Genomic DNA, 72,089 nt, shown 5'->3' on the forward strand with positions numbered 1-72,089 from the left:
ACATAATAAAGGCCATATATGACACACCCATAGCCAATATTGTCCTCAATGGTGTAAAACTGAAACCATTTCCTGTAAGATTAAAAAAGACAAGGTGGCCCACTCTAACCACTATTTTTAACATAGTTTTAGAAGTTTTAGCCACAGCAATCAGAGCAAAAATAGAAATAAAAGGAATCCAAATTGGAAAAGAAGAAGTAAAACTGTCACTCTTTGCAGATGACATGATACTAAACATAGAGAATCCTAGAGATGTTACCAGAAAACTATTATAGATAATCAATGAATTTGGTAAAGTAGCAGGACACAAAATTAGTGCACAGAAATATCATTTATTCCTATACACTAATGATGAAAATTCTGAAAGAGAAATTAAGGAAACTCTCCCATTTACCATTGCAACAAAAGGAATAAAAAATACCTAGGAATATACCTACCAAAGGAAATATTACACCTGTATGCAGAAAACTATGACACTGATGAAAGAAATTAAAGATGATACCAAGAGATTGAGAGATATACCATATTCTTGGATTGGAAGAATCAATACTGTGAAAATGACTATGCTACCCAAAGTTATCTACACTTTCAATGCAATCCCTACCAAATTACCAATGTCATTTTTATGGAACTAGAACAAAAAATCTTAAAATTTGTATGGAGACACAAAAGACCCTGAATAGACAAAGCAGTCTTGAGAGAAAAAAAATGGAGCTGGAGGAATCAGACTCCCTGACTTCAGACTATACTACAAAGCTACAGTAATCAAGACAATATGGTAATGACACAAAAACAGAAACATAGATCAATGGAACAAGATAGAAAGCCCAGAGGTAAACCCACATACCTATGATCAACTGATCTATGTCAAAAGAGGCAAGGATATACAATGGAGAAAAGACAGTCTCTTCAATAAGTGGTGCTGGGAACACTGGACAGCTACATGTAAAAGAATGAAATTAGAACACTCCCTAACACCATACACAAAAATAAGCTCAAAATGTATTAGAGACCTAAATGTAAGACTGGACACTATAAAACTCTTAGAAGAAAACATAGGAAGAACACTCTTTCACATAAATCACAGCAAGATCGTTTTTGATTCACTTCCTAGAGTAATGGAAATAAAACCAGAAATAAACAAATGGGACCTAATGAAACTTCAAAGCTTTTGCATAGCAAAGGATACCATAAACAAGAGGAAAAGACAACCCTCAGAATGGGAGAAAATATTTGCAAATGAATCAATGAACAAAGGATTAATCTCCAAAATATATAAACAGCTCATGCAGCTCAATATTTAAAAAAACAAACAACCCAATCCAAAAATGGGCAGAAGACTTAAATAGACATTTCTCCAAAGAAGACATATAGTTGGCCAAGAAACACATGAAAAGCTGCTCAACATCACTAATTATTAGAGTAATTCAAATCAACACTACAATGAGGTATCACCTCACACCAGTCAGAATGGCTATCATCCAAATGTCTACAAAAACAAATGCTGGAGAAGGTGTGGAGAAAAGGGAACTGTCTTTCACTGTTGGTGGAAATGTAAATTGATACAGCCACTATGGAGAACAGTATGGAGGTTCCTTAAAAACCTAAAAATAGAACTACCATATGACCCAGCAATCCCAGTACTGTGCATATACCCTGAGAAAACCATAATTCAAAAAGAGTAATGTACAACAATATTCATTGCAGCACTGTTTACAATAGCCAGGATGTGGAAGCAACCTATGTGTCTATTGACAGCTGAATGGTTAAAGAAGATGTGACACACATATACAATAGAATATTATTCAGCCATAAAAAGAAATGAAATTGAGTTATTTGTAGTGAGGTGGATGGACCTAGAGTAGGCCATACAGAGTGAAGTAAGTCAGAAAGAGAAAAACAAATATGGTATGCTAACACATATATATGCAATCTAAAAAAAAAAAAAAAAGATAATGGCTTTGATGAACCTAGGGTTGGGACAGGAATAAAGACGCAGATGTAGATAATGAACCTGAGGACATGGGGAGGGGAAAGGGTAAGCTGGGACAAATTGAGAGAGTAACACTGACATATATACACTACCAAATGTAAAATAGATAGCTAGTGGGAAACAGCTGCATAGCACAGGGAGATCGGCTGGGTGCTTTGTGACCACCTAGAGGGATGAGATAAGAAGGCTGGGAGGGAGACGCAAGAGGAAGGGTATATGGTGATATACGAATGCATATAGCTGCTTCACTTTGTTATACAGCAGAAACTAACACAACATTGTAAAGCAATTATACTCCAGTAAAGATGTTAAAGGAAAAAAGGAAAGAATATATATATAATGAAGCCAGTATAGATATATTAGTATCAGACAAAATATGTTATACTAGAAAGCAATACAAAATTTAGAGGGTTTATGCCTAATAATATAATATCAAAATATAAAAGGAAATATTGACTTGCTTTCAGGAAGAACAAATATAGTATTACAGTGAAAAATTTGAGCATATGATTTTCAATAATTGATTGATTAATAAATAAAATCTTTAAGTATACAGAAGATTTTAACAGGCTTGGCCTAAAGGAGATTTTATATATGTATATGTACACACATACATGCACACACACATATACATGTATGTATAAATATATATATATGTGGATGTACAGTTTTCCAGTTTTTAGTTGAAGTGTCATATATGTAACATTTATGTACACCCACCACACATATCAGTGTGTGTTTGTGTGTATAATTGTATCTAATGACTGGGAAGTAAATAATATTACCTGCATATATGGAAATTTTACAGGAAATCATCATATACTCTAACAATGGCAAATCCTAAAATGCTATAAGCACAATGAAGCTAAGTTAAAACTGCATGCTATAAAAAGAAAAATTGTGTGTGTTTTAATATTGAGAAATACACATACATACTTTCAGTTTCTGATTCAACATTTAAATTTGAATCAGAAACTGAAATTATGTACTTGTATTCTTGGCATTTATCGTTCCAATACTTATGAGAAGAAAAACCTGGATGACTCAATATGAACAACTCTTCTAGGTCCCCTCAGAAAACTGAGGACACGGGGCAAGGTGCCTTCAGAGAAACGCAGGATGTGAGGTTTTCTTACCTAGAGGAAATGTGACTAAGATGCCATAAACTGGGCAAACAGTTAACTAGCAACTTTGATGAATTGCTGGAGACTGAGTGTGAACTTTCATGAGAGAAACTTCTGGGGGCTGCAGTATTACTGGAACCCACACTTTTATAAGTTTTTCTCCTGGCAACCCACCGAGCTTTCATAGGAAGGATTCAAGAAAGTGTGATCCTGGCAGGGGAAGAGGAAGAGAAAATATTGTCAAACAAACTCCATGACATACTCTTCTCCCTAACAAAGACTTCACTTCCAGGATGAAGGACTTTGCCAGAGGGCAACACTAAAATCTCCTCAAGGGAACGTACCTTCACTGCAGTTATGCTTTACCCTTTGTAATCTCACCTAAGAGGTGAACAAGTAAATTCAAATTTTACAAAAACTGTATAGAAGAAAAAAAGAATTAGAAAGAAAAAAGAGTAAAAAACATATAGAATAAAAAGAATATCCTCAACTCATTTTATAATGCTAATAAGACCTTGATATGAAAAGTTGATGAATACAAAATGAGGAAAGGTAATATAGAACAATTTTAATCTTAAATCTTGTTGCAAAATTATTAATAAAATATTAAAACCTACAATCCACAACATATGAAAGGAAAACTTCCTGATATCCAAGTTGGATGTTCCCTAGAAATGTCATAGAAGTTTATCTTTAAGAAGTAAGTTTAGATTGGGTCCACAAACAAAGAAATAATCCCCCCTGAAATATAGAGCCCTGTAGAGTCTGACAGTAACTTCATTTAAGATGGTAACTTAAAAGCAGTAGTGGGTTAAAAAGATAATTACCTACAAAAATAATTAAAATGCAGATTCCAGGGCTCCACTCAAAGAAATTCTGCTTTAGTGAATCTGGTTAGAGAAGAGAAAGCTAAAATTTTAACTAGTACTTTAAGTAACATTTACATTTATAAATGTTTTAGGCTGCTCTGTAGAAATGTAGTTGACTCTTGTGTAGAGCTCACAATCTGCCACCTTATCAAACTCCAGGTTTTTAATTTTGCTATAGAAACTTTTGTACTTTTTGTTTAGACAGTTGTATGATATAAAATAATAGGATAATATTTCCATCTTTCCAACGTCTATTTTGTTGTTTCCTGTCTTATGTGCTGGCTAGTGTTCCCACTATAATGTTGAATTAAAGTAGTGACAGATGGTATGTTTACCTTGTTCCTTATTTTAAAGTAAATGCTTATAAGTTTCTTCCACTTATGATAATGTTTGATTTGGATCATAGATACCCTTTAAAAAACTTAAGAATATTTCTATTAATCATACTCTTCTGAAGGTTTTAATCATAAATATATGTTGAATTTACTAAATAATTTTTTCAGTACCTATTTTGACAATTTTATAGTTTCATATTAGTAGTCTTTAAAAAAAAGTATTTTTAGACTTCATTAAAAAAAAAAAACTTCCTTAAGAAAAAATATTTCCTAGGAGACTCCTTAGGCTTTAGGAAGCCCCCAAAATGTTTTCTTGAATCTATTATGTCAGTTTACCAGACATGCCTAGAAAAGTCTAATCCCTGCAAAGAACAAATATAGCTTAACTCAAATTGGGACTGAGGTAGAATTTAATGCATTTTTTTAAGAAGGGGCATTCCAATTTCAAATGATAACTACACTAGGTGCCTTTGACTTCATGTGAATTTTATGTATATAAAATATTTTGTGTGTATAAAAGAAAAAAAAAAAAGCATTGTTTATGACTGAGAAAACCTGGGTCTTAGTTTTGGTACCACTGTTGGTTTGATCCCACTTAACCTCATAGTACCTTAGTTTACTCTAACTCCATAAAAGAGAGGTAATCATATTCATCCTATTCATAGTATCACTCAACTGATTAACCTCAATAAGGATTATGACAGCTTTAAATGTATAACATGCAACAGTAATTTAAATAATTTTTTGGACTGTGGGGAGGAAAAACACTGGTGAACCTGAGAAAATAGGTGGAGTGATGTGGGTGATAACAAGAGATTAGAGAAAGTGCAAGTTAAAGGACAGAAAATAACTCCAAATCCAGGGACAGAGGTAAATTAATGTATCTATTTTTTTTTTCAACTGTTGGTGGTGGAATTACTGTTTCTGGAAAATTTTAGTCATACTCCTTACTTTCTTCACACCCAATATCTTTCCCTCTCACTCCACAGATATTCAGTTAAGCAATAGGTGTAAGGAACACCAACCAGACCACTTCCTAGACATAAAATACATAAGGTAACCCCCGTACTCAGCTTCTCAAAAATCAAATCACTGAAAACTCCTGAAATTCAGGAGTTTCAATAAACTCACAGATGGCTCAGGCAATTTCAGTGATGGAGATATTGTTTTGGAGATTGACATGTAGTTTATAAGTATTAGGTTAAAGGAACAAAAAAAAATCTTTATTAAAAAAAAGGAATTAATGAAAAACTAATTAAAGTTTTATAGAAAACTTTTCCCTCAGCTGGAACTGCCAGTAATCAGACCTGGAGAGAAAATAGTATGAAGGGACTAGACTGTCAAAAAGAAATTGCAGGTGTGAGCAGGGGAAATATCAGTAGGGGAAAGGATTGGGCCCCTAGGGCCAGTTCCAAGACATAGTAATTGTGAGAAGCAAACCAGTCTCTGGATTGTGGTAGCATAAGGAGGACCTGGGCTGGGCAAGTTTACATGGTTTGTTCAGTCTGTCTCTGTTCCTCCTTCCACAATAGTTTGTATCACCTCATCAACTAGAAAGGAAAAAAAAAAAAGTTCCCTCTTCTTCATATTTTTAGCTGCCAGTTTTCCATTTGCCCACCATCTACTCCTCTTTGTCTGAGAGTCACACCTATAGGTACCAAGTGGAAAAATTGTATTGGTTCATTTTTTCATTCATGAATTCATTTATTCAATACACTTATGGAGAGGCATTATGCTATTGCTAAATGATGCTAAATGAAGGCAGACCTGATCTCTGCACCAAGGAAATTTACAATCAGTAGGCAATGAAGAATTTTAAATAATGAAACATTGTTGGAATATCTCCATGCTCATGGTGACACTTTTCTTTGGTCAGCACTCTTATTGAACCAAACTTGGGTCTGCTCATCTGCGTGCAGTATTGCTAATCTAGTGACACCATGTTGTGGTGATGGAAGGTGAGGCATTTATTGCAGGTGCCAAACGAGGAGTGCTGATAGCTAATGCTCAAAAGTCCTGAATGCCCCCAGTGGCTTTCAGGGAAAGGGTTTTAAAGACAGGGTGAGGGAGAGGGTTTCAGGGTGCATGCTCAGTGGTCAGTTAGTAGATGTTCTTCTAATTTGTTGGTGGTAAAATAATTGGGAATCAATTTCATCAACCTTCTGGTTTAAATAGGTCTGGGGTCTATGTGCTTGTGGTAAGCATACTGTTAACTTCTTCCCCTGGTGGAGGTTTCAGTATCTGCAAAACAGCTCAAGGGATAGATGTGGCTCAGAATATTATCTATAGTCTTTGAGGAAAAACTAAAGACCCTTGACTTTAATTACTAAACTATTATTATTTTGTCTCTCTTGACTGTTTTCCTTTGTTTCTGCATTTCCATATTTCTCTTATTAAATGTGTTCTTTGAAACCTGGGGAAGGCTTAGGAGGCTAAATTTTTCTACAAGCAAGAGACAGATGGAAGACATGGTGGGTGGGGTCTGTCCTGGGAAGCCACCATAATGTCCTGCTTGGTTATAGCACCACTTCCAATCTCAGTTCCTTCTCCCTTGTTCAGCTTCCACAATAGGGAATATAAAGTAATATGTCTGGTCTTCTAACCACAACTGAGAGAGGCATGAAACCCAGTTCCTGATAAGAAGATAAAAGGATAAATATCTTAGGGTCTTTTAAATTCCCAGTAAGAAGAAAAGAAGCAAAGGAAGCATGCTGGTGCCACCTCTTTCCTGCTTTCTCTGCCTTGAGTATAAAGTTATACCTTCAGGTGAGTCAGTTATCATGTGACCTTGGGGCAACAAATAGTAGTCAAAAGCAAATGTGATCTGGATAGTGAAGCAAAACAATAGCAAACACTGTGTTTTTATTACCACAGAACGGGTGACCCAATGCCAACAGATTTTCTGTTGCAAAGGAAAAATAAACCTATTTATTGATAATATTGGTAGTTGGGTTTTCTTTGGTTATTAAAAGCTGATATTTAGGAATATACTCCTAATGATACAATAGCTTTTCATGTTGGCTACTTTGAAGAACACTTGTCTTCTTTGAATGGATATAGTCTACTATGTTTGCTTAAAAAATCAATCTCATTACATTATAATCTTACTTCAAGTGCCAATAATTCTTTCACCAATACAGCACCGTATTTGAAATCACCAACTCCTTACCAGTGAATGAAGACTTTCTGTCCCCAAAATACATATTATTTAAAGTTATATTAAAATAATAACAAATTAAACAAGTCTTTATTTTTATATCTCCTTTTGGATGGTCTGTGGAAATTTGGAATTGGGTGTTTCCATTTCTTATGAATGCCCTGGAGGTGCATTTTCCTATGACATGGTCCCTAATGACTCAACAGGCTAAATTCTGAATTCATATTTCAGCTCAGCAGCTGAATAATGAATACTAGTACCCCCTTTCTTTGTGTGTATAAGAGAGAGAGAAAAAAAATAAAACTTCACACACTACTCAGCTTTGTACTTATTAGTATTAGTTCCAGACCCAGTGCTAAGTCAAGTATCTTGAGATGCTAGTCCATGAATAATAATGTCATCCAAGCACAATAATTAATAGAACAGGAGAATGTTCCCTGAAGAGGAGACACAGTACTGCAAGGAGAGAGAAGACCTCGCCTTTCAAATGTGTCTGATACAGACGCTTGAACTTTGATTTCTAAAGGTGGGTGTAAGGTAAAATGAATTATACTTCATTAGCAATGTGAAAGGAGACACAGCCTCCAGTCTCTAGAGAAACAGCTTTTAATTGTTAAATTCCCAGCATTCTCTGGTGGATGGCAAGCCAGATTCTCTGCCTTGATTTTGCAGAGTACAAGTGTCATTTTTTTCTTTCTGTGATTGGTTAAAATTTTCTTCTCCTGTCTGTCATGAGTATTGCTGTTATTTATTAAATTATGCAACACTGTTCATACATAGAACACAGTGCTTTCTGGCCAAATAAGCAGCTGATATGCACGTGCCCATCTATTACCCTTTAGCATTCAACCTCCAGTCTGCTTAGGCTGTATTCGCAGTCATGTTATCTCACTCAGCCTCAATGTCTCATCTATAAAATGGAAAGGCACAGTGCCATATTTTCTTATGCCTAGTGTTATGTGAAGAATAGCATTCATTGTGTGTGTTTGTTTTTATCCCATTTAAGTATAAGATAGATTTTAAGCTACCTGTAGAATATATGATTAAATAAGTATTAGGATGAGGGACAATACAGCAAAAATAAACATTGAAATAAATCGAGGTGAAAAATAACAAATGGAAAATAATAATAAAAAAACACAATGTGAGGGGAGCTACAAGATGGCAGAAGAGTAAGAGGTGGACATCACCATCCTCCCCACAAATACAACAGAAACACATCTACAATTGGAACAACTCCTACAGAACACCTACTGAACACTGGCAGAAGACTTCAGACCTCCCAAAAGGCAAGAAACTCCCCATGTACCTGGGTAGGGCAAAAGAAAAAAAGAAAAAAAACAGAGACAAAAGAATAGGGATGGGACCTGCACCAGTGGGAGGGAGCTGTGAAGGAGGAAAGTTTTCCACACACGAGGAAGCCCCTTCATGGGCGGAGACTGTGGGTGGCGGAGGGGGAAAGGCTTGTAGCCACAGAGGAGAGCACAGCAACAGGGTGCAGAGGGCAAAGCAGAGAGATTCCCACATAGAAGATTGGTGCCGACAAACAATCACCAGCCCGAGAGGCTTGTTGCCTCACACGCCGAGGTGGGTGGGTGCTGACAGCTGAGACTCCAGCTTCGGTCAGATTCCAGGGAAACGACTGGGGTTGGCTGCGTGAACACAGCCTGAAGGGGAGTAGTACACCACAGCTAGCCAGGAAGGAGTCCAGGAAAAGGTCTGGAACTGCAGAAGAGGCAAGAGAATTTTTCTTGCCTCTTTGGTTCCTGGTGCATGAGGAGAGTGGATTAAGAGCACTGCTTAAAAGAGCTCCAGAGACGGGTGTGAGCTGCGGCTAACAGAGCAGAACCCAGAGACGGGCATGAGATGCTAAGGCTGAAGCTGGAGCCACCAAGAAGCCTGTGTGCAAGCACAGGTCACTATCCACACCTCTCCTTCCGGAAGCCTGTGGAACCTACTACTGCCAGCATCCCGTGATCCAGGGACAACATCCCCAGGAGAACACACGGCATGCCTCAGGCTGGTGCAATGTCATGCCGGCCTCAGCCACCACAGGCTCTCCCTGCATTCCCTACCACTCCCTCCAACTGGCCTCAGTGACAGAGAGTCCCTGAATTAGCTGCTCCTTTAACCCCGTCCTGTCTGAGTGAAGAACAGACGTCTTCAGGTGACCTACATGCAGAGGTAGGGCCAAATCCAAAGCTGAATCCCAGGAGCTGTGCGAACATAAAGGAAAAAGGGAAATCTAACCCAGCAGCCTCAGGAGCAGTGGATTAAATCTCCACAGTCAACTTGATGTACCCTGCAACTGTAGAATACCTGAATAGCCAAGGAATCATCCCAAATCTAGGAGGTGGTCTTTGGGAGCAATGATATATATATATATTTCCCTTTTCTCATTTTGTGCGTGTGTATGTGTATGCTTCTTTGTGTGATTTTGTCTGTATAGCATTGTTTTACCATTTGTCCTAAGTACTGTTTGTCTGGTTATTTTTTGTTTTTTGTTTTTCTTTTTGTCTATTTATTAGTTTAGTCTTCAGTCTTTGTCATAACTGGTGGATTTGTTTTTTGGTTTGGTTGTTCCCTTCTTTCTTTCTTTCTAAATATTAAAAAAAAAATAATTACTTTTTGTTTTAATAAATTTTTAAAATAATTTGATTTAATTTTAACTTTTTCTTTTTTCTTTTTTCTCCCTTTCTTTCTGAGCCGTGTGGATGACAAGCTCTTTATGCTCTTGTCAGGCATCAGGGCTGTGCCTCTGACATGGGAGAGCCAAGTTCAGGACATTGGTCCACAAGAGACCTCCAAGCTCCACGTAATATCAAACAGTGAAAAACTCCCAGAGATCTCCATCTCAACTCCAAGACCCAGCTCCACTCAACGACCAAAAGCTACAGTGCTGGACACACTATGACAAAGAACTAGCAAGACAGGAACACAAACCAACCCATTAGCATAGAGGCTGCCTAAAATCATAATAAGGTCACAGACAGCCCAAAACACACCACCAGACCTGGACCAGTTCACCAGAAAGACAATATGCTGCCTTATCCACCAGAACACAGACACTAGTCCCCTCCACCAGGAAGCCTACACAGCCCATAGAACCAACCTTAGCCACTGGGGACAGACACAAAAACTAAAGGAACTAAGAACCTGCAGCCTATGAAAAGGAGACCCCAAAAGTGTTAAACTAAGCAAAATGAGAAGAAACAGAAACACTCAGCAGAAAAGGAGCAAGGTAAAGACACAACAGATCTAAAAAATGAAGAGGAAATAGGCAGTCTACCTGAAAAAGAATTCAGAATAATGATAGTAAAGATGATCCAAAATCTTGGAATTAGAAGGTAGAAAATAAAAGAAACATTTAACAAGGACCTAGAAGAGCTAAAGAGCAATCAAGCAGTCATGAAGAACACAATAAAGTAAATTAAAAATTCTGTAGAAGGAATCAATAGCAAAATAACTGAGGCAGAGGAACAGATAAGTGACCTGGAAGATAAAATAGTGGAATTAACTACTGCAGAGCAGAATAAAGAAAAAGAATGAAAAGAATTGAGGGAAGTCTCAGAGACCTCTGGGACAATATTAACTATACCAACATTTGAATTATAGGGGTCCCAGAAGAAGAAGAGAAAAAGAAAGGGACTGAAAAATATATTTGAAGAGATTATACTTCAAAACTTCCCTAATATGGGAATGGAAATAGTTAATCAAGTCCAGGAAGAACAGAGAGTCCAATACAGGAGAAATCCAAGGAGAAACATGGTAAAACACATATTAATCAAACTATCAAAATTTAATACAAAGAAAAAAAATATTAAAAGCAGCAAGGGAAAAAAAACAAACATACAATGGAATGCCCATAAGGTTAAGAGCTGATCTTTCAGCAGAAATTCTGCAAGCCGTAAGGGAGTGGCAGGATATATTAAAAGTGATGAAAGGCAAAAACCTATAACCAAGATTACTCTACCCAGCAAGGATCTCATTCAGATTTGATGGAGAAATTAATACCTTTACAGACAAGTAAAAGCTAAGAGAATTTAGCACCACCAAACCAGCTTTACATCAAATGATAAAGGAACTTCTCTAGGCAGGAAACTAAAGAGAAAAAAAGACCTACAATAACAAACCCAAAACAATTAAGAAAATGGGAATAGGAACATACATATTGATAATTACCTAAAATATAAATGGATTAAATGCTCCAACCAAAAGACACAGACTGGCTGAAAGGATACAAAAATGAGACCCATATATATGCTGTCTACAACAGACCCATTTCAGAACTATGGACACATAGAAAGTGAGAGGATGGTTAAAGATATTCCATGCAAATGGAAATCAAAAGAAAGTTGGAGTAGCAATTCTCATATCAGAAAAAATGGACTTTAAAATAAAGACTATTGCATGAAAGAAAGAAGAACACTACATAATGATCAAGAGATTAATCCAAGAAGAAGATATAGCAATTGTAAATATTTAGGCACCCAACATAGGAGCGTCTCAATACATAAGGCAAATACTAACTGCCATAAAGGGAGAAATAGACAGTAACACAATCATTGTAGGGCACTTTAACACCACACATTCACCAATGGACAGATCATCCAAAATGAAAATAAATGAGGAAACATAAGCTTTAAATGATACATTAAACAAAATGGACTTAGTTGATATTTATAGAACATTCCATCCAAAACAACAAAATAAACATTCTTCTCAAGTGCTAATGTAACGTCACCAGGATAGATCATATCTTGGGTCACAAATCAAGCCTTGGTAAATTTAAGAAAATTAAAATTGTACCAAGTATCTTTTCTGACTGCAATGCTATGAGACTAGATATGAATTACAGGAAAAAATCTGTAAAAAATACAAACACATGGAGGCTAAACAATACACTACTTAATAACCAAGAGATCAGTGAAGAAATCAAAGAGGAAATCAAAAAATACCTAGAAACAGGACAATGAAAACATGACAAAGCAAAACCTATGGCACGCTGAAAAAGCAGTTCTAAAAGGGAAGTTTACAGCAATACAATCCTACCTTAAGAAACAAGAAACATCTCAAATAAACAACGTAACCTTACAACTAAAGAATTAGAGAAAGAAGAACCAAAAACTCAAAGTTAGCAGAAGGAGAGAAATCACAAAGATCAAATCAGAAATAAATGAAAAAGAAATGAAAGAAAAGATAGCAAAGATCAAGAAAACTAAAAGCTGGTTCTTTGGGAAGATAAACAAAATTGATGAACCATTATCCAGACTCATCAAGAAAAAAAGAGAGAAGACTCAAATCAATATAATTAGAAATGAAAAAGGAGAAGTAACAACTGACACTGCAGAAATACACAGGATCATGAGAGATTACTACAAGCATCTATATGCCAATAAAATGGACAACCTGTAAGAAATGCACAAATTCTTAGAAAAGCAGAACCTTCCGAGACTGAACCAGGAAGAAATATTATAGAAAATATAAACAGACTAATCACAAGCACTGATATTGAAACTGTGGTTAAAAATATTCCAACAAGCAAAAGGCCAGGACCAGATGGCTTCACAGGTGAACTCTATCAAACATTTAGAGAAGAGCTAACTCCTATGCTTCTCAAACTCTTCCAAAATATAGCAGAGGGAGGAACACTCCCAAACTCATTCTACAAGGCCACCATCACCCTGATATCATAACCAGACAAAGATGTCACAAAAAAAGAATACTACAGACCAATATCACTGATGAACACAGATGCAAAAATCCTCAACAAAATACTAGCAAACAGAATCCAACAGCACATTAAAAGGATCATGAAACACGATCAAGTGGGGTTTATCTCAGGAATGTAAGGATTCTTCAATATATGCAAATCAATCAATGTGATACACCATATTAACAAATTGAAGGAGAGAAACTATATGATCATGTCAATAGATGCTTTCAACAAAATTCAACACCCATAACGATAAAAACCCTCCAGAAAGCAGGCATAGAGGGAACTTACCTCAACATAATAAGGCCATATATGACAAACCCACAGCAAACATCATACTCAACGGTGAAAAACTGAAACCATTTCCACTAAGATCAGGAACAAGACAAGGTTGCCCACTCTCACCACTATTATTCAACATAGTCTTGGAAGGTTTTTTTTTTCTTTTTTTTTGCGGTACATGGGCTTCTCACTGCTGTGGCCTCTCCCATTGCGGAGCACAGGCTCTGGATGTGCAGGCTCAGTGACCATGGCCCACAGGCCCAGCCACTCTGCAGCATGTGGGATCTTCCTGGACGGGGGTACAAACCTGTGTCCCCTGCATTGGCAGGCAGACTCACAACCACTGCACCACCAGGGAAGCCCAGTCTTGGAAGTTTTTGCCACCGCAATCAGAGACGAAAAAGAAATAAAGGGAATCCAAGTCAGAAAAGAAGAAGTAAAGATGTCACTGTTTGCAGATGACATGATATTATACATAGAGTATCCTAAAGTTGTTACCAGAAAACTACTAGAGCTAATCAGTGAATATGGTAAAGTAGCAGGATACAAAATTAATGCACAGAAATCTCTTACATTCCTATACACTAATGAAGAAAAATCTGGTGAAACTATGAAAACAGTAGCATTTACCCTTGCAACATGAAGAATAAAATACCTAGGAATAAACCTACCTAAGGACAGAAAAGACCTGTGTGCAGAAAATTATAAGACACTGCTGAAAGTAATTAAAGATAATACAAATAGTGGAGAGATACACCATTTTCTTGAAGTGGAAGGATCAATATTGTGAAAATATCTATACTACCCAAAGCAATCTATAGATTCAATTCAATCCATATCAAACTGCTACTGGTATTTTCACAGAACTAGAACAAAAATTTCACAATTTTTATGTAAACACAAAGACCCTGAATAGCCAAAGCAATGTTTTTTTTTTTTTTTTTTGCGGTATGCGGGCCTCTCACTGTTGAGGCCTCTCTCATTGCAGAGCACAGGCTTTGGACACACAGGTTAATCATCCATGGCTCACAGGCCCAGCCGCTCCACAGCAAGTGGGATCTTCCTGGACCGGGGCATGAACCCGTGTCCCATGTATTGGCAGGTGGACTCTCAACCACTGTGCCACCAGGGAAGCCCCAAAGCAATCTTGAGAAAGAATAACAGAGTTGGAGGAATCAGGCTCCCAGACTTGAGACTATACTACAAAGCTACAGTAATCAAGACAGTATGGTACTGGCACAAAAACAGAAATAAAGATCAATGGAACAGGATAGAAAGCCTAGAGATACACCCATGCACAACTGGTTATATTATCTTTGATAAAGGAAGCAAGAATATACAATGGAGAAAAAACAGCCTCTTCAATAGGTGGTGCTGGGAAAACTGGAGACCTACATTGTAAAAGAATGAAATTAGAACACTCCCTAACACCATACACAAAAGTAAAGTCAAAATTGATTAAAGACCTAAATGTAAATCCAGGCACTATGAAACTCTTAGAGGAAACATAGGCAGAGCACTGTAAAAAATAAGTCACAGCAAGATCCTTTTTGACCTAGCTCCTAGAGAAATGGAAATAAAAACAAAAATAAACAAATTGGACCTAATGAAACTTAAAAGCTTTTGCACAGCATAGGAAACCATAATCAAGACGAAAAGACAGCCCTCAGAATGGGAGAAAATATTTGCAAATGAAGCAACTGACAAAGGATTAATCTCCAAAATTTACAAGCAGCTCATGCAGCTCAATATCAAAGAAACAAACAACCCAATCCAAAAATTGGCAGAAGATCTAAATAGACATTTCTCCAAAGAAGATATACAGATTGCCAACAAACAAATGAAAGTTTTCTCAACATCATTAATCATTAGAAAAATGCAAATCAAAACCACAATGTGGGGCTTCCCTGATGGTGATCCCACTATTGGACATATACCCTGAGAAAACCATAATTCAAAAAAAGTCATGTACCACAATGTTCATTGCAGCTCTATTTACAATAGCCAGGATATGGAAGCAACCTAAGTGTCCATCAACAGATGAATGAATAAAGAAAAGGTGGCACATATATACAATGGAATATTACTCAGCCATAAAAGAAACAAAATTGAGTTATTTGCAGTGAGGTGGATGGACCTAGAGTCTGTCATACAGAATGAAGTAAGTTAGAAAGAGAAAAAGAAATACCGTATGGTAACACATAGATAAGGAATCAAATTTAAAAAATCATGAAGAACCTAGGGGCATGATGGGAATAAAGATGCAGACCTACTAGAGAATGGATTTGAGGACACAGGGTGGGGGAAGCGTAAGCTGGGACAAAGTGCGAGTATGGTAGTTTATATATGGACATATATACACTACCAAATGTAAAATAGATAGCTAGTGAGAAGCAGTCACATACCACAGGGAGATCAGCTGGGTGCTTTGTGATCAGCTAGAAGTGTGGAATAGGGAGGGTGGGAGGAAGGCAGATGCAAGAGGGAAGAGATATGGGGATATATAGATATATATATGTATGACTGATTCACTTTGTTGTAAAGCAGAAACTAACACACCATTGTAAAGCAATTATACTCCAATTAAAATGTTAAAAAGAAAAAACAGCACAATGTGTAAAAATGGTATTCTGAGATATGTGCACAATAAGAATTTGCAAAACTTCTTAGAATGAGTGATAAATGTATCTCTGAGCTACTAGTAGAAAAGCAGAAAAGGCAAAGAGGAATGAATATTCCACTGGAGATACAATTCACAAATGAAATAAGATGGTTAGTACACCTCTTGAGAACTTAGTAATAACCTAGTGGAAAGACTGTAATTTTCTCACAATATATTACTGTGCTGGCTCCAACACATTTTTTTTAAGTGTGATATAGACTTTAAAATTGAAAGCAATAGTAAGTGATCAAAATTATAGAATGGAAAATTTTCAAAGTAAGCCACTTTGACCTTAGAAAAATCTCAAACCCATAAAATCTGTATTTTTAAATAAATAACTTCTTGGTGATTCCTTGGTGGTAAATTTCATACAAACTTTACCCTTCAGTAATTAAATCAATAAATTATTCTATGCTATGTGGCTTTTAGATATAAAATAAATTTTGGTGGGAATTTGACAGAAAAGTTGACTTTCTTTTCTTTCAGTTTTTAGTCTCAGCTGTTCTTTCAGGAGAGGAATTCAATAGTATAAGTATTCATTCTTCCAGCTGATTCTGAATTGATGACAGTTACACCATATTACCAGTTTTGATGGGAACGATTAACACAATGTTTTTTATAGCTTGACAAAGATGCAGAGTATAGATGCTAGGATGCATGCAGTAGTTACTACATTACACATCAAGACAGTCCATTTAATGATACTATTTTGGTGCAAGGAACTTTGATATTTATAACAATACCATTGCTCCAAAATACTTCAAGCATTATTCCTATCATTTCCTAACAGTAGTCGCAATATAAACCTGTACCTGGCTCTGACTCACTCTCCATCCATAAGTCTCAACCCATCTTTGATCCCACCCAGCACTGACCCACTATATAGCCTTTACTGTTTTATTTCACAAAGCTGTTAAATCTACTTAAACCTACTCACTCTTATTTGAACATGCCAGGATCTCTCACACATCCTTTCCACATGCTATTCTTATGACTCTCTTCAGTCAAGTCAGCCACCTTTGCTAACCTGTGTACCTGTGACTTCCTCATTGAAACCTCTGAAATTTCTTTGTACTCCAGAAACATTTTGTTCATATAACTATTAGAGCTCCTAAAAATCATGTTTTGTAATTGTTTGTATATTGTGTCTCCACTATACATCATTCTCTTTAGTGTTAATAACAGTGAATAATTCATCTTTGAATTTGAAGAACCAAATAGAAACCAAAAGATATGATTGTTGTTCCAAGGCTTTTATAAAAATAATTAAATGAATGAATAAATGAGTGAACAAATGAAATGAAAGTCAGTGAGGTCTTGCGAAGGAATGCCAGGAATCAACTTTCATGCAGGAAGAAGTTGCAGTTGGAATTGGAGAGACTGGTGTGGGAGGAACACAGCAGAGGCTGTTGGAGCTCCTAAAATCCTATAGCTTCCTCCTCTCTGCTTCCACATGTGCATGTGTTAGACCCTGACCAGGGGCTCTATCTCTTTCAATGAAGGATGGTACATTTCATCTATTTAAATCACTGGACACCTAATGAGTAATAAGGATTTTCATTTTAAAACCAATACTTCTCTTTGTGCAGTGTTAAGAAACCCAAAGCATTGCTGGCACTGGGCAGGTAGAACTACAAGGGAAATGATAAAGTTCTAATGAGAATGAGTGTATATGATTAAACATAATAAAATGTTTTTAGGCACAGTCAGTAAAAAGACATTGTAGAAAATACAGTTCAATGGTATGGTACAATAAAACACCCTAGTTCCAACCATTAACCAACTTCCTTTGAAGTGAAGACATCTCCACTGGATGACTGGCCTTGAATTAGGCTAACCGTATAATGCACAGTGACATAAATTGCAATTACAAGCAAATGGACATTTACAAAGTGGTACATGGGGGAATAGTAACAAAGCTGGAAGGCTAGGCCTGGGAGCTTTGTATCTTATGGAGATGCATTTCATAAAAAGGCAGTGGGACTACAAGGGATCATTGACACTTCTAAAGATGGATATTAATAGCAACACTTAATTTATGTGTGCTACTGTTGATTTTAACACATTCATATTCTCAGAAGAAACCATGTTGTTAAAAATAATTAGATAATGATACTTGACTTTTTTGGGGAATTTATATTTATCAAAATAATACATACATATTATACTTTTCATTATTAGTAATTTATATTTAATTTTAATGCCTGAAAATCATTTCATGTTTATAACAAACTATACTTAGTCATCTGGGGGGATGATGTGGATGAGTTATATTTTTGTTGGAAATATACTCTAAAATAAATCCAGCTCACTCTATAAAATGGGGATCCATCACCACCACATAAATCAAAGTGAAGGTGAAAGAAAGAAGAATTTTTAAAAACTGTCAAATTTATGAAATATCTATCATGTGATTATTATTACATTTTGTCAATTTATATCTAAGCTTATGTAATTATCAAGGTAACCTGATAATATATCTTTTCAGATGAGGAGACCTGAGCTCAGAGTTTAAAAACTAACTCAAGAACTGAGAGTTGCTATATAGCTTATCCAGGATTTGCACATTGTTTTTTCTGGCTTCAAACCCAATATTCTTCCCATCACTACACTTTTCACCTACATCTTCTAGTGAGATCAAAACAGTTTTCCTGTGTGAGAACAAAGGAACATGCATGCCATTCTTCATATCTATTCTTTTCCCCACTCCAAGAGAAGTCTCAGGACACAAAACACAGGGCAAAAGAAGAGAAAAAATATCAAGCCAGATGTCTCTAATTCCTATTACAATGTCTGGAACCAACACAGATTTATTCCCACATTGATATTTGTGCTAATCCTCTCTCTAGCATCTCTGTAGGAAGTTTTGCTTGGAAGTTTTCCTGCAAATCTCAGGTGCAATCTTTACTTGGGTGCAATCTCACAGTCCTTTACTACCATGACTTCAAGGAGGTAATAACAGTTAATGTAGCTGGCTAGGTATAACCTGCCTACCTCAGGGTGTAACCCAAGCATTCACTGTTTACTTTTTATTCTCCACTGTTTCTTTTCTATCATCAGAATGTCAAGTGGTGAGACTTGGCCGCTGGTCACACACTCAATGTCTTTTATTATTATTTATATGCTTGTGACAAATAAATATTTTTATCTGAATGAATCAGTTTCAAAATTGTTATCAAATAAATTTTATACTTTTCCATCATCTTATCTTTTTATAAGGATTTTGTGTCCACCTATCCAAATTCTATCTGCTTTTAACTCCAAGATAACATTCCAATTATCTTTGACACTCCAGCTACTCAAGTCACATTCAGTTCTACTTTGTTGATTATGTCTTCTTGGTATTACAACTTTTTTCTAAATGTTGAGAATATATTAGTTATCTCATATTGTCAAAACTAAATATCATAGGCTGGGTGGATTAAACAACAGAAATTAATTTTCTCATAGTTCTGGAAACTGGAAGTCTGAGATCAGAGTACCAGCATGGTCAAGTTCTGGTGAGAGATCTATTCTTCATTTGCGGATGGCTGCCTAATTGTTGTATCCTAATGTCTCTTACTTTTCTTATAAGGGCACCAGGTCTATCATATAAAGGCTCTACTTTTATGACTTCATCCAACTTTAATCACCTCTTTAAAGACCTTCAATAGTCACAGGGTGGGGGTTAAGACTTCAACATGTGAATTTGGAGGGGGAATGCAATTCAGTCCAAGAGGATGGTTATTGTTTCATGACTGCTTGTCTGACAAATACTGTGGGCAAGACTTCTTTGAACTCTCCTAAACAGTAAGCTCAACTAATCAACACTGCTGAACTGGTTGTACAGCTATACAATTCAGGCTAAAAAGTAGCTTCAAAATATCACAATGCCCAACCAAAAAATTCATAATGGATGTCATTGTTGCTAATGCTATCTAACATGCAATAAAATTCTTTCATTGTTTTATATTTTCAATTTTAAAAGTTAGACACATAGCTGTTTGGTCATTTCCAGCTCTGCTCTGGCACTTTTACCATTTTAGGCCCTTTGATAGGAGGATAGGGAGTGACAGGAGGGGAGAAAGTGTGAGTGTGTGTGCGTGTGTGTTTATGTTACACAATCACACACCCCTGCCTGAACAATGTAATATAAATGCAAATAAACTGATTGATTGACAAGAGGAGTCCTTGATTAAATACTACAGGGGAACGAAACTATAAAGTCCTATTTTTTGAAACAACAGTTGATAATTCAAATAATACTATTTTAACCAAAAGACATGAAATGAATTCAAATTGTAATTATGATAACCTTTATAACTTCAACCTGACCAGGAAGATGAAAATAAAATGGAAAATATGTCTCTAAACCCCCGTAGGCTACAAAGAAAATTATTCACTGAGGAGAAGAGAAGAAAGCTGTCCTTTAAGAACAGCACCACAAAATACTATGCAGTCAAGTAGACCAGGCAAATATAAGACAGATAGCATCTGACACCAGCTCTTATTCATATTTAAAGGGCAACTGGGTGAAAGCTCAGATCTCTGGCTCTAAGATAAAGGATTTCAATTTTCAGAAAGTATTCTGCAAAGAAATTAAAAAGGAAGAAGATAATATTATCAAACAAGATTCTAGTGTCTTTGTTGGGCCCTAAAGACAAAGTCTGTAAAGTTTCATTGTGTTCTGCACTAGAGGGGATTTTGATTCCATACAACCAGATCACCAGATCTACTGCCTCACAGAAAGCAAGAGGTCCATGTCTGTGTGAGGAGAGAAAGACAACTTTTTAAGGCAGGGCGTAACGCAAATCTTTAAGGGATTTCTGCTGTCATATGGGTGAAAAAATTAACCCTTCATCCCAGACTCAAATATTTTTTTTTTGCTTTTTCTACCAAAGAAAATTACCCAGCAGGTGGGAAAGAGACTCCAGAATTCCTCACAATACCAGCTAAGAAGAAGAGATGTATGAGTTGTAAGGAAGCTGCTCAATCAAAGGGATTCATGAATTTCACAGATGAGCAGGCAAATAAATTTACTTATGTTTTTAAAGATTAAAATAAACCACTGCTCTGGGTTCTTTAGTGACTTGGAGGCTTTGGCAATGTTATTTAATTGACAATCTTATAAGGAAAATGCAAGTGTATAATGATTCTTACACCAAGAGGCAAACCTATCTAACCAGCATGGCCTTTCTGAGCACCTAGTTGTGATTCCTCCTGACCCAGGCACTGCATGACAGCACCAAGAACAGAAAGAAGAAGCAGCTACTACCCTCACATTGTTTATCATACAGCTATAGGTGAAGCTACCAAATGGTAAAAGTGTAGCTACTAACACCTTCCAAAACAAGAGTGCCCAGAACAACACGCCTTAGGGGACAATGAGAAGGAAATCATTATGAGCCAAGAAGGTGTGAAGGAGGGTTTAATAAAGGACATTTGAGAGTGGCTTGATCCTGCATAAAAGAGCAAAGGAATAACCCCATGGATGATGGAGCCCAAGTGTAAGATAACTTTGCTCTGAGCAAAGGATTGGCCCAGCTGGAGAGGGGTTTATAGTATGTAAGTTAGGAGCAAGAGCTAGAATTGACACCTGTTGCTAGTGTGAAGAATATTTTAAGGCTCTAAGTGAGAATTCAGAATTCAATGCTATAACTGAGAACTACCAGCTTTTAAGAAGGGGACTGTCATTATCAAGGAGTATTCAGAAGGAGAACTGGATAACTCTGTCTTACAGTGTATGTATAAGGAAGTAAAGAGATTAAGAACACAGATTCTGGAGTTAGACATACCTTCATTTTAATCTCAATCTTACCTATTCTTGTTGTGAAATCCTTGAAGTTATTGAATTTTCTAAATCTCAGTTCCTAATATGTAATATGAGACCAGTTGTAGCTGCAGTGTGTTTTTAATAATAATAATCACTTTATTATTTCTGTTGTCTCCCTATGAAATCCAGGATAATTCATAGAAACAGATGATCGAGCTAAATTCTTCTGTGGTCCTGTAAAATCATGTACCCTCTTCTTTGTGAGATATTGATTTGCCTATTCACTATCACTTTCTTTTATAAAGGTTGAGATACATTTAAAAAATGATTGTCAAAATATTTATAAATTAAAAACAAATACTAGCTAGAATGATAATCACTATTTTCCTAGACATAAAAGAAAAATTATAGGAGTCATTGCTTAATCTAGCTAAAGGCTGGTCCAAGCAACTAGAAGAGAGGAGATTTCCTGTCATAAGTTAAAAGCATTAGGACTTCTTGAGGGATTGAATTTAGTGGAGGGAAGGGAAGGTATACTGTTAGACAGGGTGGTCAACAAAAATGTCCCCTGAATTTCTAGTTCAAATTGCTAAGGTGGGGTCCAGTGTTCTAGGATTTAACAAGCTCTCCAGGTGATTTTCATGCACATTAAGGTTTGAAACCATCATACTAAAGGAATGGTACCCAATCAATTAAGTTGGCTGTTAAGTGAAGAGAACTTGAAAATGTGGCCCCAGAGCAGAATGAGAAAAAAGAAAAGTAAAGAAGCAGGAAGTGAAAGTAAAGTGATGCCGTAAGACTTCAAGGATCAAAAATCAAACAAGGAGGCTGAATTGAAAAAGTGTCAAATGGATTGAGAGGTCAGAAATTTTAGACTGAAAAGATGTCCCTTTGCTTTAGAACACTGGGGACTGCTGTTGATCACAAGAGGAAATACTCAGTGGACTGTGAATATAAGCTGGACTATGGTAGACTGATGAGCAATGACATTGAGACCATAAATGTCTAGCTATTTAAAAATACATGGCTGCACAAAATGTAGGAGGATGATAATGTGAGGGAAGCACTGAGTCAAGGGAGAAGAGGGTTTTTTCCCCCTTAAACCAGAAATAATTTGAATATGGTAATATAATGAGAAAAGAAACTGAGAAAAGAAGGGATTAAGACTCGAGAAAAGAAGATTACTGTGATTTAAAATGAGAGATAATGCAGAATAAATTTTATCTAATACATTGGATTCAAAGGACTGCAGGAAGCAGCACAAAACAATTGATACACACACATACACACACATGTAAATTATGTATGAAAAATTTCCTAGCTGATGGAGAAATTCTGGCCTTTCCCACCAAATTACACTTACAACTGATTTGTGCTCTGGTCCTAGCTCTCAGCACCCAAATAAACCTTACTAATTTATCCGTTTCTACACACGCCCAAATAGTGTGTGTGGAATCCATGTCATGCAGCAGATGCTAAGAAGAGGTGTTAGAATTAAAAGGTGAGAAAAGTATAGTTCATGCCATCAGCAAAATCAAATCAATATATGGATATATTCACAGTTTCTACTTCTTGCATATACTGCAATAGGTGTTAAGATTAAGTTTAATCTAATATTTTGAATAATTACATACAATTATTTGAGAAGTCCCTGCAATCATTTATATGTCCCAAAATATCTCAACTACCCATCCAAATGTTAGGTAAAAGATCTCTAAATTTGAATAATTTATGGGACAACATACTAAGAAATAAAAGCCACTTACCACTTTCATAAGCAGTTTTTATTTATGATCCTTTTTGTGGCTCAAATTATTGGACTGGAAGCAGGATAACAAGGGTGGAAAGTAAATTACTGAGGAAAAGGGTTGTATTTCTAGCTTCTTATGTTCATACAGTCTTCGGTTCAGAAGTGCTGCCATGTAGGGAAAGGGTTGAACTTTTCTCCTATCAGAATTCTGGCCCATTGACTCGAGTCCTTATTTTCATAGCTCCACTGGTCCCAGGGGCCATCCATCTTTAGCCAGAAAGATTGCTTTATTACCACATTCATCAATTTGTACTCTGGGCTTGAGTTAGAAGTGACTTGGAAAGACAAAACTGTTACCTTAGTAATTGAATATGAAAGTCTTATTAGGATCCACTTTCACTAATCTGATATGAAACTCACTAATGTGATATGACTTTAACACTGTATAAGCAACAATAAATTCTGATATGATATGAATATTAATACAATGCAATGGGATACTGCTAATATATTAATGTGGTGAGATACTACTAACAAGAGATGAGGATCTTGATTGAAAAAAATAATATTACCTTGTCATAATTCTCTGGAACTGCAGTCACCATGTTTCAAGACAGCCCTTGTCTAGATTTTAGGAATAAATCATTTGCTTTTTGAGTTACAGATGAAATAAAATTTCAGATTATTTTGATGTTCCAAGTTAAGACATGTTGGTGAATATGGTGAACAATTGCTGTTTGCATTATTCTTATCCCCATTGTTTGCATCTATTGACTGAATTTCATAAGTTACATAAAATGAAAGCTAGATAACAGGTCAGATATCAATATACACTTACCTAAACTCTGGGAGGAAAAGATAAAGAAAAGTGGGAAGACATGGGTTCTGATTACCTCCATACAACACCAAACAGTCAACTATCTGTTATTCATTCAAATATTTCCATTGTGTTATCCTTCCATTTTAAGTCTTTTTGTATTCCCTCCTAAAAAGGTGCAATTCTAGGCTTATATCTCTTCCACAATACCCGTTCCAAAAATGATTCAGGGGTAATTTAGTGACCATGTCATCATAAATCAGAATATATGAATACTTTATTTTGCTCTAAATTTTGACAAGTTTTACTGTTTTAATTCTGTTACTAACAGTATGTTTCAGAAATTATAATGGCAAATGTCAAGATATCAAGGCTGAAAATAGATATCCAGACTGTGGCCAAAATTCCACTATTTGCCTTTTGGAATTATGCAAACTTGACCATAGATATTTACTTTTAAAGATCTAGTAAATTAAAATACACATTAGCATTACCAATTGTAAATATATAGTGAGTTAAGAGCTCTCTTTATATAATGTCTAACAGCCAATAAATTCTGTAAAATTTTGCCAATCCAGGTCTATACAAAATTTCACAGCTTAGGGTAGCTAGTAACAATCATCTCCATGTCTAAATTAGTTCATTTTACTTAAACACTTGTAATAAAAAAAAATAGATTCATAGAAATGTACTCTATGGAGGGCTGGGAGTGAGATGATTGGTACATAAGAGGTATATTTGGATGTTACAGATATGCCTTAATGAGTGATGCATAATAGGGAAAGAAAGTGAAATCTAAGCCCAAGGATGTGAGTGGTCTGATAACAAGTTAAACCTCCTAGTTGATAGTGATATTTATTGTTGACACAAGGTAGCAGTCTCCTCTATCTCCATATCAATGAATTTTAGACCTCCAGGGTTAGGTTACAGTAACAAATGCTTCTCTCTTATTCCTGCATCATCTGCATAGATATAAGTAATATCTACATGATGGCAACAGATCTTCACATTTCATTAGATATAGAAAAAAGACAAAGTTAGTGATGGGGAAAAAAAATAACTCATTGTTAATTGGAAAAAAAGGATTATTAAGTGGTTAATTGGACTGAATGGATTGATTATTTTATCCATTATTGCCTTGGTTTATCAATTCAGACAACCTAGTACTGATTAGAGGTCATGGCAAATTCTACCATATCAACTCTTAACATATTATTTTACTAAGACAATTATCAATAGTAATATGTTAATGTCAAGTTGAATCTGGACTATAGAATCTCTCTTCTTTAAAATCTAACCATTTTTTAAAATGAAAATAAATCTTAAAAACATAGAACATTTTTCTGTCCCAGCAGAAAATGGGACAAATATTTTGCTATTACCCTTAAAATCATGGCTAAACAGAACAAAATATTCTGATGTGGGTTAGATCTCAAAAAATTGTCCCCACGTCTAGGGAAATATCAAAAAATCAAAATCAAAACCTAACAAATCCCCTGAAAATGTTTATGTTTATACTTAAATTTGAACAGAATAAAAATGAAAAACACCATTATATTTTCTACTTTTAGTTTTAGATGTTGTAGTGGGTGTTTAATCATATCATATTATGATTTTCATTGCATTTCTCTTATTACTAATGAATTGAGTATAATTTCATGTGTTTGCTTACTATTTTGACATTTTTTGAAAAGTAGCTATTCAAGCATGTTGCCATTTTTCTTTTATCTCTCCATCATTTTCTTAATAGTTTTTGAAGATATATATATGTATACACACACACTTTGGCTATAGAATTTTTGTCAGTTTTATGTTCATCCAATATCTTTTCCCACAGTATAACTTGAATCCCACCCATTTAATGATGTCTTTCATTTATAGACATTTTTAAAGTTACTGTAATAAAAAGTGAATCTTTCCTTTTATATTCATAATTTTTAAATCATTTTACTTTCTTTTGCTATCCTAAGGTTGCAAAGGTATTCTTTACCATCTCCTAAAAGTTTGATGCCTTCCTTCGACATTTTGATATCTTACCAACCTGTAGTTTATTGTGTATGGGATGAGGTTGTAGTCAAGTTTACATTTTGTTTCTATATAAATATTCAACTGACTCTATGTTTTATTTATTGAAATGGCTTTTCATTTTGCACTGTTCTGTAGTGCCACCTTTGTCATTAAATGGATGTTCATAAATGCATGGTACACTTTCTAAGCTCTCTATTTTGTTCCATTAGACTATTTGTGTATTCTTGCACCAAACCATGCTGTCTTAATTACTTTAGATTTAGTTAGCTAAATTTAAACCTTCCCAAGTTGTCCTTTATTTTCATGACTATCCTGAAACTTCTTGGTCTTTTGAATTTCCATATATATTTTAAAATAAGATTCTCAAATTCTTTTCAAAATCTAAGAAATTTTCATTGAGATTACTTTGAGTGTTAAGACTAATTGGGGAAAAATTTAACATTTCTACAATATTTAGAATTTCTAGTCCATGAAGAAGGTTGATTACTGCATTTAGTTAAGGTCTCTAATTTTTCTCAGTAATGTTTTACTTTCTGGGTAGAAACCTTGCATATCATTTGTTAGATTTATTTCCAGCTTTTACTATTTCTTAATACTATTAAAATTTGTATGCTTATTGTTGATTTGACTATATATCTGTGTTACAATTATAGAAATATAATTATGTTTTGTATATTAGCCTTGCATCCAGCAACCTTTCTAAACTCATGTCTTAATTTTAATAGATGAACTATAGCTTTCTCTGATTTTTTTTAAACTTATACAATTATATTGCTCAACATAACTAATAATCAGAGAAATGCAAATCAAAAACACAATGAAATATCACCTCCAGTATGGAGGTGCCTCAAAAAGTTGAAAATAGAACTACTATGTAACCCAACAGTCCTACTTCTGAGTATACATCCAAATGAAATGAAATCAGGATGTAAAAGAGATATCTGCATCCCTACATTCACTGCAGCATTATTCACAATAACCATAGCCAGGATGTGGAAACAACCTAAGTGTCCATAACAGATGACTGGAAAAGGAAGATGCAAAATACACACACACACACACACACACACACACACACACATTGCCATTTTTGACTATATGGATGGACCTTAATAAGTCAGGCAGAGAAAGACAAATACTGTATGATATCACTTATACATAGAGTCTGAAAAAGCCAAACTCATACAAACAGACAGTAGAATGGTGATTATCAGAGGCTGAGAGATGGGGGAAAGGGGATTAGGCTGGTTAAAGGGTACAAACTTTCAGTTATAAGATGAACACACTCTGAGGATCTAATATACAGCATGGTGGTTATAGTTAACAATACTGTATTATATACTTGAAATTTGCTAAGACAGCAAATCTTAAATATTCTCACCACAAAAAATGGTAATAATATGATATGATGGAGGTGATAGCTGACATTATGGTGGCAATCATTTCACAATATATAAGTATATCAAATAAACATATTGTATATCCTTAAACTTAACAATATTATATGTCAATTATATCTCAATAATGCTGGAGGAAAATGAAAATATTATAAAATGCATGCAATTGACTCTATAAAATTTCCCTTAATCACTGATTGAGCTGCATCCTGTACATTATGACATGTAATATTTTTTTTTATTATCATTCAGTTCAAAGTGTTTTCTGGCAATCATTTTGAGTTATTCATTGTTTTTCTGGTTACATCAATGAATAGGTCTTAATTTTAAAACATATCTAATTATCTCTTTGATGTTTTTCCTAGCTTAGTTTTATTATGACAGAGAACATATTGTGTATGATTTCAGCCCTTTAGATTTTCTTGAGATTTGTTTTATGGATAATTTAATGTATTGGGATTTTACCAGGAATTCTACCTGTGATGAGCTTTGCATACCAAAGTAAAGTACAAGCAAAGCACTGGCCATCTTTGGGGCATAAAATTTCATTTGCTCAACACACAAAACAGTGTGCTAGATTTTAATGTAGTTCAGGATCATTTCATGGAGATTCTGAAATATCAGGCCAAGTACTCCTAGCCCAGTCCCTGCTCAGTTTCTAGTCTTGATGCTGGAATCCATTTAGTGAGGACAGTGAATCTGTGGATCAAATATTGACCCCACCCCCACACCTCTACTCTACTCCTGCCCACCCAAGGTGAAGGACTAAGGTGAGCATCAATTAGTTAATACATGAATTCCACCCAATAGATATCTGAGGTTCTAACTTTTACTCTGTTAAGGAAAAGTGAGTGAAAGGACTGAAGCAGAAGTTGTCTTCTCAATACTTATAATGGGAAGAAAGTTTCTAGTGTGTGAGTTGTTATAAGAATGAAAGATAGGGAGAATATGTTGCCTCTTCAGCAATGAATTACAGTGCTACAGGGATGCAAGAGATTTGATAGTGAGAGTAGAAAGAGACAGTACAGTAGCTTATAAAAGTAGCACAGTAGGATAATTTTTTTTTTCTTTTTTCAGTACGCGGGCCTCTCACTGCTGTGGCCTCTCCCGTTGCAGAGTACAGGCCCTGGACATGCAGGCTCAGCGGCCATGTCTCACGGGCCCAGTGGCTCCGCAGCACGTGGGATCTTCCCGGACCGGGGCATGAACCCGTGTCCCCTGCATCGGCAGGTGGACTCTCAACCACTGCGCCACCAGGAAAGCCCTAGGATAAATTATTTGTTATTTTTTTTATCATAGGTTAGAATAAGGCAGGTACATAAATTAAGAAGAGTGGCACAATTGAAGAGCCAAGCATATAGATTCAAAAGAGAGAATTTAATGAGATAAGACCCCATGTCTGAAGTACTGCATAAACCCTCATGGTCCCAGGAATGGTAGGAACTCTTGTACTCTTCCCCAGCAAGTCTCACTAGCCCTGACACAATAGACACATTGCAAAATCTCCAAGCACACCCAGGAATCAGTTTCTTCCATGGGCAAAACTTCATTCACTCCCACACATCGACCTTCTTACATGCTCCTGTGAAACTGATCCAAGATCTTGGCACCAAAATTAAATTCACCAGAGACCATGATTTACAATGTAAAATGACTCAAGTCTAAAGTGATACACTTCTTAACTTTTGTCTTTGAAAGCACTTTTTAGAATCAAGCCCAACTAATTATATATACATTTTAGAATTTCTTTTTTTAAAAACGATAACATCAAAATAAAGATGTATTTTTTTAAAATATGAACAAAATGGGGAACATAATCATCATCATAGATAAATAAGTATCTAAAGCAGGAGGAAACTTAGTTATCTTCTACTAAGGTTCTAGTTCTACTCCCTCAAAAACAAATGAGAAGATTGGGGTCTAGAAAGTATCAGGATATTTGTCAGTTTGTTTATTTACCCACTCCCAAGTTTTATAGACTAAAGTTTTGCACACTGGAGGAGGTAACAAGGCAAAACAATTCCAGGCCAGATGAGTATTTCAGTATTCCTATTATTTCCATGTAGTCTATAAATTTATCATAATTAGCATCACCTTCCAGAGATGAAAGAAGTATTTCAATAGCACACAGTGTATGAGAAATTTGTCTATTGCTTAGTATTCAAATAAAAAGAGATTTATCAAATAAAATGAGGCCAAAAATGTATGGTCTTGTGAGAACCATGAGAAACTATGGTGGTTAACAGACAAGCTTAAACTGTAACCTTTATTCAGAGTAAATTATTATTTCAAACTAAATTATGAGCATTTTTTTACATTTTATCCTCTCCACGACTGTGTGAAGTAGATGCTATTAGTATCCTCAGTTAACAGATGAGGAAACAATGGCCTGAGATGAGGTAATATGTAAAATCATGGATCTAGTGTGTGATAGAAATGGAATTTGAAGCCAGACTCTTAGATCCCAGAGGTCATATTTTACACCCAAGTACAACACAGCCTCCAAAATTTGTTAAACACTTGAAGGAAAATTGATGACCAATGGCCAACTGATGCTGAGAACGTAAGTGTTCTGAGGCTAGATAATAAGATAGAGGATAGAGGACTGGAGTCTGAAATAAAAGTCTCCTTAATAAAATTCCTGACATATCTCTCTCACTCACCAACAACAGTCATGGAAAAGTTTATCTGTGGAGCAGGATGCCATCAATTCAATTAGTCCAGTGTTTATTTTTTGTATTTTCAGTCCAATAGGTGATCCACGCAAACTAGGACAGCTCCTATTAAGAGTAAGTAGGCTGCACCAGAACAGGGCTAGTCAGAGAAGCACAGCCATGATTGGACTTAAAATAAACAGGGTATGGTTGCTATGAACTAAATGTTTGTGCCCCCTTCAAATTCCTGTGTTGAAGCCCTAACTCCCAATGTGATGGTATTAGGACGTGGGTCCTTTGAGCAGTAATTAGGTTTAGATAAGGCTCTGAGGTTGGAGCCCCCATGGTGAGGGTAGCACTCATAAGAAAAGGAAGAGATACCAGAGCTTCCTCTCTCCACTATGTGAGGATACAGCAAAATGTTGACCGTCAAGAGAGGAAGAAGGTCCTCATCAAAAGCCAAATCTGCTGTTACCTTGATCTATGACTTCTCAGGCTCCAGAACTATGAAAATTAAATGTATGTTGGTTAAGCCATCCAGTGTATGGTATTTTTTAATAGCAGCCAAGCTGACCAAGACATTGGCCTAATTTCCAAGGAGTCAAACAAGATCATCGTAGCTGAGGGTTTATTGATGTCATGAGAAAGTTGCTTAAGTTCCTCATCTGTAATATATGAATAATTTTAGCTACCACAGAATATTTTATAAAGATTAAATGAGATGAAATTCTTAAAAAACACCCAACTCATTGTTTGCCTGAGGCTGAGTCCAGAGATCTTGTTTAAATTCCTGCTCTCAAAGTGTTTTTATTTGTTTGTTTGTTCTTATGTGAGGCTCACATCACACTTTCCTGGGTACATGTAAAGGGCAAAGGGACTTAACAGCCATTGAAATTTGAAGATAATATGGGAAAGAGTTTGAGCATGAGCTGGGTTGGCATCTTCTAGGTACAGCCTTGGAAAGTCATTTGGCAGAAGGAACTGCAAGTTTTACACTTAGAGAAGCCAAGAAGAAAATAGACACGGAAGTGAAGGAGTCAATGTTACATGTGACCATATGAGAGGAAGAGGAAAGCTGAGATCACAGGAAATGCAGTAGGCAGTAGTTTGTTAAATATGAAAAGTGACTAATTTTAGTTAGAAACTTTCTTTGGCTGCAATTGCGTTCATCTGAAACTGGTTGTTGATTCAAAGTCAAACGTCTGTACTGTTAAAATTATTCATGATATGAAAAAATTTACCCAAGTCTCCTGCCTATATAAATATGTATGGAGGGATGTAGGCTGTTTGTATGCACAATAGGACAGCAATGGCTAGAGCTTTGCTCCTAGAGATCTGTCATAACCACCTACTGCTGAGTCATTTTGTAATAACATGATGGGTGAAAAAGTAACAGCCAAAATACCTACTTCCTCTCCCAGGATATTGCTTTAGATAGATAGATAGGAAGGGACTGACAAAGTCTAGCTCCATACACCCCTCTGCACAGGACTTACTCCTTCTTCTAGAAAGTGCTCATAACAAGTAGAATCAGTAGAGAGCAGAAGGTAATGAGAGATCTGCAAGTAGAGGTATGAGTCTGCTGAAAAGCAGGTAGGAGGAAACACTAAAGGGCAGAGCTTCAAATATCAGAAGAGTTGCCACATATAATATTTAACCTTGTTTCTCCAGAAAGTATATTAAGAATCTCAAAACAGAGAATACAAGTCAGATATTCTGTCAGCAGAATATATTTTTAGCAGACTATTTAAGACTGAGTGGGTGTTATGTGAATGGTGAGTCCCCTGTTACTTGAGGTATTCAGATTTTTCCTGGATATGATCTCTTTACATAGAAGCTATAGAATGATCCTTACTTCTGTTAAGGAAGCCCACAGTCCAGCACTTTGGAATGTAAGTCTCTGAAGGACACCAGTGGTGTCCATGCTCACTGGTCATTCTGAAGGCCATTCTTCATGACAGAGAAAACAAAAGCAAACTTAGTCATTGTTGAACTCTTCATTGCAGTACATGTAAAAGAATATAAATTTTAAGGTCCAAAATAAAATTTCCAATTTCAGTTTTAATGAAAAAAATACAAGCCCAGCTACCCACCCCATCAATTTCTGCTTCTTCATTCTCTGAAAGTAATCACTATTTTGAAGTTAATCTCTCTATCGCTACCTATATATCATCATGCATGCTTTAATATTTTCCCTTCACATGTGTATTTCCATAAACAATATAGAGTTGTTTCATTTGGTTTAAAAATGGATGTAAACTTTCAACTGATTTTACTCAATGTTATGTTTTTCGTGTTTATTCATATTGATACAAGTTGATCTAGATTATTCATATACTACAGCATTATAAGAATAATGTTTGATATTTTTCTCTTATCAGATTGATAAGCAAAGCAACTCCCTTTTTTTTTTCAGTCTTGCATAGTGTTGCAGTAAACATATTTCCATAAATCTCCTTGCATATAAGCTAAGACAAATTTTTTCTAAGGTAAGACACTAGGAAGTGGAATGTATATATCATAAAATATAGGCAGTTTTGACTTTTCTGCATTTTATCCAAATCCTCCTCAAAATGATGATATCAAGTTACACTGCATAGCCATGACTAGACTTAAAATTTACATGACTGGAGTTGCAATTTGTAGTAATTTATATTCCTAATATTTTCATCAGCACGTATGTAGCATATTTATCTAATTTTGCTCATTCGGTGGGTCAGAAAGTTTAATTTTTTTTTGCTTTGAATACCCCTTATAAGTAGTGAAGTTGATTATTTTTTTTTCTATTGTTTGCAGATAGTTTTTTTTTTTTTTTTGAATTGTCTGTTCAAATCTTTTACTCATTTATAGATCACTTTTATTAAAGGTTTTTGAATATTTTTATGTGTCCTGGGTGTAGCATCACATCACATCAATTCATTGGACAGTCATGTAGGGATATTTTGTTATTATTTTAATGTGGACAAAACATCAGTCTGTTCCTTTGCAATGTATAATTTTTAAATTTTTATTTTAAATATTATCACACATTGATATCATAAAGAAGATGTTCTCCTCGGTTTTCTCTTAATTTTTTTAAATTTTATTTTTAAAATTTTGTGTTTTAACCCAAGTAGTTATTATCTGTTCAATTTAATCAGAGAATGGGATTAAAGTTATCAATTAGGAAAGTCAGTTTTTACAACCCAATTGTTAAATTATCCATTATTTCCCTACTGATTGACATTCCCCCACATGACTTTTTTTTTTTTTTTTTGCGGTATGCGGGCCTCTCACTGTTGTGGCCTCTCCCGTTGCGGAGCACAGGCTCCAGACGCGCAGGCTCAGCGGCCATGGCTCACAGGCCTAGCTGCTCCATGGCATGTGGGATCTTTCCGGATCGGGGCACAAACCCGTGTCCCCTGCATTGGCAGGCGGACTCTCAACCACTGTGCCACCAGGGAAGCCCCACCACTGACTTTTAATGTCTCCTTTGTGGCATAACAAGTTTCCAACCAATATGTGGTTATTCTTTGGCACTCTCAATTTTTTTCTACAAATTGTCTACCAAACTCTTTTAGTAACTATTGCTTCGGAATAAGTCTTAGTAGGTTAAGCCCCTATTATTATTTTTAACTTTTTCAATTGTTGTTTGTCCTTTCCCTTTACAAATACATTCTATGATCAGCTTGTCTGATTTCACTGAAAGAATATTTCAGAGTTTTGATGAAAATTTGTGTGCTACTTATGGATTAATTTATGGGAGAATCTCCATCTTTGTCACATTAAATTTTTCCATTAATGAGGCTGGTATATCTCTCTGGTGATTTCATGGTATTTTATTTTCTTTATCCACTTTTCAAAAAATTGTTTTCGTAAATTTCTTATACATATCTTATTCAATTTACTTCTAGGTACTTTATAGAATCAATTACAGATTATTATCTTTTTTAGAAAATAAAGTATCTAATCACTGGTATATGGAAACACCACCAGTTTTTTGTATATTAGTGTCATTTGGTTTCTATAATTCTACTGAAATCTCCTATTAGTTATAGCAAATTGCTTGCATATTCTCATTCCTTGAATATTTTATCCCTACAATGGTAACATCTATAAATAACAAATATGTTGTTTTGTCCTCAAATTACTTATAACTTTTATTTTGCTTATAACTCTCTTGTTGTACTGGCCAAGTCTTCCATTCAAATGAATAGAAATATTGCATACTTCAGTTATTTCCATTAACTCAAAAACTTACTGATATATATCATCTTTACTTGTTTTCAGTCTGATGACTTACAAATTCCTCAGAGAATTATGTTTAAAATCTCCAACTTTAATTTTGGATTTGTCCATTTTTCCTCATATTTCTGTCAGTTTTGTTTTGTTTTTTATTTTTGCGGTACACAGACCTCTCACTGTGTGGCCTCTCCCGTTGTGGAGCACAGGCTCCGGACGTGCAGGCTCAGCAGCCATGGCTCACGGGCCCAGCCACTCCGTGGCATGTGGGATCTTCCCAGACTGGGGCACCAACCTGTGTCCCCTGCATCGGCAGGTGGACTCTCAACCACTGCGCCACCAGGGAAGCCCTCTGTCAGTTTTTGATCAATATATTTTGAAGCTATGTGGTTCAGGATTGTAATATATTTCTTATGACTTAAATGTCTTAGAATTAGTTAATGACCTTCTTTAAGCTAACAACGATTTTTTTTTCTTTTACTACAAAGTGTTTTGCGTGATATTAAGAAAGTTACACTAGATTTGTTTTGGCTAGTATTTACCAATTTATATCTTTTGGATTATTTTAATCTAAAACTTTTTTCTTGATTGCTTAGGTTTTACATTTCACTTATATAAATAGCACAAAGAACATTCTTCCTTGGGTTGTGGCAGACAGGCTTTAGCTTCACTTTAAAAAATCACAGTTTTTATTCCTCATTTATCTTAGGCCCATGACATTGTCTCATCTTTCTGTAGGTAGATTAAAATCCAGGACCTGAGCTGTTACTGGCCCTCTTATCTTGAATCTTTTTGCTTTGGGGAAGTGATTATTTCTCTTTCTTACAAACTCAGCCATGTGTTGAGTATCTTTTGGTCATATTTTATTACATTTCATCTGACATGCATGTAGTGGGAGGATGTCAGCACTATTTTAGTCCACCATTTGCTAGAAACCGACAACTCCAGACCCAGTTCCATTTTGAAATCATCCACAGCCTTTTAAATTATACTGACCATCTATAGTTAGACTTACTGCCTGAAGATTAGTCATTGGGTTAACAATGAGCAATTAAAAGCCTGAGGCTATTTTTTCTTATAGCACTTTTATATTTTAAGGCCCTTTTTCTTATACATACTCTACTTATACTGGGAAAGTAGTTATTATCTGTTCAATTTAAGAAAGAAAGTAAGGAAACAAAGAGGTGGAGTGACAAGATTCATAAGAAAAGGCCCAGTTTCCAGTTTCTTAGCCACAGACATCATCACTAGAGAGCATAGCTAGCATACTATACTCCATTGCATTTAAGATTGAACCACAAGTCTGTCTACCCCACAAAGCCTGGAGTCCATGATGCAATGGGGGGCTGGCCTGGAAGCAGAAAACAGCATTTCAGTCCAGTGGGATACCCCCCTCACTTAGAAGAAGTGTCTTTTTGCATTTACAATGTACTTAGTTAAAGATTAATATTTATTGAACATAATTGAAGTGACTATTTTATCTTCAGCTATTTGGGAGATTATCAAAGGAAATTTATTTGTAGGGAATAAAGAAGTAACATAAAGTTTACATTTTTTAAACCTATTAAAACCTAATAGTGTTTCCATTCTAGTCATTAACTTGTATTATAAAATATGTACTATAAGAATCAAATAAATGTTTACCATTGGTAAAATGCTTTTAATTTTTTAAGATTTGAGTTTGAATTATTTCATGTTACCATACCAATCTTTGTCTAACAGGAAGGCAATCAGTCACTAAGTCATTCCACTCATGTTAATTGAGTACTCATTCTGTTCATTTTCCTGGACTAAATTTTGAGGGATATATAAAGATGAACAAAGAATGATTTCTGCCTTCCAGTAAAATCTATCAACCAAAGTTATAATATAGATATAATATATGTAAACATATTATCACTTAGGTTTCTAGTTAAAAATTTTCTTTAGGACAGATAAAGATAAAATATCATGAGTCCATTGAAAAGAATCTGTAATACTATCCAGGTGAAAATAAGCAGGTTTCTATGAGAGGTTATAATTAAACTGTTGCTCTCTTTCCTTTAGTGATGAGTAAATTGGTGATGCCCTGATATTAAATGAGTTACCCAAGAATACAGAGGATGTTAAAAATGGCTTGGACAAAATTTAAGCTCTTCTGACTCTTGGTACAGTACATCTACTAAGATGCTTGTTAATATATTAGAAAATAATGAAATATACAAAAATTTCTCAGGAAACATGTATATTTAATTTAAGATGATACGGTCTAACCATTATATTTCTGACTTTTCAACACAGGCAGAAGAATCACCTTAAAATGCCTTTAGCGACAAAACATATAAATCATTGAAATCAAACTCTAATTAAATCAGCTTAACAACCAGTATCCGTCTTAATTGTAATGTGAAGATGATGAGGTATGTGGCCTCAATGGCAGGTATGTAACTGAGACTTTTCATCATGTGCTGAAGCTGCACACACCAGCCTTGGATATCAGATTGTGTGCTTCTCTTCTCAACTCCACATTCAATTATGTCATATTGAAATCAGCCATGGTGGGAGTATTTACACCATGGAAATCAGTGAAATCTACAAATTAGAGATTTGTTTGTTTGTTTTTTTAAGAACTACTTGTTAAGCATTTATCAGCACATGACTTGGCTTTCTATCCCTTCAATAAAAGAAAATATTAAATCAAGTCATCCTTCAAGACCAGTAGGATTATAGTCTGAAGATCTATTTTCTCAGCCCTGTGGTACTGTGGATAGACCAAATCACTTGCATACAAAGCAGCAAACGAGCACCATCCGAGGTTTTCCCATACCCAGCTAGGGCGAAAATGTAATTAGTAAAAAATGCTAGGTGAGAGCATTTTGTGACCAGAGCTATTCAATAAGAAAGTGCTGATTGAACATATATAAGCACAATCAAAGCCTTTATTTAAATAGGGGTTGCAGTCCTAATAAAACACAAAGAGAAGTAGGGGCATAGGCCTCCTTGACAGGTAATGAAAGAAAAAAATTAAACTCATCCAATTACATCTGGGGAAAAATCCATTACCTGTTACAGAGAGAGGACTGCCCCAGGAAAATTCAGATGCAAAACTAATAATGAAGGCACACTGTCCTTTCAACAGATTCTAAATGAGCTCTAATTTTCTTATATCTACCATTCCTAAACTATATAAATTTCAACTAAGCAGAAGAAAGTGACATGCTAGCACAATTGTTATTCCAAACAGGCCCAGCTGCTTGCTCACCTTAATTAGACCTAATCCCAAAAGGGACCCAATCTTTCCTTATTTTCTTCTATGAGCTCACCTGATTTCCCTCAACTTTTCTTTTCTAATAGATTTTGCTGTAACCTTTCAGCAACTGTCGTTTTAGATACTCTCCCAGGAATCACAACTGCTCTGGTTTCCTTGCCAAACAGAACCTGAGCTTATGAGGCACAGAGAAAGATAAAATTGGGGTACTGATCTAAAAGATAGGGTGTTTCAAGGAAATGTTGAACTTAGCCACCTTCCAGTGAATCTAATGTGTTTGTGTATATGTGTGTAATATGTGATGTACATATATATGTGTGTGTTGATATTTGGAATTTTAGAATGCCAGAGCCTGGTGGAGCATTGAGATAATTTTGTCATGCCCTCTATTGAATGGCTTTTGAAGTGGCTTTAAATAAAATGGTGAAAAATAAATATTAAAGGCTCCACCTGATTCAGAGAGCTGAGGTGGTCCTACAAGTTGTAAAAGTAGTTAACCCTCCTGAAAATGTATCCTGTGTGACAATCCTGCAGCTGTCTGTGGTGGCCACTTTTGTTGGGCATTAAACTCCATGAGAACTTAACTTGTCTCCCCAAACTGCTTTTATGCCTCATGTGATCATTACAAATAGGAAGTGTTCCTTAAATATTTGTAATAATGATTTGGCTTCAAGGAATAGGAATAAAACCACATTGAATATTAGATCTGGAAGAGATACAGGATACCCTCAAAGAGGGGAGTTTGTTCAACTTTTCTAGGCTACAAATCAACCCAGTAAATATATATTGGAAAACAGGATAGACCAGGTGATATGTTTTGTGCTATGCGCTGTATAGGAAGTACAAAATGGAGCCCTACTCTCAAAACAATAGAAATTTTGAGGGAAAAGTTGGGACTAAATATATAGTATGAAACAAAGTACACAGTAGATAATGCGTTGTCCATTGTTTAGTATGTGGTAGAGAAGTTCCGATGTAGAGGAATTCAGAGAAGGAAGATATGCCTGGGAGCTGAAAAGACTACAGGATTCTTCACAGAGAAGATAAAGTTTAATCAAACTTTGAAGGCTGAGTAATATTTGGGAAGATAAACAGGCAAAGCATTATAAGTTAACCCAATAAAACCTCAAAGTGCATATGCTAGCAGTGAGTGTTCCAGAAAAGTGAAATAACTTAACAAAGCTTATTCTGACCATCCAGTCTGCACTGATCTCTCAACTAAAAGCTGATAGCACTTACTTCTCATCTGATTTATATTCCTATATTGCCACTCAAATCTTGAATCTTTATTCAACACTTCATGCATATATATCATGTCTTCCCAAATAGCAGCAAACTCCTGAGGGCAAGAGCAGCATATAATATTCTTTATGTTCCCTGCAAATGCATTATGCATTCCCCATATCCCCCAATGCAATAAATAAGTAGAAATATAAATATAAGCTGCATTGATTAAACAATGAGCACAAGGAGATAAAGGAAAGAAAGGGAGAGAAAATGCAGAGAAGGGAGGGAAAGGAAGAAAGGAGTACAGTTGTCCAGTGAATGACATCAAATTAAAATGTACAATCCAGACAGAGGAAATGTTCTTTCTTCTCCTTCCACAAATGCCTTCACCTACCTTCATCAGATAGTTTGGCAATAGCCTTATCTATCACCCAATATACTATGAGTTTTGTCACACAACCACTATTTTGAAAGAACAATGAGACAAATTAGATATAAATAATTATACATGAAATGGAAAAGGAAAACCATTACAAATGAATCTGGTAATGGGAAGCACCTCCATTCTTTCCCTCAACACTCATATCTTTAGTGGAGACCCTTACATCTGCTTCCTTTTCGCTATATTTGTGGAAGGTCTTTATTAAGGAAAACAAAAAATTTGAAAGATTAATCCAGTCAATGCCAGATGCCTTCCAGATAGCTATTTTTACAAAAGTAGAGTCACATTTGGGCAAACACCTCTATTCTAGTTCCATTAACAAAGATCCTCAAAAACCAGACCACTTGTACTTCATTTTCTTGTCTTTTATTTTTATTTTTCCTTCTCCTAGTGTCTCTTTTCTGGGTGTGCAGAAATAACAGGCTGTCAGTGTCACCTTTACAAAGGCAGAACTTCAGTTTGGGCAAGTGTAACTATTCCCAGAGTAAGTTGCCAGACAGGCATTCACTCAAATTAGCTTTACAAAAAAGTTGTCACATCTGTGTATGTGGGCTGTCTTTGGAGTGTAGAAAGAAAGAAAGCAGGGAAACATATTCTTTCAAAAATCTGCCACTGCAAATTCCTGCCTCCCATTCTCATATTTTGCTTTTTAAAAAAGAGAAGAGAGGCAGTATGTACTTATATGGTGGTGGGGAAAAGAGGTGAAGGAACTGAGAGAGAGAGGCAGACAGATAGACAGACAGAAAGAGAGAGAGACTGGTATTTTCCTAAGATTCGCTAGAAAAAATATCCTGCTATCTGACAATGCAAAATAACAGCACACATCTTTCCTCTCCCCCCATCTACTCCACAGAAGGCTTTGCAAGGCAGATGTAGCATTTTCAGAAGGAGTCACCCACCAGGAAGGAAGGGAGGCAGGAGATAGGAGCAACAGTTGTGCCACTCATACATATTCATGACATTTGCAACTGAGAGCTTCATGATTTTAAACTAGCAAGTGAACATCTAAGACACACACAGTTCCATCATTTTCAGGATTATTACAAAGGCATAGCAACCTACTGATAATTAATTTCTGATCTCATGTGATCAAGAAAAAGAAAGTAGTACAAAAACTAAGGAACAAGAAGACTCAATTGTCAAGGACCATTCAAATCACATTCCCAGGCTTCCATGCCTACACATCAAAAGATAGTTGGTCCTGCATTAAATGGAATAATGGTAGGCATGATCCCTGAATTTACATTTAGTTAGTCTAGTTGGAGAGACCAAATGCACATGAACTGATAGGTGTACATACAAAACAAGTTATAGATAGAATATATAAATTAGAGACCTAGATGGATGAGAACATAATCATCCTCCAAAGAGGATTTACCACATTCCCCATTCTCCAATACCAATGTTTAAACAACAACAACAACAAAAACATCTCCTAACTTGTATTTCTTTGGAGTCTGATAGTCCTGTCTTATATAATTTAGTAGATAGGCTTATTCCAAATTTGTAGGAAGACTCATTCATTCAATAATAACTGAATGAGCACCTTTCATGGGCAAGGCTCTGAAAGAAACATTTTGGGGAGTACATGATGTACAGAATACAGTTCTATTATCATGGAGCTGGAAGTCTGGAGATTTATGAAATATAGAGAAATATGTTTTTCTCTCTCTTCTTGCTGGGCTGGAATGAAAGAATCTTGAAGGAAACCTGGGAAAGTAAGTTGGTATTGATTCTTGCCCCACTGCCCCTGCCCCCCTAGCTACAACAAAGTAGCAAAGTGCCTCTCCCAATGCTAGAAGGAAATAACACAATCACTCTTGGAAGGGCTTCTCTTGACAAAGATTTGAGTTTTACTACTCTGCTTTAATATTATTTCTTAAGAGGCTCTCCCTGACCGCTAGACTTTATCATACTACTCTATTATTCATTTTCATAACATCCTGCATTTTTCTCTTTATTTTACCAACTATATCGCTTCTCGGCCTTTTGGCTAAGATCAAGTGTATTTTACCAACTATAATCAAATAATTATAGTAATTATTTGTTAAAAGGCCATGTGCCCTACTATTTTGTAAACTCATTGAGGACACAGACTTCATTTTCTTCACTCCCCTGTTTCTATTACTAAGCAGAGTGCTCTGTGCATGATTCTTCCTCGACAGGTACTAATTGAATAGAAAAGTTAAAAAGGATGTGTATATAATTAGTTTACCAATTTTTGATATGGCAGTAATTCTGAGATGCCCATTAAAATGTATCACTATTCAATGTTTTTGGAGTCTTAATTGCACTAAACATTAGGAAAAAGCAAACAAATTCTCATCTGAGGTGTTCTTAAATACCACAAATTCTAAAAAAGGGGTTTCCAGTTTCTAGAATACAGATTTCTCCAAACAGGCTGTGATCACATGCATTGGTGATTCCACTTCTACAGCTGCATTTCTTCTTTTGAATGACTTGGATATTATACATGGAAGTAAATTTAGCTTCTTCTCTAAATCCCACATTTACAAATATGGAAATAAAAATTCTGAGATTGTGACAGTATTTCTCAAAGAGAAAGACTGATAATCAGTGATTATCTACATGTGTCAGGCTGGTTAATGAACAGGTTGAAACCAAAACATAAGTTTATGAGAGCTAATCAGTCTCTGAGTTCTCAGGCACATGGTGTTGCTCCAGTCACTTATTTTTAAGGGCAAATGAGATCAGAAAATGGAGAATACCTTTGAGATGTCTTCCCTGACAGCTAACTTTTTTCTTCCTCATGTTCTCTTGTTTCCTTCTCTTCCAACTTTACCTGATAATTTATAGGTCACCACCGCAAAAAAAAAAAAAAAAAAATTACAGTATTTCAGGAAAGGCAGACTGTATGTCAATACATCAAAAAAATTAGGTGATCATATTCAAGTAAGGTTTGCTTAAACACAGAGTAATATCAGGTCTTTGGAATATTCCGATAGGTCATTCAATCAAAATAGTCAATCCATTTGATAATGAGGAGACAATCAGCAAAATAAAATATATTTGCAAATTATACTTGGTTTATATTTTAAGTTTAGTTTTATATATTTTATTTTTATTTTAAAATTATCTTATTTATTTTAATAAGATGGATTTTTAGGAACTTAGATAAGTCCTTGGTTTCTGAGAAGCCTTTAATTTTAAGCTACAGGTCTCATATTTTAATGCAAAAAGTAAGACTTTTGTAAAGGAAGTACTGGTGTCTTACATTCAATATTGTATTCAGCACTTAATGAGGACAGATCATGGAATGCACCATATTTGAAATGTTCAAACACCATACAAAAATATTTGATCTATTAACTTCTGTTACAATGTTGCTAATAATTCATGAACCAGCCATCCCATCAAGTCAACAAATACTTGAGTGTGCATCATATACACTGTACCTATAGTCTCTCTGTTTGAACTGCAGGGTGGCTTACAAGCAAACCTGACAATCTTCTCCACAAATATTGGAAGGCCATGTGCATATGTATTTCCCCTTCATTCCAACTGTTTTATTTATTTTTATTTATTTATACTTCTCAATTTTCGTTAGCTGCCTCAGATACTTGGTGTAACGAGGTGAATATCCTTTTTGGGATATATAAAATTAATGACTCAGATTTTCCTGAGCCAATCTCAGTTTAAAATATTCTGCTCCACTTTTCCTTACAAGGTATCAAAATATTTATGGCAGGCCACTATGTTATAAATAATTAAATGAATCATAACAGTAAGTATTAAAATTTATATTAGTTTCTATATATCAAAAGTCACAAAACGATATGGAATTATAGGCCAAAACCAAGGTCTGACTTTTTCACAAAAATGAGACTTGCTAGAATGTACTGTGTACATTCATTGCAAGCAGAAGACTTTCTACCTGATGCTGGATCCAAAGTCCCTTTATGTGCATTTTGGGATTCTCCTGCCATGAGAGAGGCAGAGCCTAAACATGGCTGCTGCTCCATCCAGAGAACAGCTGCTGAAATACTTACCTATACAGGAGTGTATTTTTAATTTCTTCCAATATATGAAAGTCATTACAAGTCTAACTCTCAATGTTTATATGTTTGGGGGAATTTTAATGTAAACAGATTCACAAATTATGAAAAATAAATCCATAACCAGATCACACATTCTGTTTGGGATCCTAAAACATTGTCATTTTCTTTGTTCATAAAATCCCAAACCTAGACACATTTTTACACTGCCTATTCTGGAGAAACTATAACGTTTTCTACAAGACAAAAACTATAACAGCAAGATAGATAAAACAAAGATGGGGACAGAAATGGAGAGATACACATACACTTAGCTTCTTCTCTACACCAACCTGCCAAGGGAAAAAATACGGTCATTTTCTTGTTTTCTACTTAAAAGAAAATATGAGGGCAATATCCAGTGGGCAAGATATTCAAGTGATCCAAGAAATCTTGAATAAATCCCTATATTGCCCTTCAATTTTATTTATATTGTGCTTGTGGATTTTTTATTCTTTTTGTTTTGTTTTAGCGATTACAGCTTTTGTTTTGTTGTTCTTTGATTTTGTGTGTGTGTGTGTTTTCCAGATGTGATTTTCCACAGAACTTGGTCTTAAGTTACACTAGAAAACAGGCCTATTTAATAAGGTTTACAAACATAGAGATAACAATTTAATAAAAAAACATCAAAAAGCTAAGAAAAGAAATCACCCAATAAACTCTCTATAAAATAAAGACTAAAAGGTTATTAAATCAATTTTAATGAAATATTGCTCATTGTTTCCTTAAATATGTAGTTTTTAGTAAACAAGGAAACTGAATATGGGAGGAAAAACACTGTATTTGTGCTGCCTGCCTTTTGAAGAAGGAAGGCTGCAGTTTTGATTTGTATATATTTCCATACCTCAGTATTAGATGCAGCAGAACCCAAGGCAGCAATATGTCCAATGTACCCAAGATGAAATGCATTAGAAATCCATAAAACCAGCACAGTGTCAATTTTGTTTAAATTATCACCCTTCAGCATCCAAAGTGTCAGCTGTACTTAGTAGCAGAAAATAGGGTAAGATTTTTATTTCCCTGTGACTCAATACAACTTTTATTTTGTGCTATGTTCTCACATTTCAAGTAAATTGTGTTAACTATAGGGGGAAATTTCTGAGAATCAAAGAGAAACGTATGTTTCATAATCATTACTGGAGAATGAAAGAAAGCATTATGACATTGAAGAGCTCTGCCTTGTCTGAGAGTTCATAAAATCAGGGTTCTAATTCTAGTTCTCTAATAAACTAGGTACTAGGTTGTCCTTGAACAAATCTCTTCACTCCTTGAAGGTATCAGAATCCTTATTTTCTTATTGAAAATAGTGGAAGGGGGATAAATTAGTTATTGCATGGGAATGTTCAGTTCTAATCATCTATGATATAAATGTCTGTTAACTGGGAGGAAGGGGAGAAACTCTTTCTGGAAATTATTATTTTTTTCACCCTCTTCATCTAACAAACCTAACATTTTAGATTATTTTTTTCACTATTTATGATATTTTGCTGTGATTTTTTTCCCCACATTTTAAAATATGCATGCTTTGGGAACTGTCGTTTAACATTATTTCATCATTTATAGTTTGATGCATTAACAATTACAGCACATATTGATGCAACTAATTAAATAAAAGTAAACTTGTATAAAGTTTCGTTATTATTATAATTGATTTTAACACACTAATACAGCCATATCTTTTATTTTGTTCACAAATTAAGTTAAAATGTTTCTTATTTTTATTGCATTCTTTACAGATAATTTTTCACCTCTAGAAAAAATAATCTTGCATTTCTTAGAGAAAGATTTTAAATTAATGCATTTAAGATATTCATTGTTTCTGTTGTGGTTAAATATTTAATTGAAAAAGAATAATTTATAGTGCCTAATTACATTTTCTAAGATCAATTATATAAAATTAATACTGGAAACAAACTACAGAGCCCTCCCAGACTGTGTCACTGGATTCAAACAGCACCTAGAAGAAATTTTGGATGGGGGGAGGGCTATACTAACAAGCAGGTCAAGGAAGTTATATCAGTCATTAGGATGAGCTTTGCCTGGAGCACCTCAGTTAATGAAGTCAGGTAAGCATTTCCATCTATGAATGTATATAGTAGGTAGAAAAGGCAGGTGGAACAGCTACCCTTGCTGAAGTTCAGGACCACAGACAAACTTCCCCACCAGCCATCAAGAACATTCAAATCCAGGTCATCAGGAAATATGGGAAAATGTGTGAGGGACAAAGGGTGCTCCATGGAGGCAGTGTGCATAAAGACATTGACTATAAAATCTAAAATTCAGTCTTTGTTCTTGATATTGTCTCTTTGTATAATGTTGGGAAATAAGTTAATTTATAGCTAATTATAAACTTAGATTTAGAATATTGCTTACCTAATTTTCAAATCAGAAAATGGTAGATGTTCAATAAATATTTGATGAATGAATTAATGAAATTCAAGTTGTTTATTTCTGCTTCATGTACGGAAAACAAATGCAATCTCTTTTTCTGTTTTAGTCACTCTAGTATAGTAAGCATTTCTAGGACTCAGTTGTGATCAAAGGGAACAGGCCCAGAGGAAAAATCTCAATAAAGGGACGCCTAATCTTCTTTAAAATCAGTCCCCAAAACCTGGTCTATTATGTTTGATTCAAATGAACTTGAGTTGTAGAAATAACCAGGCCTGAGTGAGTCTTAAAATGAACCCTTTGGTACAAGGATAGAGCCTTTCTATAAATGGGCATTGCTGGTTCAAATCATCTTAGAGGATGAAGGATAATCATTTCATTTTCAAATTTTGTTTGTCCAGGCTGACATATAAAAGGTTTGCATATATATATATATATATATATATATATATATATATATATATATATGTAATTTGCACTTGCGGAAGATCTAGTATTAATAGAATTTTGAATATTTGTTACCTCTTAAAAACGTTAATAATTCTATAACTCAATATTTACTGAAAAAACAAATTATATATATTACTACCATTGTAATATTTAGCCTGTGTTTAGTGAAGTATCACAAAATGATCTTAAATGAAAAGATATAGTCTCTTCCCTTGGAAGTCAAATTTTGTAATGAAATATAGAATGCAAGGCTACAACATACACAAAGGTTAATGAAATGGTAAGCCACAGAAATGTCAGGTACTGATTATGTCATAAGACAGTATATAATTAATTAATTAATTAGTAGTTCTGACAACAAATACTGTATGATCATAGGAAGATGAGATCACTGTGGGCTGAAATGATCAGGACAGATTCCAAGGAGGAGATAATTTAACCAGGTCTTGAAGGATATGTAGAACTTTAATAAGCAGATGTGTTATAGAAAATCATCTCTGGCAGAGACAAAAGCATGTAGGTATGAAGAAGTAGACATACTCAAGAGACAGTAAAGAGATGAGTTGAGTGTTTAGTGAATGTGTAATTTATTCTGAAAACAAGTAGAAGAACTTCAGAAGAAGATAGTAAAAATTATTACCATACCCATTTGATTTTCTAATCAGCATTTAGGCTCCATTCCAGTAAAATAGACCCTATTGATTACCTACTCAGCATACATGGTCCCTTCTTCTAGACCAATAAACTCCCAGTAAAAATTGATCGCCCACACAGTTCATCAGTTCAGAGAAAGCTGACCACAGTGCTCTCCCTCTTGTCAGCAATAGACTCAGGCATCCAGGATTGAGCCAATTAGTGCATGGTGTTTCCATGCATGGTGATCCTAAGAGGAGACAGTTGACCAAAGTTATACCAATCAGACTGAAGGAGAGATTCTATTCCAAAATTTAAGGGTAGATTTTTTTTTTCTTTTCAATTTAATGCAAAGGATATTGTTCTAGTCCTTGTTTTGTGCCACTATTTTTTTTTAAATAAATATGATGAAAGAAAGTTTCAGCCCCAAAATACACATAAAATGTAGCAGAACTGAAGGCATCAAAGAGAAAAGGAATATGGACCCTAGTTGATCTTTAGTTTTTCAGTCACATAAGCCTATATACCACCTTATGCTGTATTAGTTGAGCTTTTTGTTACTTGCAGAATAAACCATTACATCTACAAAGCCCCAAATTTCTTCAGTAATTTTATTGGAACTACCACTGTCAGCAGCAAATTAGGTCAAAATGAAAAGCTTCTAGTTTAATCAAAATCGCAGAAGAGTGAGCAATGTTTTCCTAGAGCAACTTTGTTAAGAAACTATGAAAAAACACAAATTAAGCCCAAAGGAAATCAACTAGGAAATAAGGAGTACAAACTGACAAAATTTCATAGCATATTACATAGTCTCCTTACCCTATAATAACTAAATCCTAACCAGACTTCCTGGTTGACAAAATTGAGCTAGGTCTGATGCTTTTTCTTACCTTCTGTGTGAGAATCTATTCTACTGATATTTTAAGCCTTGGCAATTGACCTGGGTCTTGATGTTGGGTTATATTTTTTGGCTCACTATCCTGAATTTGCTATAAGTGGGAGAAGGCTACTGAACAGCTTAGAGAGTTTCATAAAATCTACCACAGATAAACACAGCTTTGGGTTAAGCTAGGCATTCTACTGGTGGCACACTTTCCCTGCCTATTCAGTTGATGATTAGAGTACATACATCAGCTCTATAGAATCCTAGTGACTTTAACAGAGAAGGTCTAGTTGCTACTCAAGTTACATACCAGCAGCAGATCTCTTGCTGCAGGTTGCTTGGGATCATGTTGAGCTTTGAGTGCTTCCTTTCCAGGATCAAGAGGGTTGGTGAACCCCACAGTGTCTTGCAGAGATCTGCTCTGTAGAAGTATATATCATGTCTGTCTACACTTTATGGATCAAATCTAGATTTATGTCCAATACCAGCATTACAAGTTCAAAGTACTGAAAGCAGGAATGCATAATCTTCTTGCTTAAAGGAAACAGGAAGAGTCAGAAACAATAACACAGTCAGCTTTAAGTAGTCATTTATTCTTTTCGCTATCATTGAGAGCCTATGATGTTGGAGTTGGGAATAAATCTCTGTGAAATACTTGACTCCCAGGGGCCTTCAAGATGGCGAAGGAGTAAGGCGTGGATATCACCTTCCTCCCCACAAATACATCAAAAATTACATCTACATGTTGAACAACTCCTACAGAACACCTACTGAATGCTGGCAGAAGACCTCAGACTTCCCAAAAGGTAAGAAAACCCCCACGTACCTGGGTAGGGCAAAAGAAAAAACAGAGACAAAAGAATAGAAATGGGATCTGCACCTCTGGGAAGGAGCCATGAAGGAGGAAAAGTTTCCACACACTAGGAATCCCCTTCACTGATGGAGACGGGGGTGGAGGGGGAAGCTTCAGAGCCATGGAGGAGAGTGCAGCAACAGGGGTGCAGAGGGCAAAGCAGAGAGATTCCTGCACAGAGGATTGGTGCCGAACAGCACTCACCAGCCTGAGAGGCTTGTCTGCTCACCTGCCAGGGTGGATGGGGGCTGGGAGCTGAGGCTGGAGCTTCGGAGGTCAGACCCCAGGGAGAGGACTGGGGTTGGCTGCATTAACACAACCTGAAGGGAACTAGTGCCCCAGAACTAGCTGGGAGAGAGTCCGGGAAAAGTCCGGACCTGCCTAAGAGGTAAGAGACTATTGTTTTGGGGTGTGTGAGGAGAGGGGATTCTTTCCCTGTCTGCCCACAGAAGGCAGAGCACCACCTAAATGAGCTCCATAAATGGATGCGAGCAGCGGCTACCAGCTCAAACCTCAAAGACGGGCATGAAACACTAACACTGCTGCTGCAGCCACCAAGATTCCTGTGTGTAAGCACAGGTCGCTATCCATACCCCCACCCCGGGAGGCTGTGCAGCCCACCAGTGCCAGGATCCCGTGATCCAGCAACAGCTTCCCAGGAGAACACTTCAGTGTATGTCAAGATGTTGCAAAGTCATGCCAGGCTCTGCCATTGCAGGCTTGTGCCGCATTCAAGTTATAACAATGGTACCCCTCCCTCCCCCTGGCCTGAAGGAGAAAGAGCTCACTAATCAGCCACAGCTTTAACCCCCTTGAGTCTGAACGGGAAACAGATGCCTCAGGGTGACCTACATGCAGACGTGGGGCCAAAATGAAAGCTGAAACCGAGGAGCCATGTGAAAAAAGAAGAGAAAGGGAAATTTCTCTGTGCAGCCTCAGAAGTGGCAGATTAAATCCCCACAATCAACGTGATGTGCCCTGCATCTGTGAACACCTGAATATACAATGAATCATCACAAAATCGAGGTGGTGGACTTTGGGAACAACTGTAGACTTGCAGCTTGCTGTCTGTGACTGATTTCTTTCTGATTTTTATGCTTATCAGTTTAGTTTATAGTGCTTGTTGTCAACGTTGGATTTGTTTATTGGATTGGTTGCTCTCTTCTTTTTTTATTATTATTCTTTTTTATTTTAATATTTATTTATTTTCTTTCCTTTTTTCTCTGTTTTCTTCTGAGCATGTGGCTGACAGGGTCTTCTTGTTCTGCCCTGGTGTCAGGCCTGAGACTCAGAGAAGGGAGAACTGAGTTCAAGACATTGGACCAACAGAGACTTCCCAGCCCCATGTAATATCAATCAGCAAGAACTCTCCCAGAGATCTCTATCTGAATGCTAAGACCCAGTTCCACCCAATGGCCAGCAAACTCCAGTGCTGGATGCTGGATGCCAAACAACTAGCAAGACAGAAATGCAACCCTACCCACTAGCACAGAGGCTGCCTAAAATCATAATAAGTTCACAGACACCCCCAAACACAACACCAGATGTGGCACTGCTCACCAGAATGACAAGATCCAGCCCCACCCACCAGGACACAAGCACCAGTCCCCTCCACCAGGAAGCCTACACAACCCATGGAACCAACCTCACCTACTGGGGCCAGACACCAAAAACAATGGGAGCTATGAACCTGCAGCCTGCAGAAAGGAGCTCCTAAACACAGTAAGTTAAACAAAATGGGAAGACAGATACATACAGCAGATGAAGGAGCAAGGTAAAAACCCATCAGACCAAAGAAATGAAGAGGAAATAAGCAGTCTACCTGAGAAAGAATTCAGAGTAATGATAGTAAAGATGATCCAAAATCTTGGAAATAGAATGGAGAAAATACAAGAAAAGTTTAACAAGGACCTAGAAGAACTAAGGAGCAAACAAACGATGGTAAACAGCACAATAAATGAAATTAAAATTTCTCCTTAAGGAATCAATAGCAGAATAACGGATAAATGACCTGGAGGATAAAATAATGGAAATAACTGCCACAGAGCAGAATAAAGAAAAAAGAATGAAAAGAATTGAGGACAGTCTCAGAGACATCTGGGACAACATTAAATGCAGGATACAAAATTAGTGCACAAAAATCTTTTGCGTTCCTATACACTAATGATGAAAAATCTGAAAGAGAAATTAAGGAAACACTCCCATTTACCATTGCAACAAAAAGAATAAAATACCTAGGAATAAACCTACTTAGGGAGACAAAAGACCTGTATGCAGAAAACTATAAGACACTGATGAAAGAAATTAAAGATGATACAATCAGATGGAGAGATATACCATGTTTTTGGATTGGAAGAATCAACATTGTGAAAATGACTCTACTACCCAAAGCAATCTACAGATTCAATGCAATCCCTATCAAACTACCACTGGCATTTTTCACAGAACTAGAACAAAAAATTTCGCAATTTGTATGGAAACACAGAAGACCCCGAATAGCCAAAGTAATCTTGAAAAAGAAAAATGGAGCCAGAGGAATCAGGCTCCCTGACTTCAGACTATGCTACAAAGCTGCAGTAATCAAGACAATATGGTACTGGCACAAAAACAGAAATAAAGATCAGTGGTTCAGGATGGAAAACCCACAGATAAACCCATGCACATTTGGTCACCTTATCTTTGATGAAGGAGGCAAGAATATACAATGGAGAAAAGGCAACCTCTTCTATAAATGGTGCTGGGAAAACTGACAGTTACATGTAGAAGAATGAAGTTAGAGCACTTCCTAACACCGTACACAAAAATAAACTCAAAACGGATTAAAGACCTAAATGTAAGGCCAGACACTATCAAACTCTTAGAGGAAAACATAGGCAGAACACTCCATTACATAAATCACAGCAAGATCCTTTTTGACCCACCTCCTAGAGAAATGGAAATTAAAACAAAAGTAAACAAATGGGACTTAATGAAACTTAAAAGCTTTTCCACAGCAAAGGAGACCGTAAACAAGACAAAAATACAGCCTGCAGAATGGGAGAAAATATTTGCCTACGAAGAAACTGACAAAGAATTAATCTCCAAAATATGCAAACTGCTCATGTAGCTCAATATCAAAAAAACAAGCAACCCAATCCAAAAATGGGCCAAAAATATAGGCTGGAAATCCATAATTCAAGAAGAGTCATGTACCACAATGTTCATTGCAGCACTATTTACAATAGCCAGGACATGGAAGCAACCTAAGTGTCCATTGACAGATGAATGGATAAAGAAGATGTGGCACATATATACAATGGAATATTACTCAGCCATTAAAAGAAATGAAATTGTGTTATTTGTAGTGAGGTGGATGGACCTAGAGTCTGTCATACAGAGTGAAGTAAGTGAATAACAAATCAAATACCATATGCTAACACATATATATGGAATCTAAAATAAATAAATAAATAAATGGTTCTGGAGAACCTTGGGGCAGGACAGGAATGAAGATGCAGACATAGAGAATGGACTCGAGGACACGTGGAGAGGTAAGGGTAAGCTTGGATGGAGTGAGAGAGTAGCATTGACATATATACACTACCAAATGTAAAATAGATAGGTAGTGGGAAGCAGCTGCATAGCCCAGGGAGATCAGTTCCGTGCTTTTTGACCACTGAGAGGGGTGGGATAGGGAGGGTGAAAGGGAGATGCAGGACAGAGGAGATATGGGGATATATGTAAACATAAAGCTGATTCACTATGTTATACAGCAGAAACTAGCACAACATTGTAAAGCAACTATACTCCAATAAAGATGTTAAAATAAAATAAGTTGATCAAACAAAACAATTAAAAAAGACTTGCCTCCTTTCCTCAAGGGGCTCAACATTAGCATTATGATTATCCAAGCATCTACAGGAAAAAAAATATATTGATATTAATGAGCCATTGGACATTAGCCAGCAATATGGTAGACCTGCTATTGTTGATTATTTCTCAAAAGTGTATCATTATTGAAAATTGAAGTTTGAGACCTTGATTGCTATTATGTAGAAATAAAGTGGAAAAAAAAAGAAAAACCTCTGGGCTCTCTCCCAGTCAAGTGCCCCTCTTTTTTAATCATTGATGCCTAGTAGCTCAAAAAATGATTGACAAGTATCTAAACCCCAGCAAGGTAGAGCTTTTTCAAAAATATATGTTTTTTTTTTTTTAAATATGGTAGTTAACCTTAGGTATCCTTAGGAATGAAGTTTACTCTGAGCTTAATAATCAACAGAAATATATATAGAATGTAAACAAGTCCATTCATTGAGTTCATCTGCCACAGAAGTTATTCTAATTTGTCTTCTGAAATTGAGTTAAATTTAATCAGTGGTATCAGTGACATACATAGACATCATCTGAGACTTATGAGATGGTTCAACCGTACTTGTTGATAACTTAGTCCTACAAGGCTCAGTGCATTCAAATCAATCAACTGGAGTTGCATGCACCCAGTAAACAAAAAAGCAGACTAGCTCTTGGACTATACTTTTAATCTATTGTATTAACTCTCTTAATGTAGATAGAGAAAATACTTTTCTCTATCAGGACATCACCTGACTGTCCGTGCTTTCCCTGCCAAGTTTGCCTACTGAAAACCTATCATTTGCTGTCCCAGATTTAACCAATCTCAAACCTAATTAGAAGAACTCTGCCTGACTATATGTCATAAACTCTTACCCATTAGTGACAAGAAATGATAGTCTGGTAGTTCCATTCCTAGGTTCTGGAGAGTCTGGGGTAAACTCCAATGGATGCCCAAGTTTTCATTTGACTGCACATTCTGCCTTCTCAGGAGCTTCTACCTGTGACTCTCGTACACATATTAGCTAGCAATCCACTACTGTCAGAGCCTGAACCTGAAGCCAAGATAGCATGTCCTGGATCTTGAAATAACCAGTGTTACTTCTTTTACTTTCTTCTCTTTGGGGCTGGATATTGACTTTGGTGTACTTCCCTGAAACAGGACTAAGAAGTTATTTTTGATACTGATAACTGCCCCCAAATTCTAGGGCCATCCATGTTTCCCACTTTGTCCAAGCACTGGTGCCCTTGACTTTTGATACAAGACCAGAATGACTCCTATTTTCTACCTCCCCCAATCAAAACCTAAGCCCTAATTAATTATTTGTGTTGGAAGGGGCCTCTGTCCAAATCAATTCTCTTCTTCCTTTTCCCCTTTTACCTTAATGACCATACGTTACTCCTTCTTTACAACCAGAGCTCCAAGAATATCTCAATCCAGAACTGTGCAGTCACTGAAACTCAACTCTCATGCAAACAGTTCAATAAGTGAGAGGGCTGGAAGGAATGTATCATAAATTATAATTTCTCAAAATACACCTAGAAGTGGAATTGCTCAGTGATAAAGGAGGCATGCATTTAACTTTGGTAGATAATCACCAGTCTTTTGACGTGTTTGACACTCATACTAGCAATGTGAATGATTTCCACTTGCTTCACATTCTTGCCAATCCTTGGTGTTGTCAGTCTTTTCATTTTAACCTTTGATGAATTTGAAATTTAAAATGGATTTTCCTGATGACCTTTGTCACATACTTGTTGGATTATGTATGTATGTATGCATTTACTTTTATTTATTTATTTGTTTATTTATTTATTTATTTTAGTCAAATGATTGTTCATGTCTTTTGCCTTCTTTATTTATTTTTTTTCATTTTTTTAAAATATCTTTATTGGACTATAAGTGCTTTACAATGTTGTGTTACTTTCTGCTGTATAACAAATAAATCAGTTGTATATATACATATATCCCCATATCCCCTCCCTCTTGTGCCTTTTTAAAATTGGATTGGCTTTTTCTTACTAATTTGAAGATTTCTACATATATTATGAATATAGGTCTTTTATTGGATGTATGTATTGAGAGGATTTCCTATTAGTTGGTGGCTTGCAGAATTTAACTTTTGCAATATGACTTAAGCTAAATAAAATGAGACAATACATCTTTCTGAATAATACAGCATAAACATTTAACAAAGATTAACTAAATCTGACAAAGAAAAATATTTATTATTCCATACTTGTCATGATATGAGTCTAGACAGAGAAAGCTTCAGTTCTCATCTTTCTTTGGCCTCATGCACCTTCACGGTTTATAGGGAGAAAATCCTTTTGTGAATAAATGCCTGACAGTCAGGGCTGAAATCCATGGAAGCAAAAAGAAAGAGCCAAAAGAGGAGTTTGAACATCCTCCTTGTCCTGTGGATAAGTAATGAATTGAGGAAGCCTCCATAATGTGGAAAGGGACCCTGAGGGGTTCTACATGTATGACCAGTGGGCAATTCGAAGGTTTGAAATAAGGCTCAGGTCACCCTTTTTAAGCTAAATAGACTAAGACATGGGTTCATCTAAATAAAGCAAAAGGTCCCTCTGCAGATTTCTCACCTAAGGGAGTTATAGAGTGTAATAATAAAGTTTGGTAAAGAATTGTTCTTCATGGTCTTCTGGACTTTTGTGTAACGTGATTAACTAATAATAAGACTTTTTTAAATTAACTGCACTTTCTGCAACCTCCTTGCTCCCACTCATTTGGAGATTAAGGATATAGTAATAGATGACACATAAAATAACATCAGAAATATTTTATATACATGCTTTGAGAGATAAGTCATTATGCAAGTATAAAAGTTATACCCACCATACATAGTGACAAAAAGTCTAAAAATTATCTGCTTCCCAGGAGCTGCACTTTGTGGACCACATGTATCTGTCTATTATGCCTATGGTGTTTTGTGATATAGAATTCCAATGATCATCATATTCTCTACTGTGGTATTCTTCATATATCATCCTCAAGTTCTTCTTTAAAATAGAATACAAAGAAGAGGAGGGCAGATTCAAGGCAGGCATGGCAAATGCCCTTTAGGTTTGTGATTTTAGGAAGGCAAATGTTCTGAACAGATAAAGAGGCTTTGTCAGAGCACATTAAGGGACCCTATAGTCACTAAACTCTCATAAAGAAAACAAATAGAGCAGGCATGCTACAGGACTTGGACTTGCTTTCTACATCAGCCTATCAAGTGTGTTTCAAGTTGAAAAGATTCCAGCTGGGTCATAAAAGCTTTCTTCCAATCAAGTGAGCCATCCATGCTGCTGACATAGGGCCCAGCATTTTTACATGCAAGCACGCTCACATGAAGTTCAAGTGGATAAGGAGGGAAAGGAAAGCAAACAACAAAACTTGTTTATCGGATTCAAGTTGAACCATCTGTTGTTAATCATTAGATCTTCAGCTTCCAATTTTCATTTGAATATTATTGCTCATTTCTAGTGGGACACTGAGCTTCTGTTTTCCCCTGCATGTGGCTTCTAAGTAAAATATAGCTTAAATTGAAAACCTGTTGGAGAAAGAAATCATATTTAATGATATCTGGCAGATTCTTCTTTTGCCATGAAGGAAAACGCAGAGGCCCAGGTCAAGAAAAGGTCAATTCTTGGCTTAACATGACATTTGGGTCATGGGTGCACACAGTTTGCCCTGCTGAAAATGAATATTGTAATTTCTGACTTCCCAGGAGCTGAGGATAGATAAGGATTGACTACTGTTTTCCATTCACTTTAGAAAAGAGACTCAACTTCGAAGTTTATGAAACTCACTTCAGGTTTCCTCTATTGTAATAAACAGGTTGCTGGGACAAATGTTTCTTTCCTGGAGGATTTTATGTCTCTGTAATTGTGGTTTGTGGGAGTTCCTTAAATAACCATTTTCCGTAGATTCTAGTCATCATTTGGAATTGATTGTATTCATTGTAGGTAATTATAATTGTTTTTGTTATGTGCATTATCTATATACAGGGGAAAGATGAAACTATGTGATTCAAGGTCTTGAAAATAATGAGTGAAAGAAGCATCTGTGTGGGTGTATATATGATATTGTGTGCATATCTGTCTTAAATTCCTCTAAGTGATGCATCTTTCTCTCTCTCCATAAATATATGTATGAATATATGTATATGTATGCATATGTATACTCATATGTACAAACATCTATATATATATTTAATGTGAAAATAATGCTCTAAAGTTTTCATGTTATATATTTGCCCCCTTCTTATATATTTCTTCACAGAAGGGGTGTGTTTGTGTTCATATCTATATGGACAGGACTCTCTCTCTCTCTCTCTCTCTCTCTCTCTCTATATATATATATATATATATATATATATATATATATATATATATATAATAAGTATATATATACACACATACTCAACATGAGTTAAATTCAGAATGCCCAAGAGAACTACTGGTTACTAGTCTGGGTATTTTAAGAATGTTAACATATTTTCAACAGTAAAACTATCCTGACCCATTTTGGAACTAAGTCCCTTAATCATTTCAGCCAAACTGGATATAGTAAAGATTACATAAATATTCAGCAAAGAATTTGGAGATGAAATGTTATAGTAGATAACCTCTAACTTTCAACACTAAATTCTAAGATTCCATCATTTTTGATCTTCCATAATTCAAGTATTTATACCTCTGTGTCGGGGATATCTGTGAAGTTTGCATGATAGAAGTATTATAGTAAAATACTGAGACTTCAATTTTTATGTATTTGCTAACTTATTGAGCAGACAAAAACAAGAGAATCTAAAACAAAACACAAAATGCCAGCAGACAACAATGGTGGAAATATTATGAGATGCCCAGAACTCCCAGCATAATGGTAATTATGTGGAATAACTACTGTGGATATCTGGGATAGTAATCAGACTGAACTGGGGAAGTGAGGGAATACTTCTCAGAGGATGTGAGATGGGAGCTTGGTCTTAGAGATCAAATGGAATGAACGGGCCTGGGTAGAAGACAGGCCTACAGTGTCTCTTAGTTATGAAATCCATTCCAATGTAATTTGGAGAGTTGGACTATATCACCTACTCATCATTGAGCTGCTGACTCAGGTTGTTATCCACACACTTCTCCAGTAAGCCTATGCTCCCACTTTCCTCAAATGCCATCGGATAACTTCTTCAGTCTCCTCAACCTTTTATGCTCTTTCTCCTTCTTACTCTAAATGAACTACATTGTGTCTGATCCATTCATGTTTCTTTGTTCCTGTAGTTAAATCTAGACTTTCTGTCAAAATACTTCTTAGGGTAAAATGTAAAGAATAAGACATTATTTGTTTAGTTGGACATATCCACATCATCTATTGTTATGCAGTAAAATTTCTAACAGAATAGAATCATGAGAATGACCTAAGGAATTCTGAAGAAAGTTCACAAATATCACAGAGCTCTCCTGTCACAAAATAGCCAAATATAAAAAAATGAAATCAATGAATACTTTGTCCATATCTTACTAAATATGAAAATTAACAAAAGCTTTTCTTGTATATTCTGGTTTATGTGTTAAGGACATCCTGAGATGGTATATTATTTAGTTTGTTCATTGAAAACTAAATTAAGGTCAATTAAGCAAAAAGCAGAGTTTATCATAATTGAACAGAATGTGCCACGGCGCACAAGAGCAGGCATAGATTTGGTTCTGAGATTTCATCATGACCCTCTGGCTCCCTCTCATATCCACTCTGCTCTAATTAGCCTTCCTCACCTTTCTCCCTCTAGTAGGTCTGGATTGTATCTCAGTTCACCAAATAGAAAAAGGCTGGTAAAAGCTCTACATTTTTATCTTCTCTGTTCAAAATAGAGTCACATGAAGATGAGTCTCACAGAACAATTTCAAATTCTCTTAGAAGAGAGTGATTACATTAGCTGTAGACAGATGTTCATTCCTGAGCCAATCAATCATATCCATGGGAATAAATTCATAAGTTATAAAGAGAGCCACAAAGAGTTCTTCTTCCGTAACTATGTGGATTGAGGTTGATAAATGAAGTCCCAAGAAAATAAAGCCTGTGAAAACAAATATTCTCTTGTGAAATTAACTTACACAAGGTTAACAAAATACAGACCCTTCCCTACTGCATTCGCTGTTTACCTACCTCACCCCTCCTGTGTTTTAGCAAAATAAGACAGTAATTGGGAACGTCATGAAGCCAGAGTGTGAGGGGTGAATTAAAACCTCCAGACTCTGCCTAGGAATGAGGCTAACTCTTACACCTACCTATGACTAGAAACTGCAGCTAACTGCATTCTAGAACAGTGATTCTGAACTTGAGTCCCAGGACAGGCAGCAACATCTTGTATCATCTACAATGTAAATTCTCAGACCCTAACCTCAAGTTACTGAATGAGAACTTCTGGGTCTTGGCCCAGCAAACTGTACTTTAACAAGACCTCAGGAGATTCTAATGTATGCCAAACTTTGTTCACCACTCTTCTAGACTCTAGGATCTAGAATGCTGTTTGGTCCTGAAAAGCAAGTCAACTAAAGAAATTTTAATATTTTCAAGAAAATAACAGGATTAAGTGGACGTCCTGAACTTGTTGAAAGAGGGTAACTTTCATCACAGTACATTTGCAAATGCATTATTCTTTACTGGTGTAAGAAAAATTTTCAAATAATACTGAATTTCATCATTTCTTTATGAAAATTTTGGCTCTACTGCACACCAGGAGCTCAGAGTGGCTGAAGCTACAGAGATGAAATGTTGAGCCTTAGCCTCAAATAACTCTTAGCTTGGTGTTGTGAGACAAAATACTGGAGAAAGGAGGTAACAAACATATAGAATATTGATTAAATTACAGCATAATGTCATCAATAATAGAAATGTGTATATAGGATTGTGGGGAACAGTTTAAAGAGGCTTCCCAGACATGTTGGCATCTGTGCAGCAGAGAACAGTGAGTAGAAGTCAAACTGATTCAAGGGGAGGGCTTCATTTCAGGAAGCAGGAACAGGGTGAGTAAAGGAATACAATTTTTAAATGGCATTTGAGAGCTAGGGTAACGTTTCTAGAGAGGAAGTTGCTAACAACATTCATGGGCTCAAATGACAAAGGTCTTGCTCGTCTTTCTTAGAAGATTCTGCTAAACACACTTTTTACTTTTCAACAGGATGCCCTGCTGTCCATACTCTTGTCCTGGTTATACTCCCTAACACTCAAAACTACCCTTACCAGAGATTAGTTGTGCAGCTGTAGGTGTAGGGGCTGTTCTTGGCCTTGAGGATCTTTAGGGTCTTTAGAACTCAATGAAACTGAAGAGTGAATGGGTGCTTCTACTTAGCATCAGCTCAGTAACTTCTGTTCCCTTGGATTAATCTTGATTTAAGAGACACTAAGCAAGGGCTTAACTCTATTTTCCATATTCTTGGAAACTCCTTCTATAGGGATCCCCTACAGGCAGTATTGTGGATAGAGTCTGAAAGTGGAGGTGAACTCAAGGCAACCTTAACCTTGTCTTTATAGAGAGAGATGAGTGAAGAAAAGATAGATATAGGGGTAAAAATCTGAACCGTCACCATGGGCTAATAGAGTGTGTGTGTGTGTGTGTGTGTGTTTTCCTTCAGGTAGCTAGCTTTCCAATTTTACTTTTGGCATAATACCAAATCACAACCTTGAGGAAAGGTAACAGAATATTTCACAAATTAGATTCCCTCAAACTACCAAAGCAGACAAAGAAGAAATGACATGAAAATGATACATAGTATCAATAAGAATTGATGGGGAAAAATTGAATGGAGAAAAGAGAGAACATTGTTCTCTTTCTCTCTCTTTCTCTCTCTCTCTCTCTCTCTCTCTCTCTCTCTGTCTCTCTCTCTCTCTCACACACACACACACACACACCTCATACATACTTGAAAGTATATAGTTAAAAATAAATGCAGGACTTCCCTGGTGGCACAATGGTTAAGAATCTGCCTGCCAGTGCAGGGGATACTGGTTCGACCCCTGGTCCGGGAAGATCCCACATGTCATGGAGCAACTAAGCCCGTGCACCACAACTACTGAGCCTACACTCTAGAGCCCCTGAGCCACAACTACTGAGCCCATGTGCCACAACTACTGAAGCCCATGCACCTAGAGCCCATGCTCTTCAACAAGAGAAGCCTCCACTCCCTGCAACTAGAGAAAGCCCACACATAGCAATGAAGACACAATGAAGTCAAAAAGAAATAAATAAATTTTAAAAATAAATAAATACATGCAAGTTAACCTAGAGAGAAAAATGAACTTGCTACATAAAAGTAATTGACTTAACTTTTATTTCTCTATTAAAATATTCATTAATAGCAATTGCAGACAATTGATTTATTGCTTTGCATACACAATCATCTGATCACCCATATAAATTAATTTTAATTGTGAATTTCACAATTCTCCCCTTTATAAGATACTGTGGGCCCCCATGGTATCATTGTGTATGTACTCACAGTGCATTTCTCTACTCTTATCCACTTCCAGCTAAAGATTGAAAAAAAGAAGGGGAGAGTGGGATCTATAAAAGGTCCTGGAAGAATAGAAACTATCCTGCCCTTTCCCTGACCTTGGAGAGAAAATCTGGATTTATAGCAAACTTAGGGTTACTCTTCCCTCCCTCCTTGTGCCCCCGCATCCACCCCAGAAGGGCAATTCAGTTTACTTACTTTCTGAGATTTAACAACGCCTGGTGAGGTTCAAAATGTTTATGCTCCAAGCGAGATAACCTTTTTCATTGTTTGCCAATCTATGTCAGATTTAATCTAGGTCTGTAAACACCAGTACATTTTCGATTCTGATACACTTTCCTTAAATTTACCCTACTGAGGAGGCAATTTTTTCTTTTTTTTGATGTCGTTGTTTTCTCTCTTTCCTTTTTTTTTCTTTTTGGTAATCTAAGAGTAAAAAAAAAAAATCCCTGAACCAATTGGTCAATTGATTAACAAATTAACTGCTAAAAAATGGATTGGGCTCTGTCGACACAGTGATAAGATGACCAGAATAAAATGTGTCTCTACAATTCTTCTTTGAACACGTGCCTAACAAAGCAACACTTGCTTTTCCTAACTAGTTTACACAAATACTTAGAAACCAAACAGAATAAACATGGGCTGATAATATTTTATCATTCATACAAGCTGAACAGAAATGGGCATTACATTGAGAAATGAACAAAACTCGTTTTCTTTCGAATTAAATTTTAATGTAGCAGAACTTTACATGATCCTTTGAACATAAATAAATGCAGGAATACAAAAAAATATTTTCCACTGCTAATTATACCATTTTTACTGCTAATTTACACCATTTTCCATGGTGTAAAAGTACACAAGAAATAATGTTACTAAGTAGACAAAAAATTAGAGTGAAAGGGATTGGAGAAGGGAGGGGAGGACAACAGATCCATATAATGAAGTTTGTGTTATGTAAGAATTATCCTCCACAATGTTTCAAGTCTTGGTTATTAAAGGCTTTTAGTCTGGAATAATGATGATATGAATAATCATCAGAATCCAAGGCTGTAGCTTAGAAACCCAGTCAGAAAGGATGTAATATGGAAAAAAGAAGGAGCTGGCTATTAAAAGGAGGACATTTAGGACTGTTCTTTACTGATAATATTCACACAAGCTCTGCAAAGAACATCACAGAGAAGAATAGCACTCTCTGGCCCAACCCACATTCGCCATTCATTTGGGGTTGTTCAGACTGATGGTTTTGAGGGATGCCTATGGATTTAGGTTGGAAGAAATTTTCAAATCACCAGTTGGACAGTTTCCTTAAACTCTGGATTTTCAAGCAGTGTTCACACAATACAAAAATCAGTTGACTATTGGAGAATTAGGTTGTGAAGCAGATGCTTGGCTTGAATAACCAGAAATAACCTTAAAAATATTCCCCTCTTTATTAAGTTTGACCCATTTTTATTCAATAAGGATTATTGATAGTCTATGCACAGCTTGGAGCTCTGCTTCTGTCTTTGGGACTGTGGGGAGGAGTTTGGGTGTGGCCCAAGAGAATAAGGCTTACATCAACCATAGAAGCACAAGGAATATATTGGGAGATAAGATAAATAGATATAAAATAATGAGAAAAAATATCAACCAGAATATGATAGGAATTTGATTTTGGTATTGATTTTATCTTGGTTGTTATAGGGTAGAAAGTGAACAAGTTTTGGAATGAACTGACTTAGAATTAAATATTAGTTCTTAAAAACTATTCTTCCATTGAGAATACTAGATTGCCTTAACAACATTTCTTTAGTGCACTCAAAAGTACAGGTGTGCTAATAAGAAATTGCAGAATTACCAGTCAGAATCTAGGGGAGGGCTGAATCTGGCATTTAGGGTCTCGCTTCCGTTAAAGGCATTTACCAGGTCCCAAAGGAATGACTAAAATGTTTGGAGGTGGAGCTAAACTTTTGACAGCCCCTCAGGACAGCAAAAAGCAGTGTGTGTATGTGTGTGTGTATGTGTGTGTGTGTGTGTGTGTGTGTGTTAGAGACAAAACTAACAGAGCAATCAATAAATACCTTGAGAATCTGATCAAAATAAAAAGAGAGAAGACACCAATAATCAATATCAGGAATAAGAGAACATCAATACAGATTCCAGAAACATTAAAATAATCATATGAAAATATTCCAAGTACGTTTATGCCAATACATTTTAAAATTTAGATAAAATGGAAAAAATCATTGAAAAACACCACTCATCCAAATGGACACAAGAAGTATTTTAAGAAACCTCAAAACCCAGATGGTTTCATGACTTAATTCTATCAAACACTTAATGAAGAAATAATGTCTGAATTCTTAATGGGAGTCAAAAAACACTACTCTAGAGGAAAAAATTGATAAATTTGACCAAATAACATTATTAGAAGATTTAAAAAAGCAAGCCACTGCACGGAAGATGACAGTTGAAGAAGATCTTGATTTTAGAATATATTTAAAAATCCAGAGTTTATTTTACAAATCAATAAGAACGATACTAACCATCGAAAAGAAAGGTTAGCTAAGGATTTAAATTGGTATTTTAGAAAAGATAATGTAGAAGGTAGGAAAAAAAGTGTTCAACATCACTACTTTCAGGGAAGGATGAAAGTTAAAATCAAAATGAGATATTACTATGCTCTTATGTAATACATAAAATTGAAAATAATAACAATAAAAATATTAGCAAGGATCTGTTGCATTAGGAACTCTTCTACAGTGCTAGCGGGAGTGTAAATTAGTGCAAGTTTTTTGTCAAACTGTTTGGCATCATCTAGTAAAATTGGAAATACATATTCCCTTTATCTTGCCAACTCCACTGCTAAGCATACACCCAGCAGAAATCACTGCATATTTGCATCAAAACACATGTACCAAAAATGTTTGGAGCAACATTTTCACCATAGTTGAAAACAGGAGAAAAATCCAAACGTCCTTTAGTGGTAGAATGGAATAATACCTTGTGATAAAGTCACACAAAGGAGTAACAGGAAGCACAGAAAATAAATGAACTACAATTATGTCTAAGAACATGGATGAACCTCACAAACAAAATGTTAAGGCAAAGACGCCAGACACAAAATAGTTCATGTTGCAAGATATGATCCATGTAAATGTCAAAGCATATAGCTCTTAACTGTAATGTTTACTGATCTATGCTTACATGATAAAATGATAAAGAAAAATAAAGTAACTTTGTAACATTTGGCTAATGACAACCTTGGAAGAGGAAAAGTGCAGTAACTGAAAGGGATATAAGGGCTTTTAGGGTATGAGTACTGTTCTATTTCTTGACTTGACCTTTGTAGTGGTTACATAGGTGTTTACACTGTGATACATCTATCAAGTTTTGATAAAATTATCCATGTTTTGTAATGGCTTTCTGCATGCATTATAATTCACACATACACACACAACATTTAAAGCAAATATTTTTTAAAAAGCTCTATATGGTGGATGACTCTATAAGCCTTGGATTCTTCCTATATAATAGGGTGATAATAAGGTCTACCACTAAATGCTTCTAGGACATGTAAATGAGATAACTACCTGACACAGACCAAACACTCAAATGCTTATAAAAGTAGGTCTTCGTAAAAGTGAAGAATTCTTCATATTTGTGAAAATCAAAGGGGAGAAGAAGTGAGTTAGGTTACATGATAAAAGATAGATAAGACCTAGTTTTTTTCTGTTCAATTTTAAAATCTGGTTAATTCAGTCAAGCACATGTTTGGATGAACATCTATCAAGAGTGTGTGAGTGAGAATTCCTGTGTTGGGTAGAAATATATCCAAAAGATTATCAAAATATTTCACAAGAAAACTAATGCTCACATGGAACATGAACAGTTATCTGCATGTCAGTTCTAATACAACTGCCTAAAAGGACAAAGCTTTGATGCAAATTCTTTATTATTTAGCAATTGGGTCATCAAAAAAAAAAAAAAAAGGCAAAATTTTGGAGTTATCCAATTACCCTTGTCTTCATTCTTTATCTCACATCCCACATCCAATCTATCAGAAAATCCTTTGACATTACCTTTAAAATATATCAAGGATTCAGCCATTCTCCCTACCTCCACCCTTCCCCAATACCAATATTTTATTTTAATCCTTTCTGTAATTGCTCTCTGCATGTTTTTCCTTTTGCTCCTACAGTCCAATCTTTACACAATAGGCAAAGTGATCCTTCAAAAATAAAACTCAGAACCGAGGGCTTCCCTGGTGGCACAGTGGTTGAGAGTTTGCCTGCCGATGCAGGGGACACGGGTTCGTGCCCCGATCCGGGAAGATCCCACATGCCGCGGAGCGGGTGGGCCCGTGAGCCATGGCCGCTGAGCCTGCGTGTCCGGAGCCTGTGCTCCGCAACGGGAGAGGCCACAACAGTGAGAGGCCCGCGTAACCCCCCCCAAAAAAACCACCTCAGAACCGTGTCCATTCTCCTCTTAAAACTGTCTATAAGGACAATGCCAAGGTCCTTCCAGAGGCCTAGAAGTACCTGGGTGATCCCTCCCACAGCCTTTCAGCCTCCCATCTTTCTCTACCACAGGCTGGGCCTTTTTGCTCTTCCTTGAAGAGCCTAACCCGCTTTTCCCTTAGGTCCTTCTCGTTTACTGCTTTCCCTCCTGGATTTTGTTCCTCCAATATCTGTATCACACGTTCCCTCACTTTCTTTGGTCTCTGGTCAAATTTTCCTTTATCTGAGATGCTTATCCTGACAACCCTGTCTAAAGTACCTGAGTCACCTTTGTCTCATCCTCTCTCCCTTGTCCCAACATGTTCTAACCACCAGGCACTTTCTGCATTTATTTGCTCAACTGTTTATTTTCTGCCTCTAAGACATCAGGGATTTATTTTTTTTTTCTCTTTTGTCCTCTGCATGATTGTGCCAATGCCTAAAACAATAACTGGAATGTGCTGTGTGTCCCCCAAAATGTGTTGAATGGATGAATACGTAGTGGACTTCAAGTTCTGCACAAGAGCCCTATTAACGATTCATTTGAAAACCCATCTTACTCTCAATTCAAACTCTTCTACATTATTACATCAGATGGATTATTCCAGATTTGTTTAATTTAGTTCAAGTCACCCCATGTCAACTCTCTACACTCAAACACAGACACAGACAGGCACACAGGAACAACCTGCCTTTACCTAACCATGATGCAGATTTCTACTCAAAAGCAATAAACACCTAGGTAAGGTCTCAAAATGTTAATAGCTGTTCAAGCAGATATTGCTGTCTTAAGGAGTGACCACTTAATGAATCACCACTACCAAAGAGGTCATGAGTCCAGTCCCAGATGTGCCATGTTTTTTCAAACTCATCTGCAAAGGAGCATATTAATATTAACTGGCAGATTGCACACTTTTATATTTATGTAAAACTGTCTTGGGGAAACTACACGACAGGGAGGTGTTATGAAAGTTTCTACAGTCTGGCCTCCTGCAAACCAAGCCATTTTGGGGTCATTACTTACATGGTATTAGAGAATCTGATTTTCAACTTTTCTCTCTCCAATATTTCTTTTTATAATAAAATAATATTGTTGTTAAGCTTCAGAAAATTTAGTTGATAAGCAGCTACCAGGCCTAATTCAAAATCATTTCAGTAAACGGAAGGGATGTTTCTAGGAAACAATCATTCCAGTCACTAAATCTTTGGTGTTTCTTAAACTTTGCCTTGTCTAGAATTAGAAGATATTGTATTTCTTGATTGGAGTGGTTCTTATGGAGACATCTTAGCATGCCTATTCAATAAAAATTATGAAAAATTGTGTTGACAACTTCACAGCTTAGAACATGAAGAGTCCTCTGACTCCATATTCTGATTCTCATCCATGAAGCTCCCCTCACTTTTGCCAAAAATGACTTGTTCCTTTCCTTTCCCAAACAGATGTGTTTCCAAATGCATTGTAGCACCAGGATCAGAAGAGTTCCTCTTTGAATGAGTCTGCCTATCTATTTCTTCTTGACACTTGCCTTCTAGCTTTCCTATCTTCCTTTTCTCTCTCCTCCTTTCTCCCCATTTCAATACATCTTTTCTCCCCTTCATTCATTGCCCTTACACCTTTCTCTTTTTCCTTTTCTCTCCCATATTTTCCACTAAGGCAATAAAGAAATATGTAGTAAAATGTACATTTGAAATAGTAATACACTATATTACCAATAAAAAAAAAAATCAGCCTCCAGGAAAGAGAAAAGACAAGATATGAAACCAAACTTATCTATATAGTGGTCATGACCAAGGTCAAATTTGACTTTGAGATATCTTAGAACTAAGGTAAATATATTTTTTTTTTAAAAATTGATCATCATCTTAACATCAATGAAACACATTTAAATATATAAGTATATGTTTTTCAAGTATATATTACTTAACTATGTATAGTAGACAGTATAATAGCTAAAGATATACATAATGTTTTGTAACCTAGATTTGAATTTTAAAGAATTTTCACTGTGGCTTTATGGAGTGAAGTGACAGATAATGTCAATGGCAACAAATTTTTGAAGAATTGAGTCATGTTAATCATCTTTTCTTTATGGAACAATAAAAGACCCAGAATTGCTAGAGCAATCCTGAGGGGGAAAAAAAACAAAACAAAATAGGAGGCATAACTCCCCCAGACTTCAGATAATACTACAAAGCTACAGTAATCAAACAGTGTGGTATTTGTACAAAAACAGGTATACAGATCAATGGAACAGAATAGAGAGCCCAGAAAGAAACCCACACACCTATAGTCAATTAATCTTTGACAAAGGAGGCAAGAATATAAAATGGGAAAAAGACAGTCTCTTCAGCAAGTGGTGCTGGGAAAGTTAGACAGCTGTATGTAAATCAATGAAGTTAGAACACACCCTCACATCATGCACAAAAGTAAATTCAAAATAGCTTAAAGACTTAAACATAAGACATGATGCCATAAAACTCCTAGAAGAGATCATAGGCAAAACATTCTCTGACAAAAATTGTACCAATGTTTTCTTAGGTCAGTCTCCCAAGGCAATAGAAATAAAAAACAAAAATAAACAAATGGGACCTAATCAAACTTACAAGCTTTTGCACAGCAAAGGAAACCAAAAACAAAAACAAAAAGACAGCCTACGCAATGGGAGAAAATATTTGCAAATTATGCAACAGACAAGGGCTTAATCTCCAAAATATACACACAGCTCATACAACTCAACAACAACAACAGAAAACAACCCAATTGAAAAATGGGTAGAAGACCTTAATAGACATTTCTCCAGAGAAGACATATGAATGGTCAGTAGACACATGAAAAGATGCTCAACATCACTAATTATTAGCAAAACGCAAATCTTAACTACAATGAGGTAACACCTCACACTGATCGGAATGGCCATCATTAAAAAGTTTACAAATAACAAATGCTGGAGAGGGTGTGTAGTAAAGGGAACACTCCTACACTGTTGGTGGGAAGGTAAGTGGGTACAGCCACTATGGAAAATAGTATGAAGGTTCCTCAGAAAACTAAAAATAGAATTACCATATGATCCAGCAATCTAACTCCTGGGCATATATCTGGTCAAAAGTGTAATTCAAAAGGATACATGCACCCCTATGTTCAAAGCAGCACTGTTCACAATAGCCAAAACATGGAAACAACCTAAATGTCCATTGACAGATGAATGGATAAAGAAGAAGTGGTACATATATACAATGGAATACTACTCAGCCATAAAAAGAATGAAATAATGTCATTTACAGCAACATGGGTGCAACTAGAGATTATCATACTAAGTGAAGTAAGTCAGAAAGAGAAGACAAATACCATATAAAATCACTTATATGTGGAATCTAAAATATGGCCCAAATGAACCTATCTACAAAAGAGAAACAGACTCAGACATAGAGAACAGAGTTGTGGTTGCCAAGGGGGAGGAGCAGAAGGAAATGTGTGAACTGGGAGTTTGGGGTTTGTGGATGCAAACTACTACTTTTAGAGTGGATAAACAACAAGGTCCTAATGTATAAAACAGGGAACTATATTCAATATCTTGTGATAAACCAAGAAAAACGAATATAAAAAAAGAGTATATATATGTGTAAAAAAAAAGAAATACAACAGATATTTTTCATTAAAAAAATCATCTTTCCTTTAGGGCTTGTATTCTCATCTGGGGAACTCAAAAGAATTGCATGGGGAAATCTTTATAAACAGATTTCAGGCTCCAATTTAGACTTTACTGAATCACAACCTTCAGGTAGGTCATGTGTAAGCAGTTTCAAATATCTTTCTGGAGGCTTTTGAAGATCCCCTCTCCAATAGGGTAGTTATAAAAAGACATATTTCTCTCCAGCTGCCTTAGAGTTTGAGCATATAAAAGACCCATCACATTTATGTTAAGTTATGTGATATTCTATTTATTTATCAAAGGCCTTGGTCTCCAACAGTTTTGTGGGCACCCCTTTCAAAAAAAAAAACAACTTGGCGTGCATGACCCCATTATATGTATGTCGCAGCCTCAGTGTCCCTCTCTTAATGTGGCAATGATGGTATGTGTGGAGAGGGAGACATACATGATCCCTGACCCAATCTCTGTCATGAACTGTGTTTGCTCTGAGAAGCATCCTATCCTCACCCCCAACTCTCATTTCACAATTGAGAAAACTCGGCTTCTAGATAGACCATGACATGGCCAAAGGCAAAAGATTCAATAGTAGCAGAGACAGGACGAAACCCCAGGAAATCAAATTCTCAGAACAGCATCCTTGGCACTGCTCCACACTGTGCCTATGAGCACCAGAGCACCCTTCCTATACCCAGGGCCTTTTTCTCAGGTTTCACCAGGAGTTCCGCTGGCTCTGCAAGTGCAGTGTTAGCTGTTTTCTGTGACCATCTCCCTGTGTTTCTTTTATTCTCCTGCTCTCTGAACACCCTGAAAGAAAATATGTATTTGTTCTCCTCATTTTGCATTTGTTTCTTGACTTCCTTCAACTCTGCCAATGTGATTCCTGCTGCCATCTGTAAGGGGTCTTCTTCTTCCCAACATTTACAATATCTTTGTGAAACTCAGAGATCCATGTAAAATTTGTCTACTGAAATTCAAAACCCAACCAGGCTGACCTCATTTCAAAATAAGACCAAATCTCAAGCTATGGAGGAGCTTTTATTCAAACCATCATTTTACATATTTTTATTTATTTATATGAAAATAGTTTTTCCTGTGGACATTTTGTAGCTGCATGAGAGATTTTAGAGTGTTCATGAGAAAGGGGCTTGGAAATGCCCTGTATTTGCACATACACTTATGCATATGCAAATTCACACACACTCACAGTAAGTATTTACAATGAAACGCAGACACCCAGTATAACATTATGAATCTTGGGCTGATCACATATCCAGCTAGCTTTCCATGACTCTCAGTCCACCTAAGGAATTCACCAAGTATTACCTTGGTGTTAAGTCCAAGCAGGAGAAAAGTTAATGGCAGAATAACATGGTAAGGAGTATTAGATTTTAAGCTGCCTGTTCTAACAGAATTCTAATGCTATATTTACCCACCATTTCCTCAAACGATGAAGGGGAAAGAAACCTCATTCTCCTTCCAGGAACATATTCTGACTTGTCCACCAATCATGGTGTTTGGCATAGTAACTGGCATTTTCATATCCGTGGTTGTGTTAAAAATGTGCTTCGGGGGCTTCCCTGGTGGCGCAGTGGTTGAGAGTCCGCCTGCCGATGCAGGGGACACAGGTTCGTGCCCCAGTCCGGGAGGATCCCACGTGCCGCAGAACGGCTGGGCCCCTGAGCCATGGCCGCTGAGCCTGCGCGTCCGGAGCCTGTGCTCTGCAACGGGAGAGGTGACAACAGTGAGAGGCCCGCGTACCGCAAAAAAAAAAAAAAAAAAAAAAAAAAAAAATGTGCTTCGGACCCACCTCAGGTCAATGAGACATGAGAGGAAATCTGGTGGGCTGTTTTTGGGAAAGCTGTCCTTGTCCCTAAAAATGTTACACAAATGAGATGATCTCTCACTTTCTGGTTGTTGGTTTTAGATGTAAAGCTTGGAATAGATTAAGTCATTTTGCTACTTGCCTGAAGGCACAGGTAATCTGCCACTAGTCTTTCTGTAACTTTCAGTCCAAGCACCTAATTTATTGGTGTTAATTCTTCCACTCTTTTCAGGGAGAATTCCTGTCCAGAGTTCTCCTGCCATCATGATCTGTGGTCGATATATATGTTTATATATATATCAGTGTCAATATCTATATTTATATATGTATATCATCATACTTGGGGCCCATGAACAGAATTTTAAAAAAAATTGTGCTTTTCCAATCAAATGTCCCGACAGGAATTTAGAATTGGGAAAATCAGCATGCTTATTTCTGAGATGCAGCTGAAATGTTATGTAAATTTGGGGCTAGGAGATCCAAGATAGACTGTCCCTGTTCATACTAGAGCTATGTAAAATTGCAGGCTTCAAAAAATCAATGATGACAGGTCAGAAGAGAAAGAAAGAGAAATGGCAGAGCTAGTGCACAGGGAAAGAAACATAAGAGATAGAGAAATTGCCTGGCACATAGTAGGTACTCAATAAATATGTTGATTTTTAATAGTAAATGACAGTTGTTTATTCTTTTTTCACAGTATGTTTTATGTATACTGGATCCTAAGACAGCTCTTTCAAAACTGTGTTTCCTACTTTGCTTTACTAAATATTTCTAAAGGTGTTCTCTGGATTAACAAGATTTCTTCCTGATCCTGATGGCCAGGATCAAGCTGAGTGGGCGAGCTGAAGGGCTGTGT

The sequence above is a fragment of the Stenella coeruleoalba genome, assembly GCF_951394435.1.
Source record: "Stenella coeruleoalba genome assembly, chromosome: 14".
Lineage (NCBI taxonomy): Eukaryota > Metazoa > Chordata > Mammalia > Artiodactyla > Delphinidae > Stenella > Stenella coeruleoalba.